This window comes from Perognathus longimembris, chromosome 22 (assembly GCF_023159225.1).
Source record: "Perognathus longimembris pacificus isolate PPM17 chromosome 22, ASM2315922v1, whole genome shotgun sequence".
In the NCBI taxonomy this organism is placed as follows: Eukaryota; Metazoa; Chordata; class Mammalia; order Rodentia; family Heteromyidae; genus Perognathus; species Perognathus longimembris.
Window position 1 is genome coordinate 9,245,086 of NC_063182.1, and position 60,232 is coordinate 9,305,317.

At 42.2% G+C, this 60,232-nt stretch overlaps 2 protein-coding genes and 1 non-coding gene across 3 annotated transcripts; all 3 read left to right on the forward strand.

The window, feature by feature from the left end:
- Positions 1–2,701: 2,701 nt before the first annotated feature.
- Positions 2,702–17,593, forward strand: Hspa9 (heat shock protein family A (Hsp70) member 9). The gene is made up of 17 exons (XM_048331560.1): positions 2,702–2,890; positions 4,067–4,125; positions 4,441–4,528; positions 5,865–6,046; positions 7,586–7,710; positions 8,357–8,430; positions 8,563–8,669; positions 9,368–9,530; positions 9,718–9,810; positions 10,982–11,191; positions 12,503–12,730; positions 13,703–13,807; positions 14,871–14,988; positions 15,306–15,400; positions 16,012–16,104; positions 16,274–16,414; positions 16,820–17,593. The coding sequence occupies exons 1-17, from the start codon at positions 2,810–2,812 to the stop codon at positions 16,895–16,897; spliced, it is 2,040 nt and encodes a 679-aa protein (XP_048187517.1). The 5' UTR covers positions 2,702–2,809; the 3' UTR covers positions 16,898–17,593.
- Positions 13,403–13,471, forward strand: LOC125340245. Its single transcript, XR_007208725.1, has one exon. It is a non-coding gene; the product is annotated as a small nucleolar RNA SNORD63 (small nucleolar RNA).
- A 10,178-nt stretch (positions 17,594–27,771) lies between the features above and the next one.
- Positions 27,772–56,573, forward strand: Etf1 (eukaryotic translation termination factor 1). The gene is made up of 11 exons (XM_048331561.1): positions 27,772–27,953; positions 28,112–28,215; positions 45,487–45,662; positions 46,100–46,239; positions 49,179–49,317; positions 49,520–49,710; positions 50,535–50,664; positions 51,199–51,354; positions 51,686–51,750; positions 52,841–52,988; positions 54,285–56,573. The coding sequence occupies exons 2-11, from the start codon at positions 28,130–28,132 to the stop codon at positions 54,365–54,367; spliced, it is 1,314 nt and encodes a 437-aa protein (XP_048187518.1). The 5' UTR covers positions 27,772–27,953; positions 28,112–28,129; the 3' UTR covers positions 54,368–56,573.
- The last annotated feature ends 3,659 nt before the right edge of the window (positions 56,574–60,232 follow it).

Consider the following 60,232-nt stretch of genomic DNA (forward strand, 5'->3'; position numbering starts at 1 on the left):
ACCCCCAGAATGTTGTTAAAAATATGGTATGAACAAGTATTGGAATAACCACCTAGTCTGTTGGCTAAATATTTACCCTCATACAAATTATGCACCAGCTCTTTCCATTTCCCAGTGACAGTGAAATGCCATCAGAGAAACTGCAGAACTGTATATTGAAGACTTATACTACTTGACTGTGAATCTGTCATTCTTATTCAGTCTTTATGTGTTCTTAGATTCATACTAATTTCTTCTAGCCTTCGGGGCCATGTTCATTTGAACAGGCCATGTTCATTTGTAGAGCAGTCATAATATTCTGGTCCTTCACACTGACAAATAGGAGAGACCCTCTTCTGGGGTTAATGCCAGAGCCCTCTTGTGGTCAGTATTTGCAAGGCAACTGAAGAAATATTTCATATTTCTTTTGGGAGAGCCAGGGGAGTAGGATGCTGGGGATCAAACCCAAGGTCTTACAACCTCACAAGTCCTACTTACAGAGGTGCACCACTAACTGGGTTTCAGACACTCTTGATAACATCATTTTATAACAGTGTTAATACTGGCTTTTTAGCTAGAAAGAAGAAAAAAAAATCAATCTCCTAACTCCTTAAGAGGGACATGAGAATGCAACAACTGCGATTATTTTTCACCTGTTTCCTTTCTTCCTGCTGTGTACAATATAAAGATTTTTGATTTCTATTTAGTATTTGTTGTTTGTGTTCTCTTGCACCAACATATTGTTTTTCAGAAATGTAAATCTCCAGGATAGGTCACTGAGACTAACTTTGATGACCTTTAGGAAAACCTATCTTTGAGGGAATTCTTTTTTATTTTTTTATTTTATTTTTTTTTGCCAGTCCTGGGCCTTGGACTCAGGGCCTGAGCACTGTCCCTGGCTTCTTCCCGCTCAAGGCTAGCACTCCGCCACTTGAGCCACAGCGCCGCTTCTGGCCGTTTTTCTGTATATGTGGTGCTGGGGAATCGAACCTAGGGCCTCGTGTATCCGAGGCAGGCACTCTTGCCGCTAGGCTATATCCCCAGCCCCAGGAATTCTTTTTTAAAGTATGTTAATTAGTAAGAACAATAGTAGTTAACGCTTGATGAAGTGGATTTTAAAAAAAACACCAAACTTTAGAGTTGTACTTTTTTTTTTGGGGGGGGGGCAGTATTAGGGCTTGAGCTCAGGGTCTCAAGCTCACATTTGGCTTTTCTGTTGAAGATTGGCCCTGTACCACTTGAGCCACACCTCCAGCTTCCAGCCTTTTGCTAATTAGAAAGTTTGAGGACTTGTGGCTTCCAACTGCCATCCTCATGTCTCAGACTTCTGAGTAGCTAGGATGACAGGCATGAGCCACCAACGCCCAGCTTTACAATCTTTGAAGTCTAGGGCCAGCGTGTTAGGTTTGAATTTATTTATTTATTTTTGTAGTGCTGGGGATTAAGCTTCAGGGTCTTACCCACGTCAAGCAAGCTCATCACCGCCATCTCAGCTTTTCAGGCCCAGCCTGTAACTCCGGCTTCTCACCAATGCTGGGATCACAGGCAGACATTGCAACAACCCCAATTCCAACTCATTCAGGACGTAAATGCCTTAGTTATCTACCCTCCCAATCGTCCACACTGCCTTCACAATAATACACTTCGCTAATAATTACGTTATTTACCTGAAGAAGGCAGAGGCCTGAAGCAATTTTTTTCCCCCTATTTAGAAAGAGGTCAAACTTGCTTCATCTCCCAAAACCAAGTTCAATCATCTCAGGCTTCTCAGCAGTGAGCTCAGGGGTTGCTTTTATTGCATTTCCTATCACCCCCCCCCCCAAAAAAAAAGTCTGGTTAATAAAACATGGTTTAGTTAAATTAATAAAAAAAAATCCGACACAGGTCACAGGTTGCATGAGAACTGAATCTTGCAGCCAGTAGTTAGGAAATGGGTCGGATAAGGCAGGAGCCCCTGGTCGTGCACAGCCTGGGTGGAGGGAAGGGCTCGAGCTCATTTCACTTCCTCCACTGGTTTGGACGATTAATTCGCTTTACAGCAACTTTAAAGCTGTGTAAAGGAAACCTTCGCTCCTTAAGAGGCTGGACAACCGAGATTTCTGCGGTCAAACGCAGCCTCGGACTGATCTCAGGTCTCCAAACCCAGGTAGACGAGCAAACGGAGTCACCCAAGGAACAGACGTTCCAACGCTCACACTCAAGAACTCCCCAGGACAAGATGGCGCCCGCCGCGAAGAGCCGGAGCCCGGAGAAAACGTCCCAGCGCGCGCGCGCCGCGTGGACGCGCCCAGGCACGCACGTCTCCGCGTGCGAGCTGAGACGTCCAATGACTGCCACGCCCCCCGCACATGCGCTCCAGGACCTTAGCTGGGCGCCACCTGCGCAGGCGCAACAGGCTCCTCCTTTCGCGCAACTGACGCAAGGAGACTAATCCGTTCGCAATTTATCCCGTGTGACCTTGAGTCTTTCCTGCTACCGAGGACCGGGGCTGTCTAGGGTAATGCCTGAATGAGATCCAGCTCTTCTCGCTCTTGACTGATCCCACAGCCTATATAGCTGAAACTAGAGGATTGTGGTTTTCTACAATTACGCTCCGGAGCTGATTGCTTCCATTCTGTGGTACCGGAAGCGTAAGGAAAAGGTTTTTTTTGAGCAGGCGGTGCTGAGGACGCCTCGGCAGAAAAGCGGGCCTTTGGGTCGCAGGGACCAACCCCCGCCCCCCCACCCCACGTGGTTGGAGGTTTCCAGAAACGCTGCCTCCACGGTGCTGCGCAGCTCCGGGCCTGCGGGGTGGTTGCTTCGCATCTCGCGCTCCATCCGTCCAGCCACCATGATAAGCGCCAGCCGATCCGCAGCAGCCCGTCTCGTGGGCGCCGCAGCCTCCCGAGGCCCCACGGCCGCCCGCCACCAGGTAAGGAACTTCCGGGCATTCCTTCGGAACTCAAAATCTCAGCCCTCGGTGGGGCAGGCCGCGTCCGCCCTTCGAGGTCAGGCTCCTCCGCGAGAAGCCAGAAGGAAAGGAAGGCGGCGAACCGTGTCGTAGCTTGTGCTGCCGGCGCGAGGCCTTCTTCACAGTTCCACCTCTGTGTCTTGGGCCCTGCTGAGTCACACTCCTCGAGATCTAGGGTCCCGTTAGGAGGTCGTGGTCCTGACTGCCCAATCTGGCGGGTTCTGGGTAGATTTTACCACCAGAGCAAAGGTTAGAGGGAGAGCTAGTCCGCGTTCTATTCCAACCAGAGAGTACAGTTGCCTTTTTTTTCCTGTAAAGCAGAGCCCCCCCCCCCATGTTCGCGTTATTGCGGTTAAAAGGGGGGGGAGCTCATTAAACAGGAAGTGGGAGATGGGTTCCAAGTCCGATTTTTGTACTAAGGAGCATCTTTTCAACACGTTCAATGTGGGGTAGTTACTCATTTGCTATTTGGAACATGGCAGCGTGTGGGTGGAAGGAATTAACACCCCTTAACCAAGAAAAAAAAGTGCACCTTCAGAGAATGGGAACTGTAGGTCTTCCATCAGTGGTGGACCTCGTGGAATGCTTGACACAATCTGAAGTTAGGGTGTGAAAGTAAGGGCTTTTATTCCGCCGAAGGCCACTACTTAATCTTTTTCAAAAGTCTTAGATACTCCACGAAATTAACAACCGTGGTTCCTTTAAAGTAGCTGTAAGAGGAGGTGAGCAGAAGTGTCTTCTGAGTAACTTAAATCTAAACTTCAAATACACACATTTCAGGGTACAGTATACACTTCTACAAGGAAAACTGAGAAGAATGTGTGTAATGGTTCCCAACCAGAAGTAGTTTGTCCCCAGAGGCTCTTTGGCAAGGGCTTAAGGTAAATTAGGTTATTGTGACTTGAGGATATTTACTGGCTTCTAGTTGAGTAGAGGTCATGGTTGCTTCTCAACATCCTAAAACTCAAGAACAGCCTTCACAACAACGAAGTTTGGCTTCATGTCAATAATGCCAAGGTTGAAAAGCACGTTTTCTTTCCTCACTTTGTACAGGCTACCCACTCAGCATAGTAATTGGAACAAGTCAAAATTTCCTATGTCTTTAATGAATGATAACTTTTTTCTTTTCTTTTTCAGGATGGCTGGAATGGCCTTAGTCATGAGGCTTTTAGATTTGTTTCCAGGAGGGATTATGCGTAAGTGTGACTTCATTTTCTTTTGGTTGTTGGTTGTGGGGCCTAAACTCAACTCAGGGCCTGAGTGCTGGCTAGGATTACAGGCAATTGCCACCAGCACCAGACATAACTTCTATTTCTTTGAAGGAAAGTAATACACATTAACCCCCAAGAGTCTCTCTGCATTTGTTAGTAACGGTTGATCTCAGTTACCTGTTTGTTTTATATGATGTACTATTATCAACTCGAATGTCAAATGTTCAGTATATTTTCTCTAGTCATTTTGGAGATCACTTTTAATATAACAACCATGATAATGTTTTAAATGTCTTACAGGTCCGAAGCAATCAAGGGTGCAGTGGTTGGTATTGATTTGGGTACTACCAACTCCTGTGTGGCAGTTATGGAGGGCAAACAAGCAAAGGTAAGCATGATCAGAAACTCGAGTCACTTTTCCTCAATCCAACATTTTGTACATAAGGGATTCTGAGACCTGATTTACATTCTTTTTGGTTTAGATTTATTTTTGTTCATTTTATTGTATTTTTGAGATGCTGGAGGTAGAACTCAGGCCCTCATACATCTTAGGCAAGTGCTGTATCAACTGAATGCTACCCTCCTGCCTGTTTACATTTGAGAGACAAACCTTTGTTGAGAAGCATTTTACTTACTGAAATAGGATTTTTTTTTTGAAATAGGATTTAAATGTAGTCTCCTGAGTTGAAAATATTGTAATGTCTTGCTCTATAAAGTCCTGCAATTTTGGAGGTCACTTGGAATAGTTTTGGAGGTGTGGACTAAATGGAAGTAGAGCTCCATGTCTTAAGAACTTCCTGCTACAGAGAGGCTGTTACTATGAAGTTTCCTTACTATGTACATGAAACCTTTATTCCCTGGATTCTTACCAAGATTTAGAGCACCTGAGACTCTACAATCTTGCTTCTTCCATTTATGAACTTTAATGCTTCCCTTTTGAACTATGACCTTCTTTGAGAACAGACAATCTGAGCTATATACAGGAGTCTTATTCCACTTGGATACCAAGCCAGAGTAATAATTCCTTCCTTAGTCCTAATTTATGCTTTTTGGCATTTATTGCATATGCTTGAAGTTTGTAGCCGCCACAAAAATGTGACATCCATATTGAAGGAGAGAGATATATTTTCCAGCACTGATGTTTTTTGGCTTTTACTAAGGTTCAAAGTCAGGGTCTAGTGGTACTACCTGATAGCTTTTGTGCGTACCCCTCCCTTTCTTTTTTCTTTTATAATTTGTAAGTTTCAGGAGAGGGACTAAATAAAGATATATTAAGTCCATATAGTCTTTCAAAAGTGGTTGTTTAATGAGTGCATTTATAGTAGCAAAGCAAATCAGTACTGTTATTCATAGGCATTTGTTTTGTGGTTTAGGACCTGTTACATAAGGGTTTTGGTTTTGGTTTGGCAATACTGGGGCTTGAACTTGGCCTTGAGCTTGTTGGACAAGGGCTGTACCACTAGAACCATAACCCTGGCCCTTTTTATTTTAGTTCTTTTTTAAATTGGGTCTCCAACTTTAGCTGGGAGCAGTCGTAGAACTTCCTAATGTTGACTCCTGCACAGCTTGGATGTCAGCTGTCCATCTTTTGCCTAGCCTTGCCTCAAACTTTGATTCTCTTATCTATACCTTCTTCCATGTGGCTGCTGTTTTGTGTCTTATGCAATTACTGCAAAGATGACAGTAATCACTATAAGCATGTTCTTTGTCTTTGGAAATTTTAGGTGCTGGAAAATGCTGAAGGTGCCAGAACCACCCCTTCCGTTGTTGCCTTTACAGCAGATGGTGAACGCCTTGTTGGCATGCCAGCAAAGCGACAAGCTGTCACCAACCCAAACAATACATTCTATGCCACCAAACGTCTCATTGGCCGGCGATATGATGACCCTGAAGTACAGAAAGACCTGTGAGTAATAGGAGAATCACAAAAGATTTCATTTAGTACTTTGAACAGGATTCTTGGAAGACCTTGATTTCATCACTTTATTGTCCCTAGGGGAACTCCATCTCTACCAAAGGATAATTCCTTAAGAAAAACCTTTTTGCTTTTACATGTTAGGTTTTTATATTGACCTACATGATAGATCATGTATTGATATAGTTTGTGAGGCATTCCTGGACTTAGTTGTCCTTCCCATATCCTCCCCCACATCCCCTTGGGAATGGGCACTCAAACCCCACCTGGGCACCAGTAGCTCACACCTGTAATCCTAGCTACTCAGGTGGGAGAAATCTGAGGATCAAGGTTCAAAGCCAGTCTGGGCAGAAAAGTCTTTGAGACTCTTACCTCCACTTAACCACCAGAAAACGAGTGGTGTTGTAGCTCAGCGTGATGGAGTGCTAGCCTTGAGCAGAAGTGCCCATGTCTTGAGTTCTGCATGAAATGTGAATTCCACATGAATAAAATTGTGGGCTTATGTGATTGACTTCTTCCATTAGGATAATTGAAAGTTTATCTTGTTGCTTATCTTAATGCTTCATTTCTTATGTCTACTTAATGTTCCGTTGTATAGGTATATATGTATTTTTTTTTTAACTGGTTTGTCAGGTATTTGGTTTCTCTCTACTTTAGGGCTTTTGTTTTTTTGTTGTTTTTTTTTTGCCAGTCCTGGGCCTTGGACTCAGGGCCTGAGCACTGTCCCTGGCTTCTTTTTGGCTCAAGGCTAACACTCTGCCACCTGAATCACAGCACCACTTCTAGCCTTTTCTAAATATGTGGTGCTGGAAAATTGAACCCAGGGCTTCATGTGTATGAGGCGAGCACTTTTACCACTAGGCCATATTCCCAGCCCACTAGGGCTATTTTTAATTTCATAAGGTTGGCTTGTTTTTGTGCTAGTCACTGTTCCTGAGCTTTCACAAGTTCAAGGCTAGCACTGTGTCACTTTGAGCTGCTGGCTTTCTTTCATGATGGTAAGAAAACTTGATCAAGCTTTATTGATAAGTATGCAAGCAGGCAAACAGGCAAGGAGACAAAAAGCAGATGAATAGACAAGCAGAAGGGCAGAAGGACACTGGAACAGAGTATGATGCTCTCAAAGGGAGGGAAAAAGAGAGTCAGAGACACCACTTCTGGCATTTTGGTGGTTAATTGGAGGTGAGAATCTTAGGGACTTTCCTTCTCAGGATTGCCTTCAAACCATAATGCTCAGAACTCAGCTTCCTGGTTAGCTAGGACTATAGGTGTGAGCCACCAGGGCTTAGTTGTCCTACATATTTGTGTACACATTTTTGTGTGAACACGTTCTCATTTCTCTTGTGTAGATGCATAACTACAAGTGTACTTGTTATGCCATATGGTATTTCATTCTCCACTGGAATTGTTGGCAAAGTAGTCAAAAATCTTTTTGAGGCATGATTTATTAACTGAGTCTCTTAGGGTGGAAAATGGACACAATGGGTTTAAACTGCCTAGCTTTCTCCATATACTTTTTGGGTCTTTCAGGAAGAACGTTCCTTTTAAAATTGTCCGTGCCTCTAATGGTGATGCCTGGGTTGAGGCTCATGGAAAACTCTATTCTCCAAGTCAAATTGGAGCATTTGTGTTGATGAAGATGAAAGAAACTGCAGGTGAGTTGATGTAATTCACATCTGGGAAAAGTTCAAAAAATTGAATGGTCTCTCGTGGTACCTTGTATACAGAAAGCCTAGGTATGGCCAAAAAAAAAGTGATTCTTTAAATATAATCTGTAGATAGAACTTCAGTTTTCCCAATGATGTGCTTGGCATGTTTCTTTTTTCTACAAAGAGATAGTGTTGTATAATAAGAGCCAAAGGTTCTACATTAAGCTTTTGTCCTTTAGAATTTTCCATTTGAAGAATCTAGTGGTTATTGTAAAGGTTATTGTACAGTGGTGAACCTTCACTGAAATGAAGATGGGAATTTTGAGTTTTCAACTGATACCCTGTTTTGTTTTTGTCCTGGCCTTGAACTCAGAGCATGGGCATTATGTCTCAGCTTTTTGTGCTCAAGGCCAGCATTCTGATCACTTGAGCCACAGCTCCCCATCTGGCTTTTTTGGTGCTTAAAAGGGGATAAGAGTCACTGACTTCATGTTTGAGCTGGCTTCAATCCTCAGATCTCCTAAGTAGCTAGGATTATAGACATGAGCCACCAGCACCTGGCCCCAATAGCCTTTTTACTGCTTCTGATTTCTAAGCAAAGATTAAATGGAGTAATGTTGTGTTGAGCTTTATTCTTTTGATTCTTTTCCAGAAAATTATTTGGGACATGCAGCAAAAAATGCTGTTATCACCGTCCCTGCTTATTTTAATGATTCTCAGAGACAGGTAAGGCCAGTTGCTATCTTATTCACAGAAGATAATAGTACCTGTGACACAAGGGTGAAAATGCTTTAAGATAGATAGATAGATATGTATGTGTATATGTGTGTGTATATATATAATTTCTGTTTTCTTTAGGCCACTAAGGATGCTGGCCAGATATCAGGGCTAAATGTGCTTCGGGTGATTAATGAACCCACAGCTGCTGCTCTAGCCTATGGTCTAGACAAATCTGAAGACAAAGTGTAAGTTTGTACTGTAAATTCTGACCTGAATTTGTGAAGTTTTAAGATTGGGCAGTCCTAAGGCTTACTTTAAATCATTGCTTATTTCAAGACCATTCTACTGTTGAAATCTGCCTGATACTGATGGTTCACGCCTGTAATCCTAGCTACTCAGGAGGATGAGATGTGAGGATTTTAATTCAAAGCAGGCCAGGCAGGAAAGTCCCTGGGACTCTTACCTTTAGTTAACCTCCAGAAAACCAGAAGTTGAGCTATGGCTCAAAGTGGTAGAGTGCTAGCCTTGAACAGAAGAGCTCAGGGACAGTCCCCAGGCAACAACAAAAAATCTGAAACCTGGTTGCTCACACCTTTAATCCTAGCTACTGAGAAGACAAATCTAAGGATCCATGGTTTGAAGCCAGCTAAGGCAGAGAAATCTCTGACACTCTTAACTCCAATTAATTACCAAAACGCCAGAAGTAAAGCTGTGGCTCAAGTGTAGGGCACTAGCCATGAGTGAGAAATGAAGGGACGGCACTCAGGCCTTTAGTTTAAGCCTAGTACTGGCACAAATAAAAATAGAAATAGAGTTGAGTTATGTCCAGTTAAGATTTTATAATTATTCCTCAGGAAAATAAATGGGTTTGTCTTCACTTGGTGTTGAGCTTCATTTCCTTCTGATAGCTTTTATTCCTTAAGGTTTTTTCTTTTCTTTCTAGCATTGCTGTGTATGATTTAGGTGGTGGAACTTTTGATATTTCTGTCCTGGAAATTCAGAAAGGAGTATTTGAGGTGAAATCCACCAATGGGGATACTTTCTTAGGTGGTGAAGACTTTGACCAGGCTTTGTTACGACACATTGTAAAGGAGTTCAAGAGAGAGGTCAGTTCAATACATCGGCATTGCAACTTTGAGGATTTCTCTATTCAGATTTTTTTTGTTTTGCTTATAGTTTTTTGTGCTATGCTGGTTATTGTAGCTTGTGGTTGGCAACAAATACAAGACTTTTAAAGTGTAAATAGTACTTATCAACTCACTAATGCTAGTATTGTGTGTCTTCATTTTGTAGACGGGGGTTGATTTGACCAAAGATAACATGGCACTTCAGAGGGTACGGGAAGCTGCTGAAAAGGCTAAGTGTGAACTCTCTTCATCTGTGCAGGTGAGACATGGAGAATTCACTTAGTCTTGATATACTCATTTAGTCTTGAGTATTTATTTATTTATGTAGTATTTATTGGTTCCAGTACTGAGGCATGAGCCCAGGGCTTGGGCACTGCTTAGTTTTTTTGCTGGTATTCTACCACTTGAGCCAGAGCTCTACATCTTGCTTTGTCTTGATTAGAGATCTTATGTGCTTTTTTGGGGTTTTGGGGGGGGTCAGATACTGGCACTAAAAAACAAAAATAAATTATTTGTACAGGAGGGAGTTCCTTGTCACATTTTGACACATAAACAAATACATTCAAATTAGCCTCACCTCCGTACCTCTCCTTTACCTAATTTCCCTGAAAACAGTCGTGTTCTCCCCCCCCCCCCCTTTGTTGTTTGTTTTTTTTTTGTTTTTTTTTTTTTTGTCATGGGGCTTGAACTCAGCTTGGATTGTTCCTGAGCTTTTCTGCTCTGGGCTAGCATTCTACCACTTTGAGCCATTCTGGTGGTTAATTGGAGATAGGAGTCTCATGAACTTTCCTGCCTGAGCTGGCTTTGAACTGTGCTTCTTAGATCTCAGCCTCATGAGTAGCTAGGATTTCAGGCATGAGCTGCTAATGCCTAGACATTGTTCTCTTTTCATACATTAAGAAAACCGGATTCATCCTTACTTACCTCCCCCCTCCCCCATTGACCCAACCCATCCCTCAGGTACTGCCCCATAGTTCTTCACCTCTTTGAGGAATTTTTCCTTCTGTCTACACAGGAAATCATTAAAGTAGGAATCATTAAAATAGACTATACAGTTCATCTCTGGAGTAGTAAGAGGTTGCATCCTAGGAGTCATTGTCTTAAGTCTCAACCTTCCTGAGCCTTTTTTCTAAGACATCCTACCTAGGTTATGGTCTCTCTTTTTTTTTTTGGCCAGTCCTGGGCTTTGGACTCAGGGCCTGAGCACCATCCCTGGCTTCTTCCCGCTCAAGGCTAGCACTCTGCCACATGAGCCACAGTGCCCTTCTGGCCGTTTTCCATATATGTGGTGCTGGGGAATCAAACCGAGAGCTTCATGTGTAGGAGGCAAGCACTTTTGCCACTAGGGCATATTCCCAACCCCTATGGTCTCCTTTTAACTGGAATATTAACTGTCATTTGGCCTTCCCACATTAAACATTTCCTGACAGACTGACATCAACTTGCCATATCTCACTATGGATGCTTCTGGACCTAAGCATTTGAATATGAAACTGACACGGGCTCAATTTGAGGGAATCGTCACTGATCTTATCAAGAGGACTATTGCTCCATGCCAGAAAGCTATGCAGGATGCCGAAGTCACCAAGAGTGACATAGGAGAAGTGATTCTTGTTGGTGGCATGACCAGGATGCCTAAGGTATGGACCAGTGCATTCTTGTCATGGAGGAAAAAATGTACATAATGTATACTTGGGACTCATTCTCATCTTGAAAGGGAGATAAGATTGTTATTCCTGGTTTTTAACTTTATTCTGTTAATTGAAGGGAATTCTAAAAACAGCTGTGCAGAAAATAATTAGTACGCTTTTTTTTTTTTTATTGTGCCAGTCCTGGGGCTTGAACTCAGCCTGGGTGCTGCCCAGAGGCTTTCTGCTGAAGGCTAGCTCTCTACCACTTTCCATAGTTTTGGGAGGGGGCAGGGTATTAATTTGAGTTAAGAATCTCAAGACTTTTTGTCTCCAACCTGGCTTCAAATCATGATCCTCGTATCTCAGCTTTTTGATAGACTAGGATTACAGGCGTGAGCAATCGGTGCCAAGCTGAGCACAAGCTTTTTTTGGCCAGTCCTGGGGCTTGAACTCAGGGCCTGAGCACTGTCCCTGTGCTCAAGGCTAGCACTCTACCTCTAGAGCCACAGCACCACTTGGCTTTTTCTATTTATGTAGTATTGAAGAATTGAACCCATGCCTTCATGCATATGCTAGGTAAGCACTCTATCACTAAGCCACATACCCAGCCCTGAGCACAAATTTCTTGAAGGTGCAAGTCTTTCTTGGTAGTCTTGAGTAGAATTTCTTGACCCTGGGTTAATAATCATGGTTTTTTTCTTAGTTTTTCTGTTGAAATAGATGAACTTGTGAAAGTGGACCCAGAATAAATCTGGAGAAAAAAGTTCTGTGTCAAAAGGACACTTCTATATTAACAAATTTTCCAAACTGCTATTCTAATAGTAGTATTCTAATAAACAGGATAGAAGAGTATGTCCCCATTTTAGCAACAGTATTATTACTCTTTTAAGTTGGTTTGCAGTAATGGCTATATAGAACAAGAGATAAGATAGCCCTCTCAATAAGTCCCTTTATCTTGTACTCTGTTTCACATGATTTAATTCATGTATTGTATGGGGAAACAAAATTTAAATCTTTTCCAAATTAAAATGGACAATGAATAAAATATTCTGACTAAACTTTATTGCCAAAACATTAAAAACAATTCAACTGGAGTAATTTGAGTAAACATTGCTTATTAAGTAATTGTACAAAGAAGTAAATAGGTCAGTACAATGCTTCTTGGTCAGTGTTGCCACTCCCATCATCCCCCTCAGTAAGCATTCTTCCATTTGAGTCAGTGTGTCTTCAGATCTGGCTAGTGTTTTAGGATATGTTCTCTATCTTGCTCTTTATGGCAGTTGCCCTGAGTGTTGATTAACAGGTTATTTTTTATACTAGGTTCAGCAAACTGTGCAAGATCTTTTTGGCCGAGCCCCAAGTAAAGCTGTTAATCCTGATGAGGCTGTGGCCATTGGAGCTGCCATCCAGGGCGGTGTGCTAGCTGGTGATGTCACAGATGTGCTGCTCCTGGATGTCACTCCCCTGTCTCTAGGTATTGAGACTCTAGGAGGTGTGTTTACCAAACTTATTAACAGGAATACCACCATTCCAACCAAAAAGAGCCAGGTAAGAGCCATCCTTCCTCCTGCCTCCTTAAAGAAAGTGAAGTATTAAGTTACATGAGTGGTGTGATTGGAAATAAATATATCCTAATAAGTTTTTCGTCGTTTTCCAACCCAGACAAATTCTTAGCTGTTTCACTTTTTGTTTGTTTGTTTTTGTTTTTGTTGCCAGTCCTGGGCCTTGAACTCAGGGCCTGAGCACTGTCCCTGGCTTCTTTTTGCTCAAGGCTAGCACTCTACCACTTGAGCCACAGCACCACTTCTGGCCGTTTTCTATATATGTGGTGCTGAGGAATCGAACCCAGGGCTTCATGTATACAAGGCGAGTACGTTACCACTAGGCCATATTCCCAGCCCAGCTGTTTCACTTTTTTTGTTCCCGAAGTTCTTACATGTCAGGGAGCAGCAATGGTCTTAGAAAAGACATTGATAGTCATCTTTTAAACCATTTCCTTTCTGTCCTCAAAGCAGGAAAAAGTGCTGTGGCTAGGCTATATGATAAGACTGCTTACTTTCTGGGTGAATAATAGAGGTGGATTTTGTGGTGGTGAGCTATCAAGCAGAGCTTTGTGGGTGTGGGTATGGCTTGGTCTTGGATTAGAAATTATTTCTGTGCCAGTATACTGGTATATACCTTTGCTAACCAGTTTTCTGAAGTACAGTATTGCTCTTGTTTGTGCAATGATGTTTTGTCAACACATCATTCTGAAGAAAAGCATGTGGTGACTTTCTGTAACTGAGCACAATGATAATTAACCTACCTCTGATCCTTGTTTGCCCAGATTAGCAAATTTCACTATATCCTTCTGATAACACTAATCCTACTCTCTGTAAAGACATATAGGCCTTTGTTCTGAACATAGTGTGCACTAGCACCCGGTCAGTGTAGGAATGAGACTGGAATTACTTCCCTGGTTTGCCTTCTATATGGAAGGTAGTATAATCGGATTGACAACCCAAGAAATTTTCTTCCTAGGTGTTTTCAACTGCTGCTGATGGACAGACTCAAGTGGAGATTAAAGTATGTCAGGGTGAGAGAGAGATGGCTGGAGATAACAAACTTCTTGGTCAGTTTACTTTGGTAGGTACTGTGATAAGAATACTGTACACCTTGGTTTCTTCATTTTAAAGTTCAGGTTTCCAGCCCCTATAAACTCAAATACATACGTATTGCATTACATTTGGAAAGAAATGCAGGAGAAATCTGCCAGTGTTTTCCATTATTACCTGGAGGCTTTATTTATGCATTGGAACTTCTGTGTGGTTTATGAACATAAGATCCATGGAGGTATTTAAAGACAGCACATACTCATTCCTTATTTTACCTCATTGTTCATTTAAGAGATATCTAGCTGGGCGCTGGTGGCTCACACCTGTAATCCAGGCTACTCAGGAGACAGATCTGAGGATCACAGTTGAAAGCCAGCCCAGACAGGAAAGACTATGAGTGAGACTCTTCAATTAACCGCCAAAAAACCAGAAGTGGAGCTGTGGTTCAAGTGATAGAGAACTTAGCCTTGAGCAAAAAAGCTCAGAGACAGCACCCAGGCCCTGGGTTCAGTCCCGAGATTGGCACCAGAAAAAAAAGGGGGGGATATATCTAATAATTACTAGTTTCTTATCAGCAGTACTTACCAGTTTTTGGTGGTGTCAACTATAGTGGGGAGATTGCCTTTTCATCCTCTGTGTCCCAAAAGTACATCATCATTGTAGTTGATCAATACAGCAAACAATAGCTATTTTATACCACTCTTTTTTTTTTAATTTTTTGCCATTTGTGGGGCTTGAACTCAGGGCTTGAGCACTGACGGTCCCTGGCTTCTTTTTGCTCAAGGCTAGTACTCTGTCACTTGAGCCACAGCACCACTTCTGGCCATTTTCTATATATGTGGTGCTGAGGAATCGAACCCAGGGCTTCATGTATAAGAGGCAAGCACTCTTGCCACTAGGCCATATCCCCAGACCCCAATATACCACTAATTTCAAGCAGCAATGAAACTATGACCCTGTTATAAACTGGTGGGGTTTTTTTAGTTATGATACTGCTTCTAGAAAGCAAATGTTCACTCTAAGACCATATAGATTTGGAAATAATAGTACTGAATCAAATCTAAATGGAGTTTACTCTGGATGTTTTATTCTAGATTGGAATTCCTCCAGCCCCTCGTGGAGTTCCTCAGATTGAAGTTACATTTGACATTGATGCCAATGGAATTGTACATGTTTCTGCCAAAGATAAAGGCACAGGACGGGAACAGCAGAGTAAGTAAGATGGAGGACATCTGTTGGTAATATACTGTTGTATGTGTTATCTTTTCTCCTTCATTCTAGGGGAAGGATGAAGTCATTGCACTTTTTGGTTACCAAATTTGCTCTGTAAGTGTGATGTTTAGGGGGAAGGGGCAATAGGCCTGTAGATTAGAGAGGTTTCAGTAGGCAGGCAGAACAGTTGATCTTCGTATATTTTGGATCCTTGGTTTCAGTTTGATTAGAGATCAATAGGGAATTCCTTTGTTGTTAGAGGAAGAAAACTAATGATATTCTCCCTTCTTTCACCCCTTTCCCCTTTTTAATTACAGTTGTAATCCAGTCTTCTGGTGGGTTAAGCAAAGATGATATTGAAAATATGGTTAAAAATGCAGAGAAGTATGCAGAGGAAGACCGTCGAAAGAAGGTGATTGATGCTTTGGCCTTTCTCTCAGGTTTAGTATTACTAAGAGACATGGAAGGAAGTTTTGGCCATATCACTGATCCTTATTTTTCCTCTTCCCAACCCCACTTTCTGCCTCTTATAACTGAGGTATGTCTGGGGTCCTTCTGTATATTGTCCATGTTGGCTTCAAACTCCTGGACTTAACCCATCTGTCTCAGCCTACCTAATTAATAGCTGAGATTACAAAGACATGCTACCATATCTGGCTTGTGGTTTGTGTTTGCTAGTTTGCCAGTCCTGGGGCTGGAACTCAGCCTGGGTACTATCCCGGAGCTTTTTGCTCAAAGCTTGAGCCACACTCCACTTCCAGCTTTTTTGGTGGTTAACTGGAGGTAAGACTTACATGCTTGTGTTCCTCAGATCTCAGCCTCCTGGGTATCGAGGATTACAGAGTGAGCCTGGCTTTGTCTTAAGAGAGCGTGTGTGTTTCTTTGTTTTGGGTCTTTGAGTCCTTGATCAAAATTCCCATGTTATAGAATCTAGCTCAAATCTCTCAAAGCACAATGAATTCTCTATTTTTACTCTACCTGTATGTAGGTACTTAATTTTAAAAAACTTTTAATTTCTTTAAGGAACGAGTTGAAGCAGTTAACATGGCTGAAGGAATTATTCATGACACAGAAACTAAGATGGAAGAATTCAAAGACCAACTGCCTGCTGATGAGGTGGGTTATTTTTAAAGAACTTAGCATTATCACCAGTGGTATCAAAGTTCATCTTTCCTATGAATCTTGATAGGGATTCAGTTATTTTTTAATGTTCCTGAAAATTACTGCTACATGTGATGGTGTAGGAGACATAGAAGAATTGTAATTTTTGTTTTTGTTTTGTAAGTGCAACAAGCTAAAAGAAGAAATATCCAAAATGAGGGAGCTCTTGGCTCGAAAAGACAGTGAAACAGGAGAAAACATTAGGCAGGCAGCATCTTCCCTTCAGCAAGCATCACTGAAGCTCTTCGAAATGGCTTACAAAAAGGTAATGGGAAGGAAGGGCTGGGGTACAAGTAGCTCAGTGGTAGAGTATTAACAGATTTTGCTTTTCAAGCCCAGCACTAGGGAGGAAAGGGGAAAAAGGCTGACAAGTATTTGGGTATGACTTAATTCAGATTATAATTGGAATTGCTCTTAATTACTGTCACTCTCACTTCATAACCAGTTAGGGAATCAAGTATTGTGGTTTAGAAATCCTCTGCCTTCATGTCTATTGGAATGGGTACAAGTGGCAAAAGAAATCACAGGAAACGCCAATAATGTGCAATTGGGGAGGGACTAGAATTATACAAAGTTTAGGATGAGTCCCTTCATTTTTGGTACTGAACAGAGTGCAAACCACCTTACCATATAAGTTTGAATGGTTTTCAAATGTTTCCTTTCTTAACAGATGGCATCTGAACGAGAAGGCTCTGGAAGTTCTGGCACTGGGGAACAAAAGGAAGATCAAAAGGAGGAGAAGCAGTAATAGTTGGAGTACACTTTGGAGTGGAGAGGACAGCATTCTATGAAGCTTGGGAGTGAAGGGACTTCTGAGCAGAAATGGGCAAACTTCAGTCTTTTTACTGTGTTTTTGCAGTATTCTATATATAATTTCCTTAATGTAAATTTAGTGTTAATTAGCTAATCATTAATGAGTGATAAATGCAACAGTAGAAAGTTCACAATGTTTTGTCTCTAGCCTGTCATTTTTAAGCATGTAAGGGGATAGGGAGACAACTTTTTGATCACTATAACGATCAGTTTTTGCTGAAGTGGACATATTTTCAAGAGGTGAAAACATTTCACAGAATGAAGGTAGTCTGCTATGCCATGTACCTAGCATGCATGAGACCATATGGAGGTTGAGATCCTTTCAGTTGGCCAAAAGTGATACTGTAATGAAAATGAAATGTAAATGGTCCTTCAACTGAGGCCTTGTAAGGCAAAGTCAGCTAGCTATGCCACGTTTGTAGGTGCTGAAGCTAGGTCAATGGAAAACTAAGCTATTTATGTTAGGTTATAGCTTTTAAAACTAAGGTAGTAATGAAGTTCTGAATGTTCCCAAGGCTTACTTTTCTAGCTCTTCTCTTGGCCTGTGTCTGGCACCTACATCCTGGATGATTGTTCTTTTGATCCATTCTGGATTTTTTTTTTAAATAAATAAATTTGAAAAGCATCTTGATGTCTTGTGAGTGGGTGGTGGCTTTGGGACTAGGACATTTCATCCTATCTATTTCCCAGTGTGAGAAGTTACAGGATTTCTAACTGGCTAAAATGGAAACATTCAGGATTTGAAAGTAAAATGGTATATCATCATAGACAACCCTAGTTACAAGGCTCTATACAAGTTTTGTTTTGTTGCCAGTCCTGGGGCTTCAACTCAGGGCCTGAGCACTGTCCCTGGCTTTTTTTCCATATATTTGGTGCTGAGGAATCAAACCCAGGGCCTTGTGCATGGCTAGGCAAGCACTCTACTGCTAAGCCACATTCCCAGCCACAAGATTTCTACAATGTAAAAACTTGGGCTGGCATTTTCCATTTATTTCTAGTTTTAATAAGCAAAAGACGCAACCAGAAATGGCTTACAGAAACCTATTTATGCTGGGTGCTGATGGCATGCACCTGTAATCCCACCTACTTGAGGCTAGGATTTGGAGGAAGTCTGAGACTCCATCTCCAAAATAACCAGCAAAATGTTGATCTGGGAGTACAGCTTAAGTGGCAGAGCACAAGCCAATCGAAGTGAGGCCCCACAAACCAGGATTAATTAAAAGTTGGTCCCCACTTAATTACATCTTAAGATTTCATCAAAAATAGGAGCCAAGATACTTTTCCTTTTGGTGTTTTTCCATCCCGTGTGGACTGTCCCAAATATTACCTATTTTTTTCCTTCAAGACAGGTCCAGACTGGCTTCTACCTCATGCTGGTAGAGATAAGGGCCACAAGGCGAGACTAATAAAGCTGTCATGCCAACAACCAGCAGAAAAGGTTGGCTTTATCATTTCTGCATCTCAAGTGATCCAAATTCTCACATCTACCAACAGACTTACCGTCACATTTTGTAGACACCGAGAATGGGCTTAAATCACTTGATATACAACTCCTTTGTAGTGTTGCTCTGTCTTGTGCGGGTCCTGGGGCTTGAACTCAGGGCCTAGGCTCAGTGACAGCTCAAGGCTCATGCTCTACCACTCAGCTTTTTTGATTATTGCAGACTTTCCTGCCTGGGTTATTTTAACCACAATCCTTGGCCTCCTGAATAGCTAAGATTACAGATATGAGCCAGGCTTAAATGATTCTTTTGACAAATTCTCAACATCTGGGCATGGAACTTGCCATCTTACTCTCCCCACCGTCCCCCCCCCGGACCCATAGGTATGCACCTGGCATAAAATTACTACTTAAAGTAGAATTTTTTAAAAAAGTAACAGTTTAATGTTTTACTATGAAGTGATTTATACAGTGAGGTCCCAGACTCCAGATGTGAAACTTAAGGCTACAATAGGATACTTGGTGAGATCCTGTCTCCAAAAAGAAATATCTGTGTAAGTCAATTTAGGCCTTCAGCCATAAGAACACTTGATAGAAATCTTGTAGAATTATAAATTCTTAATTATGAAGAGTAATTTAGTGATATTTGAAGACAGCGTTTCTGGTTGGCCGTCACCAGCTGAATCCATCTACTGTGCCTCCCGGGATTTCTCAAGTACCCAATTAAGAGTTACTGGCTTAGTCAATATTCATTCATTCTTGTGAACCAGGATGAGAAGGGAAGAACTGCTTATGTAGAGGGGAGGGGGGGAAACGGTAGCTATATCTACTGTCTGTCTTGTAGCTTTTTTTTGGCCAGTCCTGGGGCTTGGACTCAGGGCCTGAGCACTGTCCCTGACCTTTTTTTTTTTTTTTTTTTTTGAGGGGGGCGGGGGTATAGGCAGGTAGGGTTACAGGGTTGTTTCTGGTACTGGGGCTTGAACTCCTCCAGGCTTTGCAACAGCTCTTGCTTGGCTTTTTCCCCTTCTGGTTGGTATTCTACCATGTGAGCCACACCTGTACTTCCAGTATTTTGCTGGTTGATTGGAGATGAGTTTCACACTTTTCTGCCTAGACTGGCTTCAAATTACAATCCTCAGATCTGAGACTACTGAGTAGCTAGGATTACAAGCATGAGCCACTGCTGCCTGGCCAGTCTTGAAAGTTGGTTAGAATTTTCCAGAAACACAAGACATACATTCAGTCAGATTTGGTGTAAGGAACTGGCTCACAATTATATAAACAAATATCAAAGAACAATGGTGCGAGTCTAAGATTCAATGACAGATGAGCATCAGCTGAAATCAAGCCAGTAATTTCCAGTTTCTATTTGGGCCCTTACCTCACTGGATCATACACATACACACTGTAGAGAGCAAAGTACTCTGAAGTCTCCCTTTTATCTAGTTTTTTTCCTTTATTATTATAAAGGTGATGTACAAAGGGATTACATAAATCAGTAAAGAGTACATTTCTTTTTGGATGTCACCCCTTCCCTCTCCCAGTTTTGAAGTCTCCCCTTTAACAGTAAAAAGAGCTCCATCAGATCCCTAAAGTGCCTTCTAATTTTCCTTTCTCTACTCCATTTTTCCCGCTTCAGTACTAAAGCTTGAAGGTCTCTTCTTGGCTTCTACACTTAAGGCTGGTGGCTCTACCACTTGAGCCAGAGCGCCACTGCTGGCTTTTGCTGGTTAACTGGCGATAGTCTCACACTTTCCTTTTCAGACTCGGCTTTGAAGCAGGATCCTCAGATCTCAGCCTCCTCAGGATTACAGGCATGAACCACTGGACCCAAGCTCCCCAATTCCATTTTTATCCTTTAATATACCAGGATCAAATTCAAGGCTCTAAAATGTGGTAACACACTACCACTGAGTGACATCTCCCAGCTCTCTTTCCCACCCTTCCCTCCTCCTGCCACTTTTTTTTGAGACAAGCTGGCCTTGAATTTATCTTCCTTCAGCTTCCCAAGTTGCTAGAATTACAGACAAACCATTACATCTGGCCCAAGATTATTCTATGCTTTTTTTTTGGGGGGGGGGGCAGTCCCAGGGCTTGAACTCAAGGCCTGGGTAATGACCCTGAGCTTCTTTTGCTCAAGGATAGCACTTGACCACTTGACCCACAGCACTACTTCTGTCTTTTTATGTGATGCTGAGGAATCGAACCCAGGGCTTCGTGTGTGCTAGGCAAGCACTCTACCACTAAGCCACATTCCCCACCCCCAAGTTTACTTTCATCTGTAAGAGTACTTGGCCTTTTTTTCACCTTTGCATGTATCTGTTCAAGAAACTGAACCACAGGGGCTGGGATGTAGCTCAGTGGCAAAGTGCATGCCTACCAAGTGCAACATCCTGGGTTCGATCCCCAGTACCAAAAAGGAAAACACAAAAAAATACAGTAAAAAAAAAAAAAAAAACCTAACCAAAAAAAGAAACCCTTTAGATACCTATACACATGGAATACTACATAGCGATTAGAAATGGTGAAATATTGGTATTCGCAGGGAAATGGTCAGAACGTGAACAAATAATGTTGAGCAAGACAAGCCTAGAACACAGAAAACAAAGGGGCATGATCTCCTTGATATATGACTGTTAAGGAGGGGGGAGGGGGAGACAGTAGGGACCAGGTCTGTGAAACCAAAAACTTCTTGTCAAATGGTATTTCCCACAGGTTTGGGTCAGCGACCCAACACTACTCAACACAAAGGTAAAAAATAGACCTCTCGGTGGATCACAATAGCTCAAAAGCTATGTATGTACGTTCATATAAGACTACTGTTGACATATTGTCTACTGTCGACATTACATTTAAAGCCCTAGGCAAATTTTCTTTGGCGTAGGCCATGTGGCTACTGTATATGTTCTTGGTACACTGTGTATTGTATATATGTCTACCTGACCTAGGGAAGGGAAAGAAAAACAGGGTGTAAGATATCACAAGAAATGTACACACTGCCCTACTATGTAACTGTACCCCTTTTGCACAACACCTGCTCAAAAATTTTTTAATAAATAAATTATATAAAAAAAGAAACAACCACTGGTTCTGTAGCATCTCTTTTACAGATTACATCCATGTAATGTTATTTAATGTATTTCTCCATTCCTGCTGATTCTGACAAGTTTTTTGGGTAGTTTTTGTTTGTTTTGTTATATAACTATCAAAAGGTGCATAATTATGCTTTGGTCTTTTATCAATATTAACAGGTACTGATGATCACTCATACAACTTAATTAAGTGTATATTATTTCATTTTATCTTCATGCTTTAGGAAAACCTCCATATGGGCAAAATTTCCTTATTTTATACTTCTTGTTATTTTTGGACACTTCCTAAGAAGTACTAAGCTTTTCTGATGATAGTTTCCATAGGAAGGACTAACTAGTTAAATATGCTCGGTTCTTTTCCTTTTGGAAGAGGGCAGTGCTAGTATTGAACCCAGGTCCTCACACAGAGTAGGCAAGTGCTCCATCACTGATTCATTCTCTAGACCTATAGTATTAATCAAAGGTGAGGAAATGAGATGTCTTGGGTTTGTGAACTCATAAATTTGCATTTTGGGGTTCCAATCCATTATTGGTATTTATTTTGGCAGTACAAATATTTGGAGCCTTGCACTTGTTAGGCAGGTGCTCCAACCTTATTGATGTGCACGCTAAGCACATGACTAACATGAGTCTCTTCAATTGTTTACTTGTGAGGTCCTAGGATTGAATCCACAGCCTCAAGCATGCCAGGCAAGTGCCACTTGAGTCTTGTCCCCGACTTCTCACTAGTCAAAGGTTCTACCATTTGATATCAACTCCCAGGACTTTATTTTGCTTTTGAAACAGGATCTCACCTGTGCCTGAGCAGGCCTCAAGTATTCTCCTGCCTCCAGCTCCCAGGTAACTGAGATTTCAGGCCTATACTACCACGACTGCCACACCCAGTCTATGGCAATCTGTTTTTGCTAGTCCTGGGGCTTGGACTCAAGAGCCTGAGCACCGTCTCTGGCATCTTTTTGCTCAAGGCTAACACTACCACTTGAGCCACAGCGCCACTTCCAGCTTTTTCTGTGTATGTGGTGCTAAGGAATCGAACCCAGGGCTTCATGCATGCAAGGCACTCTACCGCTAAGCCACATTCCCAGCCCTATGGCAATCTTTTCCTACTGGCTGGTGTCTTTTTAACAAGACCTCAGTGGCCTGTTAGTTTGGTTTAATGGTATAAAAGGTGGTCCAGGCTAGTCTCAGTCTTAAGTGATCCTCCTGCCTCAGCCTCAGGAGAGGCTAGGAATTCAGGTGTGCACCACTATTCCACTTTTCTACACTCTCAACACAGAACACTTCTGTAATGATGGGGTTTTGTTTTTTTCCCCCATATTGGGTAATTCTCCAATTCTTTTCACACCATACAGTACAGTTTCACACATACAGTATAGTTAGGGTATTTCATGCTACTTGCACATGAATACATTAAAATTCAGAAGTTCAGCAAACCATGTTTTTCACGAGTTTTTATAGAATTTAGTGTTATCTTAATCTCTAACACCTTCCCCATATTCCCAGAGGTCACTGGATAGGTTGAAAGTTCCAACTCTCTAACTACAAGTCTTTATTTGTGATCAACTCCTTTCAGAGGCTTCTAAGTACTCCCACCCAAAATCCCCAACCTCACTAACACAAACTAAGGAGTAAATAGAAAAGGCTCATTACAAATAGCCAAAGACACTCCAGTTAAAATTCCAACAGTTTAGGAGCTATCTCAGGAATCTGAGACAAACCAAATAAATATATAACAGTAAATAACTATACAATACTTTAAAACACCACTTCTAAGAAGCTCAAGTTTTTAATAATTATTTCATATCAATGACTTAAACAGAAGAAAATACCCCTACTATTTTACTGACTCCATCCCTACACTGAGAAACAAATTCCTAAGAATTGTACTTTAGATTTGTTCCATCCTAGTCTCTAATTTCTGCTAGAGAATGATATAGTACGCAGTACTACAATTTGTCAACACATTAGTACAAATAATAGTGGAAGGGGAAAGAACCAATTATTAGGGACATAGTTCAATGATCATGTGTACTTAGAATGCACAAGCCCTGGGTTAGCTCTCAAGCATTCAAAGAAGTTTTAAAACAAAAAATTAAGGACACTAACATAGTGACATATACTTACAAAAAGTAGTATTAGGCACTTAGTGTATCATTAATCCAATTACCATCCCTTAAAATAAGCAGTATTTTACAGATAAAAAACAAAACAAAGAATTTTGAAATGGTTTTTCCAAGTTAAAAAAAGAGGCCATGGGCTGGGAATATGGCCTAGTGGCAAGAGTGCTTGTCCTGCATGCATGAAGCCCTAGGTTTGATTCCTCAGCACCACACATATAGAAAATGGTCAGAAGCAGTACTGTGGCTCAAGTGGCAAAGTCCTAGCCTTGAGCAAAAAAGCCAGGGACAGTGCTCAGGCCCTGAGTTCAAGGGCCAGGACTGGCCAAAAAGAAAAAAGCCAAAACTCAACCCCAAGGCTGGGTAATTGTAGAAATCAGTGTCCTGTAACAACCATACTGACTTTCAAAACAACCAAAATTACCACCTAATATTAACTTTCACTGCTTTCCTCATCTTGGCTACTCATACAATGGTCTTCACCTTCTTCAGAAACCACTTATCTAATTCTGTACCTACCAGCACTAAGTTCTCAAGTTGGTATTTGTGCTTTCAACTTCAAAATTTGTGATAAACCATCCTTTTTCTTTCTTCTCTCTCCCCATTCATTAACTAGGAATGTCACCTACATTTCGATATTATCTAAACTAAGACAGGAGGAGGAAGTTTTGAGATCAATAACAATTCCTTCATTTTTTTTCCAAGAATCACTGCTTAGAGGTTATATATTCTATTCTCACCCTGAAGCAGTTTGAAAATACAAAATCACCCTTACATCATAGAAGTTTCCTCCTCAACACTGAATAGGCATGGCCGCATTTAAAAAGCCTTTGCTTGCTTGAAGTTCTGTTCTGTTTATCCCAAATTCCTTTGTCTAGAAATCTATCCCTGCCTTTGCCTTTAATGTACTGCATTTCTAATTTACATGCAGAGATACAGGGATCCCTCTTATAGGGAGCTATTTTCCAGAGACCCTGATAGGTGAAAATCCACAAAGTAGTGGCATTACACATTTGTCCCTCACTATATGGCAGGTCACTTATTGCTACTTCACAAATTTTCACCTATCGCGGGGTCTCAGGAATGTAGCTCCTGCTGTACATGAGGAATCACTACTTAGGGTTTTTGTTGTTTTAAGCAAAACAAAAACAAAAAACAGTGATACAGTGAAACTGCAATAAGGAAACAGTAGTATAAGGAGGGATGACCATAGTAGATTTGCAGTAGCTACCCAAACAAACTTTTGCAGCTACAGTTAAGTGGCCTGGATGTGTAATATTCTTTTTAAAAAAAGAAGAAAAAAAGCTTCAAAAATCCAAAGTTGAGAAACAGCGATCTCACCTGACAGCACTCTCATACAAAAAAGTCATAAGATCTAGAAAACATACTGTATATACTGTAACAGAAAGAAGCTCTTGTGCTCCTGAGCTTGTTCCATTTTCCACCTCTTCATGGACTAGTCCTTCTTTTATAGTATGCTTTACAATGGCTGGGTAAACATAAGTGTTTCCCTGAATTCTATGAGCCCCTCTAGCAAATTATCAAACCCAAGAAACACGATTTCGTTAAGGTCTAATTAAAAGCACAGGTTACAACCTGAAACTTGTGTTGGGCACCTGAAGTGGAGACAGTTCTTGCAAGACTGAGCCCTTAACTTGTGATGCTAATCCCAGGTAGGCAGATAATGTTAGAACTCTAATTCTATGCACATAGTGTTTAGAACTGAGTAACAGGGCTGGGGATATGGCCTAGTGGCAAGAGTGCTCGCCTCCTATACATGAGGCCCTGGGTTCAATTCCCCAGCACCACATATACAGAAAATGTCCAGAAGTGGCGCTGTGGCTCAAGTGGCAGAGTGCTAGCCTTGAGCAAAAAGAAGCCAGGGACAGTGCTCAGGCCCTGAGTCCAAGCCCCAGGACTGGCCCAAAAAAAAAAAAAAAATAGAACTGAGTAACACTATAAACATAAACACAATAAGCAAGAAAGGCAGAGCAAGGCAACCTAATATAGAAATAGTAGACAGTAAGGAGTGGTTCAGGAGATATTAAGTAGAGAAAAAATAATAAAAATACTGTGGGACACAGTATTCTCCCAGTAAGCAAGCAGGGCTCATGACAGAATACAGCAGCACAATATTTTGAGTAAACACACGCTTTTAAAATTACGAAATAGGGGCTGGGGATATGGCCTAGTGGCAAGAGCGCTTGCCTTGTATACATGAAGCCTTCGGTTAGATTCCCTAGCACCACATATACAGAAAATGGCCAGAAGTAGCGCTGCAGTTCAAGTGGCAGAGTGCTAGCCTTGAGCAAAAAGCCAGGGACAGTGCTCAGGCCCTGAGCCTAAGGCCCAGGACTGGCAAAAAAAAAAATACGAAATAGAATACTAATAGAAAACTAAAAAGAAAAAAAAAGAAATGTGAAAAGATCTTGCATTTGGGGGAAGAGAAGACTTCCTGTATTGGTCTCTGTCTCCACCCTATGGAGACATAGAATATAAGTTTGAAAGAGTCAAAAAGCCAAAAACTTGGTGATTGAGCAAGGTCTTTTCACATTCTTTTTTTTTAAGTTTTCCCATTTATGAAAACTCCAAAATGTAGGCAAAGTTGAGAAAACATGCAAAGTGTATCCAAAATCCAATTATATGATTGACAGAACTACTCACATGTTTCATAAGCAATCTCAAACGGTGGTGGTAGAAACTGAAGCCAGCACCTTGAGAGAATAAGCACTCTTACTCCCTATTACTTCAAACTTAAGAGCCAAAGATGAAATTCTCAATGACTACCCACAACACCTGTTCTTCATATTTCCTAACTTGGTAATAGTAATACTAGTCTGATAATTTGGAAGCAATTCTTGTCATATATATCCATTATCCAGGTCTAACCTTTATACGTTATTACTTCCCCTTCTGCCCAACAACCCAAGCAGGACTGTTTTTAAAAATGTCAAACCTGGCTTCAGAGGACTCCACCTCATCTCCCCTCCACTCCTGTCTTTGCTCCTCCACTCCGGCTTTCTTGTAGTTCCTGCAATGTGCGACGCTTACCTCCATACCTCCTGACAAACTCGTATGCATCCCTTTAGGCCTCACTTGAATTGGGACCCTCTAAGCACACTCTCTAAGAACAGTTAATTACTTGTACATTCTTTAACAAAAGCATTTTTTAAAAATCACAAATGGTTGTAAACCCAACTGAGACAGGAAGCTTGGAGTGCGCACTTTTTTACCTGTGTGGTTCACCCACCCCCACCCCCCCGAGTCCCCAGGAAAACAGCACCTAACCCAATCTGGACCTCAGCCATGCGAAGGAACCTAACCGAGGGGAAGAGAAGCAAAGCCAGAGGTAAGTCTTAATTCGAAAAGGCAATGTTTTAGCGAGCACCTTCCCCACCTTCGCGCTACAGAGCTCAGACCAAACCACACAGGTGTTCAAACACGCCCAGGGCTCCACCCTCAGGCAGCCCCTTCCTTCCTAGACCCCAGAAAGTTCCAAGTCCACAGCGAATCCACAGGGGCGCCAGAACTACCGGAAACCTTTCTCCAGGGGCCCCCGCGGGTGAGGACCCCGGGCCTGGCCCGGCGGAGGCTCCACGGCCCCCGCGGGCGAGGGCCCCCGGGCCTGGCCCGGCGGAGCCTCCTCCACCCCGACCCACTGGCCGGGACTCCGGACGCGAGTCCGTCACGCCGTGACGCTCACGGGCCCCAGCGCTTCGTCAGCAAACAAGTCGCCCGCCCCGCGCGACGCGCTTCCTTGAGGCTTCGCCAGCGACGGCCATCGCGCGCCTCGGGGCTGGAACGTCCAGTCCTGGCACGGCCAAGCCTCCAGACGGCCACCCTGTTCACGGACGAGAAACGGAAAATACGACCCCCGCGCCTCGCCCTTTAAGAACCACCCCCATTAGGGCCCGGCGGAACTCAAGCCAATCCTCGCGAGAGCTACCGGCTTCCGCCCGCTTCCTCCTTTCGGCTCGCCGGGACGGAAGGAAAGCGGAATTTCCCGCCCCCCGAGCTCTACCTCACAAGGCAGCGCGGCCCCAGCTGCGGCCAATCAGCGGGCCCGTTGTAGACCGCGGCGCAGAGGACCAATGGCAAGTCGCGGCGCGCGCAGCGCTTCTCTTCCTCCGCGCCGGCCCACTCCCTTCCGCCCGCCGCCTTCCACTCCGCCCCTTGCTGAGGAAGTGAGATCACAGGCCCCATGTGAGCGGATTGCAACACATGCAGCTGCCTGGAGAGAGGGAGCCGGTGTCCTACGTCAGAGCCGCCGCCGCCGCCGCCGCCGCCGCGGAGCCGCCGCCGGGGAGAAGCAGCCGCTGCCGCCCAGGACTGGGCCCTTAGGTGAGGCAGGACAAGGGGAGGCCGGCAGCCTAGGCGGCCGGCCGCTTTGGGCAGGAAAGGAGGGCCTCTCGGGGGTGGCTTGGAAGGGGCCGCTCTGCCCCAGCGGCGGCGCTAACTCTGTGGTCTTGGTGTCTCCGGGCCCCGCCGGGCCGCTCTAGGGAGGAGGAGGCGAGAAGATGGCGGACGACCCCAGTGCTGCCGACAGGAACGTGGAAATTTGGAAGATCAAGAAGCTCATTAAGAGCTTGGAGGCGGCCCGCGGGTGAGCGCCGCGTCCGGCCCCCCTGTGCCCTCTTGGATTCCGGACCCCTCAGGATGGCCGCCCCCGCGCCGCATGGCGGGATTGGGAGAACCAGGCAGTGGCCAACTCCCGCCTTCTGGACTACTGGGTAGTAGTTTCTGAATTGAGGGCGAGAGTCGGTACGGCGGGCCAGAACAGGGCTCCTTACACCTCTTTGGGGGTGTGGGGCCCGCTCTTCCAAGGTTCAGTCTACCCGGCACCCTTCGTGATTGAAAAGCCGTCGCTACTTTTGTACTTCCCTCGGGTCTTTAAGTCCAGCTCCTCGCTCTTCTGGACCTTGGTACTGCCACCGACTCGGGTGCTTTTGGAAGACAGTAGTCGGCTTTCCTTCGCGAATGTCCTTCCTTCCCTGATTTCCTCCCTTCCCCTCCCTGCACCTTCCTCAGCCAAGCCTCATTAAAATGGCCTCCCCCCTCCTGGACTTCTCTTAAGTCCCCCGTGAGTGAAGTTTGGAAGGGATGGGAAGGAAAGGTGACATCCTCCTCCTGGTGACCCCTCATTGCTCTGCGTCTTTTACTTCTCCCAAGATGACTTCCTCTGAGCCCTCTAATTACCCCAGAGCTTCCTGGTTTTAGCTGTTCCAGGACCCGCCTATAAACTGAAAATGCCAACGTGTGCGGGGCGGGGGGCGGGGGGGGGCGGCGCTGATTGATTTTAGTTGACTTAGTTGTATGTATGTATCCAAGAGAAATCCACCTAATGAACCAGAATAGAGGGTCCTGTTAGCGTCTCTGTGGAGCTTCTTGGGATATTGTGGAGGTGCCTGGTGTACTAATACTTGTTCATAGAACTAAATTAAGTATGCTCCCAATCTTTTGGTAAGCTTTGATGAGGAAACTGTAGGTGTGTCCATTCTGGTAAGGATAAGCTAATTTTACAATGGCTGTGTGTGCTATTTTTCTTTATGGTGCTCATTTTAGAAAGGTGTGCCATAGGTATTCCTGTTTCCTCGGTTTGTTTCTTACCCATTTAGAGAAACTTTTTACATGCCAGAAGTGGTCACCAAAGTGGAACAATACATATCTGTATATCTGAGTGATCTTAACTGCCATTAGACCTTACGGAAAGTTAATTTCAACACAAAAATGAGGCATTTTGGTTTTCACCATAAGGTTGTCATTGACAGGTGGATTGTAGTGATAGTATGAACACCTGTCTAAGCTCCTTGTTACTTTTATGAAGTGGGTTGTGCTTCATTTTGCCGAAGGTACACGGTTAAAGTAGTCTTGCCATTGTGTTTTGTTACTAATAAATTAGCAAAGATTCTGTTAGGGATTGGGCTTCCAAAAATTTGCCCTTGTTTAGTGTCTTGATCCCTTTGTTCACTCCTTTTGTGTACTGGAAAAAAAATATGAAGGGTGCACCTTAATTTTTATTCCTTAGGTTTTTCGTTGGATTTAAAATACAGACTTGTTTATAAATCTTATGAGAACTTGTGCCACATGATAGTGAAAACTTCCCATATGTGAAAATGCTATGGAGAAATCATATATAGGTCATGAGCCTTGATGGTGCCAAGAATTAGCTAGGTGCTCTTTTCCTCCTGGGATATGCGATTTTGCATTTATTACATACTCTTGAAGCAGCTTAAAACACAAATTTGTCGCTGTAGTTTGCCTGTTGTCTAAAGTAACATTGAAGATAACACCAATAAGTATATTTTTCCTAATAAAGTTTTTAGGACAGCCTGCCTTCCAAGTGATCATTTGAGCATTTTAAAGAGGATTAACTTCCTATCTAAAATAGCTAAGGACTCTTTCTCCAAACAGTGTGGTTAGTAATCGTGTCCTACTTTGCTTTTAGTTAGAATTTGTGTCTTGAGCCCATGAAATTTTAAAATCTTGGCCATCTCTAGTATTGACCAAATGGTCAAAAGTTTATTTTACGTGTGGAGACATTTTCTGGTGTATGCAAATTTCTTTTAGAAGATACAAGAATTTTATTTTCATTGCTAAGTTGTATGATGGGTTTTAAAGACAAACGGAATGGCAAAGTGAATCTATGTTTGGGAGTGTATTGTGTAATTTGGGAGAGAAACTGAGTCAGGGATAGTGAAAAAATGAGTAACAATAGTTTTGTAAATTAAAAAGGTACTTATACTAGCAGTGTAGAATTCTGGGCATGAACTCAGGGCCTGGGTGCTGTCCCTGAGCTTTTTTACTCAAGGCTAATACTCTAGCTCATGAACCTGAGCTCCACTTACAGCTTTTTGCTGTTATTAATTGGGGATGAGAGCCTCATAGACTTTCCTACCTGGGCTGGCTTTAATCACCATCCTCAGATCTCAGCCTCCTGAGGAGCTAGGGTTACAAGTGTGAGCAACAAGCACCCAACTAATTGGTTTGTTTTTACTAATACATTTTAGTGTTTCCTAGAATAAGGATGATTTTGAAATTTAAAGTATTTTTTAATATATAGCTCAAATGTAAAAACTACCTTTAAAATTGACTCATAAAATATATTTGAACAGAAGGAGGTAGCTCAAAAAAATGTATTACAGATTATTCGAAGTGTCGATCTTCACAGTGGTAAATATTCCACTATTTGGTAGATGAGGCAACTGAGCTGAGTCTATGAGGTTAGGTAACCCACCATCCAAAATGAATCACATAGCAAAAATGTAACAGAATCTAGTCATTGAGCCCATATGTTAATTTTCTAATTGGGTAAAGTGTACCTAGTTTGGTTTCACTTAAGTGTTGTTTAATGTTAGTAAAGTAACCAGTTCTTTTACTATGCATCAGCTTCAGTTAAAGTTGATGATAGTTTGTTTCTATTTATGATTGCTCATGGTATATTTCCCACAGTTGGGTGTACCTAGCCAAAACTGGAATTAGGACTGTGAGTTGAATCGTGGTTGGTTTCAAATAAAGAATTAAGCAGATAAACATATGTTACAGGAAAGGTAGGTGGGAATATTTTTCCCTTCTGAGTAAGCAAGACTTGGTGGCCCAAGAAATAGTATAGGGAAGCTTTTAGTTTTCAGATATTAAAATAACTATAGTTTGTTTTAACCAAGGACAATAGTAAATGTTATCAGAAAACTTTGGTTGTGTCAGGAAGTCTGCCTTCATTAGGGAACTTTGTATATTTTATATGTAAATTCATTTTATACATACTTTGAGTAAAAGTGTGATAAATGTGTTTGACTATCTTCCCTAAATGAAAAGTCACTGATCATCACCTAGCTTGTTATTTTTAAAAAGAAATCTCAAACTAGTGACTTTCGGGTACTTTTATTTTTCCTTTATTTTTGAAGGGCTGGAGTTATATGTATGTGTTTGGCTTATAATCCCTAGTACACAAAAGGAGAAAATCCGTGAAGTAATACCTTGTAATCCCCTATGCTAGGAAGGTGTTTAGTTGTGAAAAACCTGAAATGGTTAGCTTTTTTTTTTTTTTTTTTTTTTTTGCCAGTCCTGGTGCTGGAACTTCGGGCCTGGACACTGTCCCTGAACTTCTTTTGCTCAAGGCTAACACTCGACCACTTGAGCCACAGTACTGCTTCTGGTTTTTTCTGTTTATGTGGCACTGAGGAAGGGAACCCAGGGTTTCATGCATGCTAGGCAAGCACTCTACCTCTAAGCCACATTCCCATCCCTTGAAATGGTCAGCTTTGTAGCAGAGTCAAATGATCTTAAATCGGGGTTGAAGAGCAGGAAGGAAAGATTTACTTTCCCATTGCTGGATCTATGGATCTGACAGCTTGGACAGCAGACGTTTCTACTGAGTCTAGCCTAGTCTCCATGAATCACAGAATGGAATCGTCTCCTAAAATATGTTCTGTAGATGTCTTTTCATTCTTCAGCAGTTTGCTTTCCTAGGGAGGGAGAGAAGAGATCAAAAAAAGTTTGGATTCCTTTTCAACAGGTTAAAAATGAGGGGTATGAGACTTTTTCTCACTGGGGCACTATCTTCAAAAAGCATGTTGAAGGTGCCTCTGATAACAGCTTTATCCTATCCCTAACACACTTTAGGCCTTCCCTACTGTCTTTTTCACAATTCTTCCTACAAGATTCAAAATATATTAACTGGTTCTTGACTTGTAGGTAACTCCTGGATATTGGGCCCATGTTTTTTTTAAATGCTTCCTTGATGCTTTATCTTCTGCTGTGTGGATCGACTTTTTCTTTGCCTTTTATCTTCTCTGAGTTTGTTGGATTAACGGTTTGTTGGTGACAGGAGATCTCTTATGCCCAGGCTGATTTTTGAATTTGTAAGCTCAAGTAATCCTGCCTCAGCCTCCTGACTAGCTGGGACTATAGGTGAGCACCATCTTACCCAGGTAGCACTGTAGTCTTCTACTTTCACATTTTCATTTGATCTTCCATTTCCTTTAGGAAAATATTTCTTCTGTTCTTTTCCTGCCATGTCTTTGCATTTGTGCAGTGCTAGTGATCAGTCGTGGGGCCTAGCCCATGCTAAGCAAGCATTCTACCACTTAGCTACACCTCCAATCCTTGTGCCATATCTGTGACCTTCCGATTAAATTTTCTCTGAAAATGTAAGCCTATAAATTCATTTTGACTATTAACCAGTCATCTAACAAGCTTCATCAAACATCTGCTATGAGTTAGGCAATAGACTTTTTGAAAATAGTGTGTAAGCAACAGAGAACATTGTCTGCTGCACATCCCTGGAGTGATAATATAAGCCGTGTTTGGCCGCAGGTTAATAATAAGCAAAAAGTAACCCAGTATTTACTGAGGGGAATTTAAGTAGAATGTAATTAGGATCTTTAATGAAGTAGTAGATAGTGTCAAAAAGGAGGAAAAAGATTGTACAAATACTGAGGCAAAAGTGTTAAAGAATGTTAATTTACTCCTGCCTAGCTTAGTATGTATGAGGTCCTGGGTTCAATTCCCAGCACTTTGCGCACCACCCCCCGCCCCCCAAGGTATTAGTATTGTTTTAACAGACTGGCCTAAAAAACATAAAGCTTCATGAGTGTTGATTTGATTCATTTGTATTAAGTCTTAGGAAGTGAACCCAGGACATGCAAAGCACTTATCCTATCAGAGCTATATCCCCTCAAAATTGTGTTTTATTTGGGCAGTTTGTTTGTTGGTGAATCAAATTGGTTGCTAGAACTTCTCTAATGTTGGGCAGAAAGAATACTTGCTGAGCTACATCCTTAGCTCCCAGAATTCATTCTTTTTTTTTTTTTTTTTGGCCAGTCCTGGGCCTTGGACTCAGGGCCTGAGCACTGTCCCTGGCTTCTTCCCGCTCAAGGCTAGCCCTCTGCCACTTGAGCCACAGCGCCGCTTCTGGCCGTTTTCTGTATATGTGGTGCTGGGGAATCGAACCTAGGGCCTCATGTATCCGAGGCAGGCACTCTTGCCACTAGGCTATATCCCCAGCCCCAGAATTCATTCTTTATTAAAAAAAAAATCAGTCTACTACTGGATCCAGAAGCTTTGTATAAGTTGAGATAGTTGATAGTACTCTGGATAGTTAAACAGTACAGAGCAATTACATGTGTTCTTTGTTGGTCAGGTTGGCCTGACAGAGCTTAAGACAATGCCATACAGTAAACTAGTAAGAAATGAAAGTTTAAACTTGGAGTTGTGGCTACAGTGGTAGAGTGTCAGTGTGAGTGGAAAAAGCCAAGTGAGTGTTCCAAACCCCTGAGGTCAAGCCCCAGTATCACCACTAGAAAACAAAAATTAATGAAAATATATTTGTTTTGATCTTCAAATTAATGTTTCTAGTATTTTTAGCTTTTCACTGAAAAGTTTTGTACTATTTTCTTTTTCTTCCAGGTCTAACTCCACTTGAGAGAGAGAGATCAAGAAAAATCATTAATTTAGAGGCCAAATAGCATACTTTTTTTTAACCCCATGATGGTAGTAGGGGTTGAATTCAGGGTCGTAGCCCTTTTTTTGTTTACCCCAATCCTTGAACTCAGGGCCTGGGTACTGTCCCTGAGCTGCTTTTTGTCTCAAGGCTAGCACTCCACCATACTGAGCTACAGCACCACTTCTGGCTTTTTTCTGAGAGTCTTAGACTTTTGAGGTATACATTCTACCACCTGAAACACATCCCTTTTGCCAGTCCTTGGGCTTGACTTGAGGACCTGGGCACTATCCCTGAATGTTTTGTGTATGAGGCTTGTCCTCAGAGCCTGGGAGCTGTCCCTGAGCTTCTATTTGCTCAAGATTAGCATTCTGCCACTTGAATCACAGCTCCATTTCTGGCCTTTTTGTAGTAGTTTATTGGAGATGAGGCTCTCATGGAATTTCCTGCTTAGACTGGCTTCAAACTGAGATCCGCAGATCTCAGCCTGCTGAGATGCTAAGATTACAGGTGTGAGCCACTGGTGCCCAGCTTCTTTTTCTCAAGGCTGGTGCTCTACTACTTGAGCCAGGGCTTCACTTCTGGCTTTTTGGTGGCTAGAGTCTCACAAATTTTCCAGCCTGGGCTAACTTTGAACCACAGTCCTCAGATCTTAACCTCCTGAGTAGCTAGGATTATAAGCATGCGCCTGGGTCCCTAGCCCATTGTTTGCTTTGCTTTTTAGGTAGGATCTCAGTTTTTTGCTGGGGCCAGTCTCAAACTGAAATCCTCCTACCCATGCCTCTGGTAACCTCTGGCATAGCTAGGATCACAGGTATATCATACCACACTGGGCTTGTGTATTGTTTTAAAGTTTGTTTTCTCTTTTTGCACTGGATTGGCCACAAACCTGAATACTCTGCATTTCTGCCTCCAGAATAGCTGGGTTTACGTTAATTATCTGCTTCATCTGGCTAGCATGTGTTTTTGCCATCTCATAACTGAACTGTGAGGAAAGATATTATTGTCCTTTCATGAATGAAGAAAATGAAGTTCAGAGGAAGTAAGTAGTTTACCCCAAACCTAGCCTGTTTAAAAGGCAATATCAGATTCCTTTTTCACTTAAAGCTTATGAGCCCATTAGCAAACTGCCTTGGCTCTTTGTTTATTTCGCTAAGTAGATTCATCTCCCATTCTTTTCTGAGAGGAGGATTTTGTCCAAGGAGAATTGTAATTTTCTAGAGGGAGCAGGTGTGTGAAGACCCAGGCACAAAGATAGAAGAAAACAGACATGCATAGCACATCTACCCTACAAAGAACTTAGGTGTGAAACATGTTTGTTTGTTTGTTGCCAGTCATGGGGCTTGGGACTCAGGGCCTGAGCACTGTCCCTGGCTTCTTTTTACTCAAGGTTAGCACTGTGTCTCTTGCATCACAGTACCACTTCTGGCTTTTCTTATGTATGTGGTGCTGAGGAATCAAACCCAGGGCTTCATTCATGTTGTTAGGCAAGCACTCTAATAAGCCAAGCCACATTCCCAGCCCACAGCATGTTTGTTCTTAATGACCACTGATGAAAGGAATAACTTACTGCAAAATCCCTCCCTAGAAGCTCAATTGTATATTTAAAAAGTGATTAATAGGAAAGCTTTGACTTTTGTTTAATTTGAAAAAATATAAAATCCTGTGTAGGACACAGGTAGTCCCGAACTCAGGTTGTGATTGCTATCTCCTGGCATTACACTCTTGTGAGAAAATTAGAGAAATTTTCCAGCTTCTCTCTTCCTGATGGAATATTCCACTAGGTAGTTTTGTAAAATTCTTTTAGTAGATGCCTATAATTGTAGAAAAGTGCTTTCCTACCAGATTCTACTAGGTGAACTTTTTTTTTTAGATGACTGAGTAATTGTGTTTTTCAGTGTAAAATATTTTTGCAAACTTTCTGCCGAAAAATGTGCTAGCAAAAGCACATTTGACTTATATGCTGTACAGGGCAGAGACTGCTTAATGTTTTTTTGTTTGAATCTTGATATTTCTCCCAGCTAATGGTAGTGATAGTATCTCTGATCCTAAGGTCACTCAAACCAATTTTGGTAAATCCTGTATTTCCTTTGAAGAGTTAACAGAACTTTCCCTCCTAGTTGGGTATTCTACATGAGCTTTTTTACTTAAAAGAAAAAAAAATAGTCCCAATCGGAATTCCCCTAATCTTCTCATACGTGGTAGCTGTAGTGGAAATGAGGTGGCATTAAGGTGATGATCAACAAAAACTCCAAAGCCAGCCTGTTGTGTTTACCTCTTATACATGAAGCCCTGGGTTCAATTCCTCAGCACCACATACTTAGCAAAAGCTGGAAGTGGTGCTGTGGCTCAAGTGGTAGAGCACTAGCTTTGAGCACAAAAGCTGGAGTCAGCGCCCACAGTTCAAACCCTAGAACTCACACCAAAGGACAAAAAATAAGAATATATACTGTATGTGTGGCTCAAGTAGTAGAGTGCCAGCAGTGCATATAAAAGCTAAATGAGAACAAAGTTCAAGCCCCAGATTACCCCCTCTCCCCAAAGAAGGTAATTAAAATAGCCTTTGATAAGATGTTAATACTATATAGTGCCCATTACCAGTTTATTAATCTAGGCGCTAGTGGTTCGTGCCAGTAATCCTAGCTGCTCTGGAAGCTAAATCTGAAGATCACGGTTTGAAGCTAGGCTGGGCATACAAATCTGAGAGACTGTCTCCAGTTAACCAACTTTAGCCAGAAGTGGAGGTGTAGCTTAAGTGGAAGAGCTTCAGCTTTAAGTGAAAAAGGGAAGGGAAGGCATAGGGCCCTGAGTTCAAGCCCCAATACACACACTCACTATCTCTCAGTCTCTCTCTCTCTCTCTCTCTCTCTCTCTCTCTCTCTCTCTCTCTCTCTCACACACACATACACACAAGAATATATAGGGAAGTCCATTTTTTGTCAAGGTTATCTTCTAATTCTTGACATGTTTGGTTATCAGTATGTACTATAATAGTTTTTGCCCCCAAGAAATTATAGGGCCAGGTACAGTGGCTCAGGCCTATAATCCTTGCTACTCTGGACTTGCTGGGTTCTGAGGCTGGAGGTTGCAAGCCAACCTAGAGAGAAGAAGGCCTATGAGACTCTCCAGTTAACCAGCAAAAAGCAGAAAGTGGAGCTGTGACTCAAGTGGTAGAGTGCCAGCCTTGACCAGAACAAGCTAAGAGACGGTGCCCAGGCCCTGAACGCAAGCACTATTACCAGCACCAAAACCATACACACAGTCTAAATAATGTGTTTCAGGTTTTTTGATAACTTCGTGGAAGAGAAAACAAAAGTTAGATATCAAGCCACTTTGAAGCAACTGATAAAAGTGACCTTGGGTATATAAAAGTACTGCCACAAATGTAGAATAAAGCCACTTAAGGGTTTTTTGTTGTTTTTATGGGGTTTTTTTGTGGTTGGGGTTGGGGCTTTTTTTTTGGTCAGTAGTGAAGCTTGAACTTTGAACTCAGGTCCCTGGGCACTGTCTTTGTGTTTTTCTGCTACAGGCCAGTGCTCTGCCATTTTGAGCTACAGCTCCACTTTTTGTTTTCTGGTGATGGTGATTAAGAGATGGGTCTTACAGACTTTCCTGCCTGGGCTGGCTTAACTGTGATCTTAGATCTCAGCCTCCAGAGTAGGTAGGATTACAGGCATGAGCCAACTGTGTCCAGCTCACTTAAGCTTTTATATTCCCACAGCTATTTGACTTTTTGTGTGTGTGCAGGTCCTGGAGCTTGAACCTAGGACCTAGGCATTGTACCTGAGCTTTTGTGCTTAAGGCTAGAACTCTACCAACTTGAGCCACAGCTCCACTTCCGACTGCTTTTTTGGTGGTTAGTTGGAGATGAGAGTCTCATGGACTTTCCTGCCCAGGCTAGCTTCACATTGCGATCCTCAGATCTCAGCCTCCTGAGTATCTAGAATTACAGGTATGAACCACCAGCACTCTTAACAAATTTAGAGGGGACTGCATCTCATCGGGTTACGATCTACTAAAATCTCTTGCTTCACGCTTTGGACTTACCAAATAAGACTTCAACCATGCCTAAAGTAATCTCCCGTGTTTGGGGGGGAGGGGGAGATAGTGGAGATAAAGAGCAGGGACAAAGATCTAGAGCTTCATCTAGTGGCCATTTGAGGAACACTATCACTCAAGCTTGTACTTGACATATATTATAGTATCTTCAAAACCTTTCAAATAAGTAGAAACCAAGACCTAGAGATTTATGTAATTTGCCTTAAATCCCATGGTCATTAAAAGGTAGGATAGGACCTGATCCTAAATACATAATTATTCATGGTCATATTTGACAAATATTCCTGTATTTACCCCGTGTCAAAGAAGATCACCTAAATTTTTAGACTTTGTTTTATACATTTTGGAAGAAAAAAGTAGAAAACCTACAGTGAATCAAATAAGGATGGTTTCAGAAATGAGTAGAAATTGAACAGGAACTATTAGTTTTTCAGTTGGTGATCCATATGAAATACTGCTTTCTCAACAGGTGGAGATGATTTACCTAAGATCTAAGTTGAGCATTGTGAGACTGGAATAGATGGGAAGGTGGATGGGTGAAAAACATGACCGTCAATGCCCTAGACACAACTAATTACTAAACATTGGAATGAAAGCTTTTTGCAGAGCCTGTATTCTACAATGTTCCTGGTCCCATATCAGAAGTGTTTCTATTTAGGAGTGAAACTGGATGTAGAGCATTTGATGGAGTATGGGTATTCTAGCTGGTAGAAATTGCGCATCTGAGTTGTTACTCAAGGTATTTGTTATAGGTAGGATAACTCAGTCTGTAATGATATAACAAGACTGCAGACTGGGTAATGTGTAAAGACAAACTTGGTTGTCCTGGTTCGGGAATCTAGAACTTAAAAATCAAGGTACTGTCAGATGGTGGATCTAATAAGAATTCGAGTGATAATTCCTTGAATGATACTACATTGCCTGGGAGAAGAATACTTGATCACATGGCAAAAGAGAAGGACCATCCATACAACCTCTTCCCTTCACCATCTTGTTTTCTGATACTGGTTTGACTATAGCCCAGGCTGGGCTGGAACTCTTAGTCCTCCATCCTTAGCTTCCAACAGTGCTAGGATTACAGGCCATCAAGACCAATACAATAGATTGATGGTTTTATTTTCCGTTTTTGTTTTAGCATTCTTGAAGGTTCTCCTCTTGTGACCTAAACTCTTCTCATTCTTATTCTCAGTACTTTTGAGATTAAGCATCCACACATAGGTTTGGGGCACATTCAAACTAGAATAGAGTTGTGTGCAACAAGTAGACTATCTGGGGGTCCATCTCCCCCTTTTTTTCTTTACAGTCCTGGGGCTTGAACTCAGGGCCTGGGCACTTCCCTGAGCTTTTGCTCAAGGCTAGCACTCTACTACAAGTGGGCATTATGAAGTGATGCTAGTCTCTCTGCTTTCATCTGAGATTACTCTTCTTGAATGTGCAAAAAGTAAGCTTAGGCACAGTGATTAAGGGATTTTGTTTTTGTACCAGTCCTGGAGCTTGAACATGGGACCTGGGCACTGTCCCTGAGCTTTTTTTTTTTTTTTTTTTTAATTTTTTGGCTCAAGCGTAGTGCTTTACCACTTGCTACAGCTTACTGTTACAGCTCTACTTCAGCTTTTTGGTGGTTAATAGGAGATATGAGTCTTAAAAACTTCCCTGCTGGGGCACAGATCTCAGCCTCCTAAGTAGCTAGTATTCCAGGCATGAGTCACTGGCCTCTGACTGTACAGTATTGGGTGTTTTGTTTGTTTGTTTTTTTTCCTTTTGGGGGGCTGGTCCTGAGGCTTGAACTAATGTTCCTGAGCTTTTGTGCTCAAGGCTAGCACTATACCAATTGAGCCCCCAGACTCTACTTTCTGCTTTATGGTAGTTAGTTGATGAGAATCTCATAGACACTTGTGCCCGGGCTGGCTTCGAATTAACATCCTGTTTTTTATTTTTAAAGTAAATTTTATTGACAAGACGATGTACAGAGGGGGTACCATTATATAATGAGGTAGTGAGTGCATTTCTTGTCATATTTATTATATTATACCCTTCTTGGAGCTAATCTACTCTTTTTGGAAATTGAGATTGTCTTAACCACTACCCTTGAATTTTGTGTTTGCTTTTTTAGAAAGCTCTTCAGAGATACTGAAATTTGTATGCAAACTAGTCTGGTTAAGCTTTTAGGAGTTCCTTTTGTTTGAGGGGAACCTTATTGACATCACTAAAGATGCTGAGAGTTGAGGATCAAGATTCAAAACCTGCCTGGGTAGACAAGTCTTTAAAACTCTTATGTCCCATTAATCAGCAAAAAGCAAGAACTGGAGTGGTGTAGCTGTGCCAGCCATGAACAAAAAGCCACCAAAATATCTAGGATCACAGGCCCCTGGGCATAGTTTTTGTAAGACCTTTGACCTTTGGGCAGGTTAGGGAGTGCCCTATTTTGTTTGCCTATCATTCATTTATTCTTTTGGTTATGTACTTATCAGAAGTTTCCTTAAATCTAAAGGCTTCAGATTCCTAAAGTTGGGTCAAACACATACCTACTTCCAGAGTAACTCAGGATTTTCTCTGATTGGCATTTTCTCTAGAGCGGCCTCAATCCTGGCAGTTTAGTGATCGAATAAATGTTTCCCTTTCCACAGTACTGCAACTGTGACTCATTAGGTGAATAAATGATGAAACTGGGGTTCTCTTGTCCTTGGAGAAAAACCCTTCTCAGCCTTCTAGGGGAAACTGGCTTGGCTCTAGAGGCTCACTCCTGTGATCCTAGCTACTTAGGAGGTTGAGATTTGAAGATTGCTACTCAAAAAGCCTGTAAGATTCTTATCAGTTAACCACCACAGAGCTGGAAGTGAAACTGTGGCTCAAAGAGTAGAAAAACTCAGTGCCCAGGCCCTGAGTTCAAGTCCCAGGACTGGCACCAAAAAGAGCTGTTAGGTTTGGTGGTTGGTGGTGTGTGTGTGTGTGTGTGTGTATAATATCCATATCCTCTTCCTGAGTTTTCGGGGGGGGGGGGGTTCTTTTGCTTTTTGTTTACATAGATCTGAGAAAGAGAGAGAGAGAGTGTGTGTGTGTGTTTAATTGCAGATAAGTTCTCTCTTTTAGAAGCTAATCTTCTGAGGAGAGCATCTCTGAAAATATCCTTGATAAAAGGGAATTGTCCCTAAACCTGTGAAAATAAGGAATCTGAGAGATGGAGGACCCTGGGAGCTTTATGTGACTCATTGTTAAGTGTATTGTGTCTTGCTTTGTTCAGTTTGGTTCCTGGGCTGGTTCTGGAGCTTGAACTCTGAGCCTGTGTGATGTCCCTTAGTGTTTTTGCTCAAGGGTAACACCCTACCACTTGAGCCACAGTTCCACTTCCAACTTTATTTGTTGTGGGACTTGAATGGGCACTGTCCCTGAGCTCTTTTGCTCAAAGTTAGTGCTCTACCATGTTGAGCCACAGCTCCACTACAGGTTTTTGAGTGGTTAATAGGAGATAAGAGTCCTAAAACCAGGGGTGGCCAGGGAGAAGCCCCCCCCCCCCAAGAAAGGCAGTGAGATGGGGGTCAGTGGAGCAAAACTGGGGGATGCCAGGAAGGTCCCCCTGAAATCACACAAGATGCTGTTCGGGCCCCTTCCAGCATCAACAGGCTCAGTGGAAAGCTAAAAGTCACAGGCAGTGGGAGGAGTCAAGGAGCCTTGAAAGCCCACAGGAAGACCTGGGCAAGGGGTGGACCTTACAATGGGGTCTTCTGCCTGGGCTGGCAGGCAGAACCTCAATCCTTAGATCTCAGTTTCCTGAGTAGCTAGGGTTACAGGCATGAGCCACCAGCACCCGGCTTTACTTCCAGCTTTTTGCTGGTTAGAGGTAAAGTCTCTTGAATTGTCTTTGCAGACTTCAAACCTCGATGGACTGCTTTGTTAAGGATTTTAAGACAGCATGTGAGTCATGCTGTACCTCATTCACTGGCTCCTTCTAGTGATGAGGTCTTACTATGTGCCCTAAAGTCCCAACTCTGGATCCTCTTGTGTTGGCCTCATGAGACAGGTTTGAGCCACAATGCTCAGATCACTGGTTCTTACTGAAAGTTTTTTGATTTTGGGAAAGGATAATGATAGCCGAAAGTGGAAGAAAATTACTAAAATGAAAGGCGGTTGTACCTTTATTATAGCCAGCAGCTTGTTAATGAGGTCATTATTTCTCATTCTCCCTTCAGAGCTATTAGCTGTAATTTTAACATAAAATATTCAACTTCCTTAATTTTATTTTTACAAACTGGTCAAGCAACTTTGATTGTCTTGCCTGGGAAGTAATGAATGTATCTTATTTGGAAACTTTCCTGGAAAAAATTAATCTCTTAATAAACTGAATATATAAGCATCAGGGGTTATTAAAGTAGCCTTTAAATTTTCTAAATGGGAGCTGTGTCTTTTTGAAATAGGATCTCATTCATGTAGCCCAGGCTGGCCTAAACCTGGCTTGTCCTGTTATGCCTTCTTGAGCCCTCAACCTTTTAGAAATTTAAGGTTTGCCCCCACCGTGGGTAGGAAAAGGTATACAAGGAAAGGATGAAAGGTACTACTTTTGTGTCTAAAGTTGAAAATGAATAGGAGTCCCAAGACCTTTAAGTAGTGTTTCAGATTTGGCAACATGGTAGAAATCTACCAAAAAGTTCTCTGGCAGCTTATACATTTCAACTTTTTCGTTTCTGATACCAGAGTTTGAACTCAGAGCCTTGCACTCTTGCTTATACACTCACTACAACTGGCATTCTATCATTTGAGCCACTTCTCTAGTCCAGCATTTACTAGTTAATGGGGAGATAATCCATGGATTTTTCTGCCTGGGCTGGCTTCGAACCTCAGTTCTAAAACATCAGCCACTTGAGTAGCTAGGATTACAGGTGGGAGCCACCACCTGGTATACTTCTCAACTGTTTATAAAAATACAGTCATACAGGATGATTTTCTTAGGTTTGTTTGCTATTTTGTCATTTCTGGAATGTTACAGGGATGTACGTATAAGATTGCCCAACTACAATAAAGGTATTTTAATGAATGTTGATCTTAACCTATCTACAGTGGAAACTGCTGCTTAAGGTCATTGCTTTACTTCTTGCTTTAAGGATTGCTTCCCAGCATTTTAGGTTCGCTTAGTGAAAAGCAACATTCTCCTTAGCCTCACATTTTCCAATCTTTTGGGAGTTTAGTGCTCATTCTTTCCTCAGCTCTTAAGCCTTCACCTGTTAGTCTCAGATGTTATTTTTATTCTTTTTACTACTGATTACCTTTTTTCCAGTTCCATCTTTAAGGAAACAATCAGAGCTAGTTTACTTTGGTTATTTTGAGGGGTGGGAGGGGATTGTGGGGCTTGAACTCAGGGCCCGGACTTTTCCTGAGGCTTTTTGCTCAAGCCTTTCTGCCCTACCACTTTGAGTCACAGCTCTACTTCTGGTTTTCTGGTGGTTATTGGAGATAAGAGTTTCACCGACTTTCTTGCCTGGGCTGGCTTTCAACCTCCATCCTTAGATCTCAACCTCCTGAGTAGCTAGGATGACAAGCCTGAGCCACTGGAACCCTGTGATTTATTTATAGACTTTCTATTTTAAGAAAGAGTTCCTTTGGAGCTGGGAATATGGCCTAGTGACAAGAGTGCTTCCCTTGTATACATGAAGCCCTGGGTTCGATTCCCTAGCACCACATATATAGAATATGGCCAGAAGTGGCGCTGTGGCTCAAGTGGCAGAGTGCTAGCCTTGAGCAAAAAGAAGCCAGGGACAGTGCTCAGGCCCTGAGTCCAAGGCCCAGGACTGGCAAACAAACAAAAAAGAATTCCTTTAACCCATAAAGATCCCAAGCCTCCTAATATTATTCACCCTTGTGAGACTTGCTTAGCCAAGGTCTGGGAATGTGGCTTAGTGGTAGAGTGCTTGCCTAGCATACACAAAGCCCTGTGTTTGATTCCTCAGCACCACATAAACAGAAAAGGTCAGAGTGGCTCTGTGCCTCAAGAGGTAGAGTACTAGCCTTGAGCAAAAGAAGCCAGGGACAGTGCCCAAGCCCCAGGACTGGCAAAAAGAAAAAAAATTGGGGCTGAACAATATTGTGGCCAGGACTTTTCTGACCTCGCTGGCTTGGAACCTCAATGCTCAGCTTTCTGAGTAGCAGGGTTATAGGCATGAGCTACTGGCACCTGGCTAGTTTGGTTTCTAGTTTGGTTTGGGTTAGCTTATTAATGCATAGGGATTTTATATCCCCACCCATTAAGTGCAATATTTGGGTTTGGGTTTTTTGTTGTTATTGTAAAGGTGATATACAGAAGAGTTACATAAGTCATTAGTTACATAAGTTACATACCTCCAAATGGTCTGGTTGTTTACTGTGAGTACCTTTCTTTTTTAACAGTGTCACCCCCTCCTACATGCAATATTCTTTTGTGTCTGCGTGTACATATGCTAGTTGTACTGGTTAGAGAGATGTTAGTGGCACCAACGTTCTCCCTATGACAAGGCCTTTAGTGGTATTCTCCATAGTTCAGACTTTTGTCTTATTTTTGATTCTTTAATCAAGCCCCAATCGGGCTTGAACTAAGGGCCTTGTATTCTTGACTTTGTTCTTTTTGTGTAAGGTTAACACTTTACTACTTGATCCATACCTCAGCTTCCCTCTTTCTCTTGGATTTGTCTGTCCATCCTGGCTTTTTGACCACAATCCTTAGGTGCCAGCCTCTTGAGTAGCTAGGATGAGACAGGAACCCCAGCGCCTTTAAAACCAAATCATTGCAGTTGAAAAATAAAACGAATTCATTGCCTTTGGGAAAGATAGGAAGAGAGAAATCTTATAATTGAGGTATTTTTTAGTTCCAATATTCTCTTCCAACTGTCATCAAAACACATAGGGTGCTAAATTAATAAATTAATGGAGAAAGAGATTATATTAAGTGATGTTTTGTCTAGACTTGAGAAGGACTTGTTTAATAGTCTTGGTATAATGTCTTCCACTGAAGAGCCATGATTCCAAGCCTTTGCTGCAGACAGGCCTCATTTGGCCAAATTCTTATGACTCCTATTTCTTGGGAAATTACATCTTTTCTAAGCATCCTTTCAGTTGTATTCCTTATGAGTAATGTCAATATTCATTCAAATAATTGAGCAGCTACTGTATTTTGAATTCTGCCTGTACACTTTTGTGTACAACACACTAATAACATAATCCTGTCTCTACGTGGTCATGTTGAGAGGGGTGTGTGTCTGTTACTTGGGATACCTTGGGAGGCCATGTTTGATCTTCAGTACTAGGGGGAAGAAAAAAGAACATCTTCCTCTAACTCATTTTACTTAGGATAAACATAGATTTAAATTCCTTCCTTCCATATTTAGGCCTCTAATGAGTTACTCTCTTCCACAGCAATGGCACCAGTATGATATCATTGATCATTCCTCCCAAAGACCAGATTTCACGAGTAGCAAAAATGTTAGCAGATGAATTTGGAACTGCATCTAACATTAAGTCACGAGTAAACCGCCTTTCAGTCCTGGGAGCCATTACATCTGTACAACAGAGACTCAAACTTTATAACAAAGGTAATATGGAACTTAATCATCTTCCTTCTCTGCTTTGTCATGTTTTCTAGTGTTTCCTTCAGTCTCCCATTGTCAGTGTCTATTTAGTCTTGGTGTTTAGTGCTTACCATCCTTTTTTTTTTTGGCCAGTCCTGGGGGCTTGGACTCAGGGCCTGAGCACTGTCCCTGGATTCTTTTTGCTCAAGGCTAGCATTCTGCCACTTGAGCCACAGCACCACTTCTGGACATTTTCTGTATATGTGGTGCTGGGGAATCGAACCCATGGCCTCATGTATATGAGGCAGGCACTCTTGCCACTAGGCCATATCCCCAGCCCCATGCTTACCATGCTTGAAACATTACTTTTAGAGGAAAAATTCTGCTTTGAGATTTAAGGATTTTTTAAAATTATGACTAGGAACATTTAAAGGAGAAATTGTTTGCTTTTTTTTCCCCAGTACCTCCAAATGGTCTGGTTGTTTACTGTGGAACAATTGTAACAGAAGAAGGAAAGGAAAAGAAAGTCAACATTGACTTTGAACCTTTCAAACCAATTAATACGTCATTGTATCTGTGTGACAACAAATTCCATACCGAGGTAAGTTTGAACACAAAATTTTCATTCTAAAAAGGAAAGCCATGTCCATCAAGTCATTCCCCATCTGCTTGACCTTTCCCAGCTCTAGGCAACCAGTGATGTATGTCTATAAGTACATTTTAGATGCAATGGTATCCTAACTTGTTACCTGTATGTAGCTTATTTCACTTTTTCTTTTTTTCTTTTCTGCCAGTCATGGGGCTTGAACTCCAGGTCTGGGCACTGTCCCTGGGCTCCTTTTACTCAGGGCTAGCACCCTACCACTTGAACCACAGTGCCACTTCAGGGTTTTTCTGTATCTAACTGGAGATGAAAGTTTATGGACTTTCTTGCTCAGGCTGTCTTCAAACCACGATCCTCAGAGCTCAGCTTCCTAAGGTGCAAGAATTACAGGTGTGAGCCATAGTGTTGGATGTGCTACATTTATTTCATTTATTTAATTATCAGTTGATTTGGATTTCCAGTTGGAAGTAATATGAAAAGATACTGCTAGCTCATCTACAGGGTTTTTGTGGTATGTTTTCCTTTTGTAGATTATATATCTACAAAATTGGAATTAAGGGCTGGGAATATGGCCTAGTGGCAAGAGTGTTTGCTTCGTTTACATGAAGCCCTGGGTTCAATTCCCCAGCACAACATATATAGAAAATGGCCAGAGGTGGTGCTGTGCCTCAAGTGGGAGAATGCTAGCCTTGAGCAAAAAGAAGCTAGGGACAGTGCTCAAGTATGTAATGACTATTAGTACATTTATTTTAAAAAATTGGAATTAAAATTGGTAGGTCATGTAGTAATTATTTAGTCATCATTGTGTTGAAGAGAATGCTTAAACAATTTGAAGAAGTAAATAGAGCTTCTTGATCTCCAACAAAACAATTTATGGGTTTTCAGCTCATGATTGTAAACATTCTCTTAAGGCCAGTCCTGGGCCTTAAACTCAGTGCCTGAGCTCTGTCCCTGGCTTCTTTTTGCAGAAGGCTAGCACTCTAGCACTTGAGCCACAGCATCACTTCTGGCCATTTTCTATATATGTGGTGGTGTGTTGAGGAATTGAACCCAGGGCTTCATGTATACAAGGCAAGCACTCTTGCCACTAGGTCATATTCCCAGCCCCTTGTAAACATTCTTAGTAACAGGTTCTTCCCTAGTGAAATTTTTGAGTGGCAGAGCTGCTATATGTGAACTTTTAGTGGTGGAAAGAAGCCTCATTAAAGCGACCTAAATCAGTCAACAGTAGAGCAATCAGGAATTCACAGCTTGCTCTTCGTTGAGTCTCTTGCCTTTCATCATCCTAGGGAAAAAACTCCATGGTGGAATTAGAACTGACATTTGTCCACACCGTTTTCAATGAATGAGTTTGCTAACTTGACAGGAAGTCTAATTCCACTTGAATCTTGGTCAGCTGCATGGCTGATCCAGCCTCTTTTACTCTTGGCTATTACATTCTCCTAGAATAGACTTGATTGGGGAGACTTTTGGCTACTGTCTCATTTAGCAGTGTGGTTTGATTAAAAAAAAAGAGTTTGAGCCTTGCCAGACACCTGTGATTTGTGCCTGTAAATCTAGCTACTCAGGAGGCTGAGAAGTGAGGATCACAGTTCTAAACTGAAGCATGAAAGTCTGTAAGACTCTTCCCTCCAATTAACCAGCAAAAAGTTGGGAGTGGGGCGGACAATCTAGGCTGTGAGTTCAAGTCCCATTACTAGCGCGCGCACACACACACACACAAAAAAAAAAGATAAGTTGTAGCAAAAATGATTTTGAGAAGAACCTGGTAGTATACATGTTGTCTTGACTTTTTAGCTCACATGTTAAGCTAGCATTAATGTTTTTTTCTAAATCTTAATTCTTCCTCTAAGGTACTATTTCACCCCAGTAGCATTGTATATTTTGGCTTTAGCCAATAGTCTTTAATTAAAAACGAGTTAGTGAGCCAGGAGCGGGGACACACTGCACTGGCAGGGCTGAGACAATAAAGAGAAACGGATTTGTAGTGTATATCATGGTTTATGTCCTGTCTAATAAGGGTTAATTATTCATTCTTAAGAATAATTTTGCTGAGTGCTGGTGGCTCACATCTGTAATCCTAGCTGATACTCAGGACACTGGGATCCAAGTATTATAGTTCAAAGCCAGCCTGGGTAACCTTAGTCCATGAGACTTATCTACAGTTAACCACAAAATACCAGAAGTTGAGCTGTGGCTCAAAGTGGTAGAATGCTCGCTTTGAGCAGAAAAGCTAAGGAACAGTGCCCAGGCCTGAGTTCAAGCCCCTTGATTAATAATAATTTTGTTTCTTAATAGGTTAGACGTGTTGGAAACTTAAAAGTACTTAATAGGTCATTATGATATACAGTGGATGGATGCAAGGAACTTAATCCATGGCCTCATACATGCTAAGAGCATATCCTCTATCATGGAATTACAACCCCAACCTAGAACTATATTTTATCATGTAGTATTTATGTCTTATTTGTAGGCTTCTTTTTTGGTGTTGTTTTTTGTCCATTTCAGTAGAAATGGATTCATAATGTGCACGAGCAACCCCATCCATCTCTATTACTTTATTTATTTATTTATTTATTTATTTTGCCAGCCCTGGGGCTTGAACTTGGGGCCTGAGCACTGTCCCTGGTTTCTTTTTGCTCAAGGCTAGCACTCTACCACTTGAGCCACAGTGCCACTTCTGGCCGTTTTCTATGTATGTGGTGCTGAGGAATCGAACGTAGGGCTTCATGTATATGAGGCAGGCACTCTTGCCACTAAGCCATATTCCCAGCCCATCTCCATTACTTTATAAGACTATCTTAAAAGTATTTTTTCTACAATGTTTCATCCTATGGTGAGTTGGATAAAGGCTCATAACTTGACCTTTAGGATTGTTTGCCTTGATCTTGCAAAGCTTCGGAGCTCATTAGGTGGTACTTGTGGTTTGTTTTCAGGCTCTTACAGCACTACTTTCAGATGACAGCAAGTTTGGCTTCATTGTAATAGATGGCAGTGGTGCTCTTTTTGGCACACTCCAAGGAAACACAAGAGAAGTCCTACACAAATTCACTGTGGATCTCCCCAAAAAACATGGTAATATAAGAAGAAAAAACATATGGCCTTTTTACTTTGTATTTAGCAATAAAGTCACTCCATGTAAACAAGTAGCAGTTGTGCTAAACCAATAAGGAAATGATATTCTTTTTGTCTTTTGCATGCATGACTTATTTTAAATTCACAAGGCATTTTATACTTCTAATAATTGTCTTTCTCTCTCGCCACTTTTGTGTCGAAGGAAGAGGAGGTCAGTCAGCCTTACGATTTGCCCGTTTAAGAATGGAAAAACGACATAACTATGTTCGGAAAGTGGCAGAGACTGCTGTGCAGCTGTTCATTTCTGGGGACAAAGTGAATGTGGCTGGTCTCGTTCTAGCTGGGTCAGCCGACTTTAAGACTGAACTAAGTCAATCTGATATGTTTGATCAGGTAAGTGAGAAATAGATACTTCATGATATGAGTCTCTGCAGTGAGAGTAGGTAAATCCCCTGTATAAACTCCTGGATATGCCTATTTTTTCTCACTTACAACCATAAAGCTCCTTGGTTTAGAAAACCATATATCTCTGTGGTCTGGTGATTGTAGCCCAGTGGTAGAGCACTTGCCTAGCAGGTAGAAGCCCCTAGGTTCAGTTGCCAACATCACTAGAAAGAATGAATTCACCTCTGAGTTAAACGGCATAGCAGGTTTATGGGTATTTGTTAGGGGACATTCCCTCTGTATTAAAATCAGCTATTTCTAGATGGGATTCTAATGGATCCTGTGGAGGTAAGACTGGTATTTATTTAGTGGGTTGCCGTCATTGGCTTTAAAGTGGTTTGATTCAGAGAAACTTAGAAGCTCTTTTCTCTTCTTTCTTTTGTTCTCTTTTGCTAATTTATTTCTGGAGGTAAGTAAAGCATTTAATATCCAGAGGAACTTTTGGCCTATGACATGACCTCAGCCATAATACATTCCAAAGTATTTTTCATTACATTATTTGGCAGAAGCCAGTGGCTTTCCCTTAATAAGCCTATTTTTACTTGCATTTAATGACATGCTACAGTAGGTCCAATAGAATATATGGTATGAATGGTGGGAAACTTTGCCCTTGTAGTGTTGCCTGCTGCAAGTGTAGTTTTAAAATAAATTGGGCACCTTACCCATATTTCAATTTCAGAGATAATAATACTAGCACTTTTCTGCCATTTAAGAGATAGTAGGTATTGGTAAAGGTGTTTTGAAGTCTAATGTTTTTGTTTTTTAATTGTCAGAGGTTGCAATCAAAGGTTTTAAAATTAGTTGATATATCCTATGGTGGTGAAAATGGATTCAACCAAGCTATTGAGTTATCTACTGAAGTCCTCTCCAACGTGAAATTCATTCAAGAGAAGAAATTAATAGGTATCACTGAAATGCAACTATTTTGCTTATTATATGAAATGTTTGTGTATATATATATATATCAAGCAGGACACTGAGGAGAAAAAGGCCTCCACAAACATCATTTTTAACCGCTAAGTCATTAGATCTAATAAAGTATGTGTATGTCCATAAAGGAAAATGTATACAGTCATCCCTTGGTATCTTCAGGGGGCTGATCTCAAGACTTTTTGGATACCCCAAATCCACAGGTGCTTTTAAGTCCCTTTAATAAAATTATGTGGCATTTACAGATAATCTATGCACATCTTCCCATGTACTTTAAATATCTCCAGATTATAATACCCAACATAATGTGACTTTTATGTTAAAAAAAATGTTATATTGTGTTATTTAGGTTATAATGACAAGAAAAGGTCTGTACTTGTTTTATTCAGATGCAACCATCATAGACCTCAGAAGTGTAACCTTACCACAATAATTTCAAACCATGGTAGGGTAAATTCATGGATATATTGAACCAGTTGTATATTTTATTCTATCCCAAATTTACAGGACGATACTTTGATGAAATTAGCCAGGACACTGGCAAGTACTGCTTTGGAGTTGAAGATACACTAAAGGCTTTGGAAATGGGAGCTGTAGAGATTCTAATAGTCTATGAAAATCTGGATATAATGAGATATGTTCTTCATTGCCAAGGCACAGAAGGTAAGAAGAATTAGAAACCGGGGTTGGCTTTCCCCCCCCCCACCCCAGACCTGGGACTTGAACTCAGGGCCTGGGCACTCTCCCTGAGTTTATTTTGCGCAAGGCTAGCATTGTACCACTTGAGCCACAGCACCACTTCCAGCCTTTTCTGTTTATGTGGTGCTGAGGAATCCAACCCAGGGCTTCATGCATGCTAGGCAAGCCCTCTGCCAGTGAGCCATATTCCCAGCTGTATTTGTTTCTTTTGTATTCAGGAAATCTGAGGTGGATATTTGGGACGGATAGGTATATAAGAACCACGTTAACACATTTTTTTCTTTTAATACTACAGAGGAAAAAATTCTCTATTTAACTCCAGAACAAGAGAAGGATAAGTCTCATTTCACAGACAAAGAGGTAAATGGTTATTTTCTTTGGTCATCCTTGCAAGGACTCTTTTTTTGTTTTATTTTTCCCCAGTCCCAGGGCTTGAACTCAGGGCTTGAGCACTGTCCCTGGCTTCTTTTTACTCACTTCCAGCGTTTTCTGTTTATGTGGTGCTGAGGAATCGAACCCAGGGCATCATGCATGTTGGGCAAGCACTCTACCACTAAGCCCCATTCCCAGCCCTTGCAAGGAATCTTAAAAAGAGTATGTCTTAGAGAGTGCTCTAAGACACAGTATCAGCCTTGGAAGTTAAGCCTCAGACTGACTGTGTAGTGTACAGTCCCAGTCAACTGATTTCCAAGAAGGAAGCCATGTCATGTTACCACTTTTTTTTGGGGGGGTGGGGGGGTAGGGTAGTACTAGGAGTTGGACCTAGCAAAGTGTTGTACCACCGGAACTGTACGGCTGGCTCTTTGTTGGGAACCCTAGACTGGAGGTCCTTCCACCTCCCAAGTAGCTGGGGGACCTGTGTGCATGCCCATCTGCAGATCGTTTTCTTACAGTAGTAAAGCAATTAGTAAAATGCTATCTTTAGAATAATTTGAATACCTCTGTTCCTGCACCGTGAAACCTGTGCCTTCGCTTTTTCAGCTCTTCATCTGCAGGGGATTCTCTCAGTTTAGTCTTATTGCATGATCACAGTTTAAAATGTTGCCTTCCCAAGATGGCTATAATGACCAGTGTACTCAGATTCCGAGTTGGAGGACTTTGTCCTTGATAGGCTACTCCCAAAAGCAAGTGTGGTATGTTTCTTCTGGGCTGTTGAATAAGTGTTTGATAGAAACATTGTGAAATCAACAACAGGAATCATAAATTGAAGAAATGACTAAGTGTTGACATTTCATAACAGGGTAGCGTGTAGAGACTGAGGAAGAATGTGTGATCAGAAGTTCTCTGTTGTTATCTTCCCAAAAAGGATAAGTTTAACTTCGTTTTATACACATGGTACATAGAATAAGCAGGAGGATTGAATGATAGGTTAGCCAGGAGATTGAGAGTCATTCTAAGCACTGGTACATCCTAATCACATTGTTTTTATATCTCATGGTTGCTCTTGTAGACAGGACAAGAACATGAGCTGATTGAGAGCATGCCCCTCTTGGAATGGTTTGCTAACAACTATAAAAAATTTGGAGCTACATTAGAAATTGTCACAGATAAATCACAAGAAGGATCCCAGTTTGTGAAAGGATTTGGTGGAATTGGAGGTGAGTAACAATTCATCAGACAAAATCCAAAACCAGCCTCTCAGCCAGCCTCTCCTGGCTAGCCTGAATTGTCATTTCAGGTGAGACAGTGGTCAGAACGGTGCGTGACTGCACAGTATTGATTTGGACCTCACTTGTTTTGGTGGTATTGAGGTTTCTGCTTGCAGGCACTCTACCACTTGAGCTATACCTCTGGCCCAGCTTTTTTTGTTGGTTATTTTGTAGATGAGCTCTCATGAGCTTTTCTGTCCAGGCTAATTTTGAACGATGAATCCTCCAGATTTTAGGCTCCTGAGTGGCCAGGATTATAGGCACAAGCCTTTGTTTTTAGTTTTGTTTTGTGACTCATTAGGTAGCCCAGACTTGCTTGCAATTTACTGTGTAGTACAAGCTGCCTTGAATTCTTTTTTTTTTTCTTTTTCCTTTTGTAAGGATAAGATTTGTTTAGAATGCTTGGTCTGGTCCAAGCCATCATTGGCCTGGCACATACATAAAAGGTGGGATGTAATGTCCAATCCGGAGTCACAACGGGGAAGGAAAACAACTTGCATGTTATCTCGCATCTGGCACACGAAACTACAGCAGATTGAATATTAGCATTCATCCTCTGTTAACCCCTTCACATGCTCTTCAAATCAGTCATATTTGCAATTCTCAATCCTTTCTGTGTCCAGAAAATAAGCTGTGGAACCAGTTGATTTGATGCAGTTGATTTGATTTCTTCCTTGCCACATTGGACTTCTAGTTGCCATTTGGGTTGGGTGGAGGAGATGAGGAAGTAGAGAGTTGCTTGGCCTTAGTCTCTAACAGTAGAGATGTAGAAGAGAGTAAAACAACAAGACCAGCTGTCAACTGCAGGGCACTGCCGCCTTCCTTCCCTGTTGATGGTGATAGTTGAATTTGGGGCAGCAGTGGTACTCTGGGATGAGTTAGTTGAGAATGGCACAGTTGTTGGGTTTGAATAAATCTGCAGGGTAGGAGCAGTGGCCAGAAGCAACAATAACAGCCCCAGCCTGGCCACCGTTGCTCTGCTCCGTGTGTTCCGCTGGCCGTTTAGGGGCATGGAGATGGGGTGGCTCGGGTTGGCGCAAAGGAAAGTGGCTGCCTTGAATTCTTGATCCTCCTGCCTCAACCTCCCCATTCATTGCTGGGCTTATAGACATGTACTTCCACAGTCCATAGATTAATTTTTAATCATTACCTCTGTAATTCTGCAGAAGCCTGGGCATCCCTCCTTAGAGTGACCCCTTTCCATTCCACGATCATGGGTATTTATCCTTTGATTTGTTTCTCCAGGTATCTTGCGGTACCGAGTAGATTTCCAGGGAATGGAATACCAAGGAGGAGACGATGAATTTTTTGACCTTGATGACTACTAGGTAGTCGACATGGGTCCGGCAAAACGTGCCTCACCCTCCAGCATCCAACCCAAGGAGCATACCCATGATGGAATCCAAACAGATCCCTGCCTTACAATTGGAACATTTCCAGAACTTAATCCATGAGCATTGGATACTGAAAAGAAAACCGAAACAAAAGCAGACCCGACCCTACACTGGTTTGTCATGGTGTCAGCGCAGCAGCCTACAACTAAGTTCCTAAATTCCACTTTGGACTAATGTGAAAGAAAAAAAAAGAATCCCAGTTTTTACTTTTACTCGATGGTGAAATTGGTTGCTCTTGTATTTTATGAAAAAAAAATGATTTTTTTAACCTTCATACATAGAAGCAAAAATACTTTAACTGCTGTAAACCTTCAAAAGTTAATAGAAGTGAGATCATACTGATTTGTTGTTTTGATCGGAGAAAAATTAAATTGCTGCATTTCGCAGTGACCCATTTACATGGCATTCTCAGCTTAGACTGCATAAGAAGAAATATATGTGGTGAAATGTTGGAACCATTTCTCTCTTGGTCTCTGTTTAATGTTGAAAGGGTGAGCTAATAGGAAGCAGTTTCAACTTCACTCCCTCAGAACTACCCCCACTCCAGACTGTTGGTTTCAAGGATGCAGATTGCATTGCAAAGTCAAATTGATGAAGCATTGGGGCCAGTGCACTGTTCACTTCCTCTGTTTGACAGGCACGTTTGTACCTGACATTTGGGAGCCCTTTGTATCACTTGCTTTGACAAAGGTCCCATAATCTTAGCCTACTGGAAACCAGTTGGGGATGGATATGATGGGGCTTCTGTGCTATTGCTGGGATTGGGAGAAATAAAACCTGCAATTTAAGTGGAAGCAAAAATATTTAAAGGTTATTTTATTTTGCTTGGGTCTATTCTTGGTAAAAGGGAGGTGGTGTTTCCTTGCATTGGATGGCATGAGATTATGTGAACACTTTGATTTTTTTTAATGAACTGCAAGATTTTTCACAGGAATGACAGATGACATGTATGACTGCATGTAATTATAATCCCCTGGTGGGGTTGGAACATCTGTTTCAAATATGGGACTCAATGAGCACCTCTCAGATGAGAAGTTATGTGCAGGGGGTGGGAAGGGCAGGGTGGGGAAGGAATGGAATGTGGCTCCTGGCACCATGGATTAAACCATGTTGGAACCAAAAGTTGGCCTGAAAACCTGGAGCTTATGCTTCATAAGTTGGGCTGTAGGTTGGACTTGAACTCAGCTAACATGCAAGGTCCTGGTGTGCTCTAGGTGGTGACAATGAAAGTGTAGCATGTGCCCAGTGGTAGCAACAGAAAATACATCGAAGCGACTTTGAAGGACCAAAGGTAAAAGTCAGTCATTACCATCCCCACACCAACTAGGGTAGTGGGGTATATTTGGTTTTCAAATTGGGTACTTTTAACACTTTAGTGCCTGACTGCTGTTCTTCACTGACTTGACTCAGTCACTTGTAGCTTTATTGGTCTGAACCAGCTCCTTGTTCCCAGGTTACAGACCCGCCTATCGTTCCAATAATCCTGTTTCACTTGAATGAAGGGAGTATGTCTTAAATGTAACGCTTCTGATTCTCACACTGTACTCTGAGGTCCAAACGACTGTCTGTCACCTAACCTGATGTCTCACCCCCTATCCCATGAGAAGAGCTTTTGTTGTTGTTTCGGGTATTCGCCATGGGAAGCTTCACTGGAACAGGCATCTGTTCGGGGCTCTGCAGTTGGTTTGCAGAACACCCAAGAGTGAGCAGCATGCTGTCTTCACAGCAGTTCCTTAGGATTTCGCCATTGTAAATGGGTCTAATGTGATATGACAAGACCAGAGAGATTGGATGTAAATTTACATTTTTGAATATGCTTGTTGTTTCACATGATACATTTAGGGTATGCAGCTCCTTTTGTAGTTTTTATTTTTACTATTTAAGTTTGGAAATGATGCCAAATTTTTGTATTTCTTTAATCAATGTGTTCTCTTCGGTGATATATATTGCATTATATATTGATGTGTGTATCAATATATACTGATATGTATTACACTTACACATACAAACACATAAATAAGAGGGGGTGAAAACCATAGTCTTTGCATTCTTTAGCCTCTGCAGAAAGATCGTAAGCAGCAAAATCTTGGTGTTGTGATGTACAGAAATGGAGAAGAGTATTAAACCATATTTAAGAATATACTTTTGTGTGCTTGAGATTTTTTAGGATTGTTCCTAGAAAGTTAAGACTTGTAGAGATGGATGGTGATTTTTCCAAAGATTATGTCAGATTAGTCATGTCTAATAAATTTTCAGCCGTTAAGAGTCATTTTTTACTATATTGCCTGTAGGAAGGGTGTCTGGGGTCATGATCCCAAGCTTACATTGGAGCGTCAAGCTGCTAGGACCAGTCGGTTTCCATCTTACCCCTTTCCACAAGCATGGCCGGGAAAACTTAATGCTTTAAAAAATACATATATTTTGACTTTGTTTTGACTACCAGAGACAAAGAGGCTCAGTGCCTATTCTAAAAGGATGAAGTCAAAATTTTGTCCCAGGCCTAGTTCCAAAGTTTACTCTTGGCATCTGCTTGCGTTTGCAGTAGGGCCCAGATGGAAGAGCCATATACAGGCCCTGGGGCCTCCTTCCCTGCATAGCGAGGTGACACCCCAAATCCGGTGATGCTGGCCAGGGTGGAGCGAGGCTCCTTCACCAGATTAAGAACCGTAGACTTCCTTTGCTCGCTCCAGAGGTCCAGGGGCTTGGAATCACTACTTGGCAGCTGAAGAACAAAGGCAGTACATGTGTTTGTTTTTTGCAGATTTGAGAACAAATATTGACTAGTAATGGTAGTTTTCCTGTCACAGCTTTTTCAACATGCCTTTATGCATTTCCTTATCTGGTCTATAAGATTCCCTGATTAGTCTGTCCAGAAGGGTAAAGCATCCTGTGCAGTTGAGGGTGTAACATTCCTCCCCAGGGCATTTGCTAGGTGATGTTGAAGTCAGATCTTTGGAAGGCAGCACAGCAAGGCCGGATATGTGTAGGCCGAGCCTCTTGCCTGTCTGGGCCTGCAGCATTTGTGATCTTTTGTTCTCTGGATCCAGTTCCCATGCAATGACCCTCCCAGACAGGCCTCGTAGATGTGAGGCTAAGTTCCAAGGTGGAATTTGAGCTTCACGCCAGCTTCTCCTTTGAAGCCAACTTGAGTTGAGTGCCAGCTGGGACTCCTTTCTGCCAAGTCCCACCCTGATGGGGTGGGATGGCACCTCAGGAAACGTAGAAAATGACCAGCCAAGGGGGTAGTGGCTTGATTTGTGGTGGTTTGGATAGGGATGAATAACGGGAGTGGGCACACGTGCAGTTTATCTCTCTAGGCCTCTCTGTAAGTCTGAGTAAATTCTGTTTTAAGTAGAAACATCTGCAGACGTCCTACCCTGAACTTTAACAGGCGTACCTCGAGACTCAGATAAAAACCCTAGTCCTAACCAGTCTGGTGTTGCATACCAGTCATCGCAGTACAGGGGACTGAAGCACAAGGGACTTCGGTTGGAGGCCAATTCGGGGTACAAGTTCTGGACCTACGAATAGATGGGCTTGTGACTTCAAGTAAATCCATTCCTAGCCTTCAGTTTCATTATCAGCAGTAGGCCCTGGATCTGCGGGGCCTCTCCAGCTGTGAAATGGGGAGCAGCTGTGGTGGGAAGCAGAACTTCACATCTGACAAAGAGACTGGTAAATTATCCCATGTTCCTGAGCATCAATTCTCCCACCTCTTAATGGGCTGAGGTGCGGATTAGACAAACGGAAGTAGTTTTTGTAGTACAGTGCCTGGCACTCAGGCTCAGATGAGAACTGCTATGGTAGTTGCAGCACAGCTCCTGTGGAAGTGGTTGAGTTTATGCTGCCAACCAGCCACATGGTGGTGCTAGACCCCAAGAATGCTAGCTGTGGAAATGGGCTTCCCCTGAAGGAGGGCAGCTGGCCCACTGGAATTTAGAGAGGACTGGTAGTGTACGTGCCTACCAAATAGCACTTGGGTTCAAAACCCAGTACAAAAAAAAAAAGCAAGCACAGCCTAGGATAGTTCTGCCCTTAAAATATGGAGAATATGTGGAGAAACCAGGCAATTGACAGAAAATAGGAATGAGTGTGAACATAAAAGTCCAGGGACCTCATGTCAGCTCAGCCCAGTTTTAGCAGTCTGAAATCTGTTTTGATCTATCCATCTTGGACACCTGAACAGTGATATCACCCCTAGAAATGTTTAATGAAGTAGATACTTAGATTGACAAGCTACGTGACAATCAAGGACAATCAAAGTCAGGTTTTTTGGGTTCGAAAGCCAGTGAATGACATGCAAATCATTCCTTACTCCAAACAAACAGCCGGACACTAGTGGTTCATACCTGTAATCTAGCTATTTAAGGAGGCTGAGGTCTGGAGGATTGAAGTTTGAAGCCAGCCCAGGCAGGGAAGTCTGAGACTACCTCCAATTAAAGCAAGCTGGAGGCATGTCCTCAAGTGGTAGAAGACCAGCCCCGGGCAAGAATGCTGAGCAAAATGGCATGCCCCTATGTTCAAACCTCAGAACCAGCAAGGTAAAAATAAGGGAAAACAAAGTCTTGCCTTGCCAAGTCCGGGCAACTGATAGCTGGGGTCGTAGTTGGAAGGCACCCGTTAGTATTTCTGTCCTTCAGTCATTTTGACTGATGGGCCCACTTATCTCCTTAGCTTGTTCACCATTGAGGGTGAACAAAAGGTGCTCCCATGGACTGAGAGCCTTTGACTTACCCAGCATCTTCATAGAATGGACACACAGCACACAACAGCAGAATTTCTCAAGTCACTAAAGTGCCCCTGCTTTTGTGTGTGTTGATAGTATTGGTGTTTGAACTCGGGTCCTTATTCTTACACTTGCCAAGTAGGCACTCTATTACTTGGGGCATGCCCCAACCCAGTTGTGCTTCCGTTTTTACTTTTAGCTACTTTATTTGCTAGTACTGAGATTTGAGTGCTCTTTTAGTTTTTGTTTTCCAGTGCTAGGACTGACCTCCTGGCCACTGAGCAACATTCCCACTCATTTTATTACTTGTTTAACTGTAGTATTAGAAGAGGATGAGGAAGAGTGTGAAGGGGATGAGTGTGAACAGGCACATTGTATACATGTTTGGACATATGAAACTTGTACAACTAATTGGTGGTAATAAAAAAATGTGATAACATAGTGACTCATGCCTGTAATCCTAGCTACTTGGAGGACTGAGGCCAGGAGGGTCGTGGAGGGAAGCCAGCCTGGGAAGAAGTCTTCAAAACAATCTCTAGTTAAAAACCAAAAATATCAGATTGGCCAGGCACTGGTGGCTCACATCAGTAATCCTAGCTACTCAGGAGGCTGAGCTCTGAGGCTTACGGTTCAAAGCCAGCCCTGGCAGAAAAGTCCCCATGAGACTCATCTCCAATCAACCACTCAAAAACCAGAAGCTGTGGCTCAAAGTGGCAGAGTGCTAGCCTTGAGCAAAATAGCTCAGGGAGGGGCTGGGAATGTGGTGGAGTGCTTGCCTAGCATGCATGAAGCCCTGGGTTCGATTCCTCAGCACCACATAAACACAAGATGCTGGAAGTGGCGCTGTGGCTCAAGAGGTAGAGTGCTAGCCTTGAGCAAAAAGAAGCCAGGGACAGTGCGCAGGCCCTGAGTTCAAGTCCCACAACCAACAAAAAAGTTAGCCTGTAGGCATGGCTCAAGCCATTGAGTACCAGACATAAGGAAGAAAGCCAAATGAAAGCATGAGGGCCCTGAGTTCAAATCCTGGTACCGGTACTCAGGCACACACGTGCACATGCACACATATAGTCATT

What these genes read in the sequence shown, in the direction of transcription:
- Hspa9 (XM_048331560.1), top strand. Translation starts at nt 2,810, where the DNA reads ATGATAAGCGCCAGCCGATCCGCAGCAGCCCGTCTCGTGGGCGCCGCA. An exon ending in GCATGACCAGGATGCCTAAG is followed by an intron (nt 11,192 to 12,502) that starts GTATGGACCAGT and finishes TTTTTATACTAG; the next exon opens with GTTCAGCAAACTGTGCAAGA. An exon ending in TTCCAACCAAAAAGAGCCAG is followed by an intron (nt 12,731 to 13,702) that starts GTAAGAGCCATC and finishes TTTTCTTCCTAG; the next exon opens with GTGTTTTCAACTGCTGCTGA.
- Etf1 (XM_048331561.1), top strand. Translation starts at nt 28,130, where the DNA reads ATGGCGGACGACCCCAGTGCTGCCGACAGGAACGTGGAAATTTGGAAG. An exon ending in AGCTTGGAGGCGGCCCGCGG is followed by an intron (nt 28,216 to 45,486) that starts GTGAGCGCCGCG and finishes TCTCTTCCACAG; the next exon opens with CAATGGCACCAGTATGATAT. An exon ending in GGATCTCCCCAAAAAACATG is followed by an intron (nt 49,318 to 49,519) that starts GTAATATAAGAA and finishes TTTGTGTCGAAG; the next exon opens with GAAGAGGAGGTCAGTCAGCC.